Source organism: Protopterus annectens, chromosome 9.part0 (assembly GCF_019279795.1).
Source record: "Protopterus annectens isolate FY-2018-M chromosome 9.part0, PAN1.0, whole genome shotgun sequence".
NCBI classification, from domain to species: Eukaryota; Metazoa; Chordata; order Ceratodontiformes; family Protopteridae; genus Protopterus; species Protopterus annectens.
In genome coordinates, this window is record NC_056743.1 from 202,131,203 (window position 1) to 202,203,291 (window position 72,089).

Here is a 72,089-nt window from a genome sequence, read left to right on the forward strand (position 1 = left end):
CAACCGGATCTATTTTTATATTCCACCACACATCTTTACCTGTACACTGTTTAGCTGCTGCTATTGAAATTAAATTAATTGAATAATAGTTCCTTGCTGTTGCAGTTTGGATCCTGTCTTGTATCTTGGGAAACTGTTGTTTGATAAGATTTTAGATCTTCAGCATGGAGAAACAGCAACATTTTTAGTCAAAACATTCTTATAGCTGAAGATGATAAGGTTCAACTGAAAAAGATAACATGACTGCTTGTACATGGCATAGCATTCCACAGCAGATTTAATCTGAAAGAATTTGCAGGTTAATAATTTGTAAAGTTGAATGAAAATAAAGCCAGTTAGAGAGAGGTGAAGGACATCTAAGGTAATAAGTTTGGGAAAAACTGCCCATTGAAGAGCACAGCATGAGAATGTTAAGTCTAGTAAACGAAGAGACCTGGGTTTGTAGTCCCATCAGATGACCCAGAGGTACACAAACTATGTGAGGTACCAATACGAAGGATTAAGAATAGAACAGGATTATCATGGAGCTAGATTACCACTTAAAGTCAACAAGTTATTACCTGTGTGTTTGTTGAACTGCTGAGCCTCTCCATTCCATGAGTATGGACTAAAGGAAAGCCACAAAGGGAGTACAGATCGCACACCAGATGTTCTATGAACAAAAAGCTAAATGAACATAATATATGTACGCTCCAGGGAAAGATAAGGCAAACAGCTTCACATACCTCAGAAGCTTCATCAAAATGCAAGATGGCAGCTTCCTCTAGAAAATGAAATATGCAAGAAGAAGAAGGAGGCATAATACAAACATAGAAGTGCTGGCGCAAGGGCATAGTTATAAATGTTTTTTTAACTGCAAAAGTGGAGAACACATGGCATAGTTTTCTTGCAAAGGTTATGGAATAAAATGAAGCAAAGAGCAGAGACAATAATGCTTGGAATATATAATATTAGTACCATAAAATGTTGTTTATAGTGAGTAAGAAGGAAGTTATCTACTGTTTAAGAAAGATGTTTAACTAGAATATGAAATGTATTGAGTAAATATGGAACAGGACAGACTAGGTAAAATATATATATACATTTTTTATCAAAAGCTTTAGTGGTGGTTTTATTTCAGTCCTGAACTGTCAGCATTCACAGGCACCTGATCAAGACTGAAAACTAATGTCAGGTAGAGAATACATATCATGCACAGTTGGTCTCTAGATGGTAAGTTACTGTATGTTACAAAACCTAGATGACAGGAAGGATGTCTGACATTAATTAGTACTTTATTAACTCAGTCTTCCTGAAGACGACATATGCTTATCTTTATGTAATATGTGACATTACAAAGAAGTGAATGATATGCCCTGAAGGTGTGTGCAGACTCTAGTAACTTTGTCAGGAACCTTTCAGGTACACTAGTCTATTAATGATGCAAACGAATTGCCAAGATAGGAAGCGATTAGGCCAAATGAGATAGGCTCTTACTGGGTCAGCCTCAGTAAGAAGATGAGATCCCTTACAAGATCCTCCAAAGCTAGCTACGAAAACAAAACTGACACTGATCCTAGGGACAACCACAAAGCATTCTATAGCTATATCAAGAATTTCGATGACAACATCCAGATCTGCTCTCTGAGTTACTGCACAACGGCATGAAAATTACAGAACCAACTGATATTGCCAACATCCTGGCAGATAGGTTCAGTGCTAACTTTACCCCCCCCTCACCCCCTAAAGGGCCCATATCTATACAGGAAGAATGCAGAGTCCCTGCAATCACAACTATGCAGGTAAAAGCTGCACTCACTAAAGCCAAAAGCACAGCATCCATGGGACATGACAACATCCCAGGCTGCATTTTACACGAACTTCAGAATCAACTGGTATAAAAACGTGAAAGAAGAATGTCAGCTGAAGAAGCTATGTTCCACATGAGCAGCAGGGACAAAGCAAGGAGGCATAGAGGAAGACATTTAGTAATGGTTTGAAAAGAAGAATGTGTTAGATAGACCTGATAAATATAGAAATTTTATTGCAAGTTCTAGCTACACTATTGTAAAACAGACTGACTCCAACAGCCCTTTAATAAGAAGTCATTCATTAATTTCCTTCACAAATAATCTTGATGTGTTTATGCAATGTAAAGTAGAAAATATTAACCTGAGATCATAGAAATTGAACGTCTTGAAGTGCATTCGATTATAAGTTTGACAAGTGAGTCTTTGAATTTATGAATCTTATATGTGACCAGTTTGTATAGTTTCCAAGATATGGAAAGCTGTTTTTGAACATTTACATTAAATATAAATTGGGATGGATTAACAAAGGAGTATGCTGATAATGAGATTGTTTGTTTACACGAAAAGTCCAACTGGGCACAGGTGCCCTTTTTCTGTGGAAGTCCGAGTGGAAATTTTCAAAGTATAAGACGGAAAGTAACCACGAAAATGTAAAATATCAATTGGTCTTGATAAATGGATATAAAGGGCCCAAAAGGTTAAAACGTGTTGGAGGGGGGGGTTATGGGGGTGGAAAAGTTAATTAAGGACAATAAAGGGTTATAAAGAAGTAGCATCTCACTAGAAATGAGTATACACTGGTGAATATAATTTAAATCATAAGAGTAGATCAGCTTTCTGCTTTTAAGAATGAGGAAGGCCACTTGACTGAAGAATTGTACAACTCAAAATACTATATTTTGGAACCCAGTGTAAACATTAAGCAGTAGACATGCTTGCTAAATCCTGGGATTTGGGCATCAACATATTGTGTTTGATTTATTATAACTGCGGACATTTTTCATCCTGTTTTAAAGGACAAATACTTAGTGGATTAGACAAGTATATAGTAAGGGAACCACAAAAAACAAAGGTAACTCAGGAGGAAGTGTAAAGATTTGATGGGTTCTCTTACTTTTGACTTAATGAGCAACTGTGGTAGTATTTCTGTAATAAATGTTTTCATTTAATGGCAGCTGATAATGGATTCCTCAAAAAGAGCCTTAGACACTGTTGGTTATAGAATCAAAGTCCATCCTTCTAAATGGTGCAGTATCTGCCCCTTTGTATCTGTTGATAATTATGAGATACTGGGGAATGAATGATTGGGTTCAATACTCTGCATCCTTAAGGAATAGATTAATAAAGGTAGAACTAGTTGCAATATAATCTGAAGTAAGGACTGCTGAGAGTAGATCGGGCTAATTTATAATTTATTTCAGTATTTATTAAACAAAATGTGAGAGTCAGGTTCTAATATGACAAGGTTGGCAGTAAGATGGTAAGTGGGCTAGAGATATGGTAAGGGAAGGATTTGTGGCTTTTATGATCCCACTAAGCTACCATTTCTCTCTTGTATGACAAAAGAACTGGAAGATTTAAAGGGTGAGTAAATGGTAAAAGTTGTTATTCTCATGCTTGGGACTGCAGTGGTGTTAGATGATTGGATCCAAGAAGTGACCAGGTAAGTTCTAATTGGTCATCTTTACCTCCACCAAGGTAAGTGCTAGGGAGAAAATTTGCATAAATGCTTGTGGAAGTCCTTAATGGAAACAGTTCAACATGTGAGCAGTAACATGCATTCATACAGCAGAGATCATTACACGTGTCATGATCCACTTCTATGACTGACAGGTTTTGAGGTTAACAAAGGAATCCTGGTGAATGTAGTGTATTTGGGTTGCAGCATGGCCTTTGACATAATCCTCAAAGGATGTTAGTGGGGAAACCAGAGAGTAAAGAATAGAACTCAAGATTGTTTAGAAGGATATCAAACTGCATTGCTGATCAAAGGCAGAGGACATCATATAGGTTCCACTGTTAAGCAAAAAACTAACTAAATACATGATAATTGCTGTGGTGTCACTAGACTAAGCTGGTCCTGCTCTGCATTTTTCCCCGGTCATCATATTATGGCTGGATATTGAGGCCATCCTGTTTATCACCATCAGATTACTGAGCATGGAATGGTGACATTCCATTTGATAAGACTTCCAACACATAAGCAGTGTGCAGAAAGGCCTTGAATTCCTCCAGGGAACTAGCTTTTTAACATTACCTGGCAGCACATTCAAGGCTGTACTGCCTCCTGACTAGTGTTTCACTAGTATTGTCAGATCTTAAGTGCTGGTTAAGAATGAGAAGTAGATTTCCTTTACTGGGATCTAGCATGGTTTGTACGGTGGTTTATACTTCAGGGTCAGTACCAGAAGTTAAAGAATATATATTTGATGGGGGAATCATAAAAAACTATAATAAGATGACTACTCAAAATGGCTATAGATGAAGAAAATGATATGAGCTTTAAAATACACCCCAGGCTTTCTCATGTTTAACAATGTGACATCTTACTGTCACAGCCCAATTGACATACCTCTCAACTGTCCAGAATGTTGCCAAATGTAGTTTTTTGCCTCATATTTTTGGTCCGTTACTCATAAAATTTGTGTTTTTCTGGCAAATCATTGCATACTGGTCACTAAATAATGGTAGGCATTTAAGTTACAGATTTCACATCCTTCAGAAAATGCACGCTAATGCAAAATCTGTTATTCTGTCACTTTCCTAGGTTTATAAGAGCAGTATTTAAAATTTGTCCCTTAGTTTTGGCCCTTGTCCCCTTATTATTTTTGACTATGTCCAGAAGTTTTGAATAAGAAGCATGCAAGCAGAGCATTGGGATGACCATGCAGTTACAGACAGGAGTCCAGGGATGCAGATGTCACCATTCTCTAACACAAAGGATGGTCACATGATCAGTTTAAGTACAATATGAGAAGAAGAAGAAAGGAACCTAGTAACAGCATTGTAGGATAAATACTGTACAATAGTTTAGTAAGTCTGCCTGTATCTTAATATAATACACACAAGTCTTTCACATGACACAGTTTCAGTACGAAACACCTCCAATTCATGGTCACATATGTCAGAAGTTTCAAGTAGCACCTGTGTGAAATACAAAAGCTTAAAGCTACAAACGTTTTAAATGAGACTTCATTTCACAGTTCTCAAAAGATTTTAAGTCCTGAAGTTTTAAAGAAGTCCAGCTGTCACATTCAGACACCTTTACAGTGTTAAATAACTTGTTTGGATTTCTACTCCTAAAACTTAGTTTAACATTTTCTGTGTGTATTTAGGCAAAGCTACTCTTTCTGATTTTCTAGACTTCAGTATTAAGTATGTCATCATTATGAACTGCAATCCTTTAAAAAGGTTGGCAGTTCTCTCATATACTGTCTGTATGTCTGTCTCCTATAAAAGTATTTGATAAGCAAATTAATGTCTTAAGTATTTTATGTTATAAGACTGTTGCTGTTATATGTTTGCTTATCATTAAATGATTAAAAAATGATACTTTTAATGAAAATCTCGAAAATGTCTTCAGTTGCCATACATTGTGCAATTGAAGGGCAAACCAAAGCCAAAGGAATATTAATTACTAGTCCCATATTATTTAATTAAATTCTGGTAATAAGCTTCATCAGTATACTCCCTAAGGGTTTTATGCTTTTTTAACCAGTAATCGATCATTCATTTTAAAGGCAATATGTAATACAGAGTCTTTTAGAACATAATATCTTAATGTTTACTAACAGCATTAAATAACATGTAATTACTAACAGGTAACTAGTAATAAATCACCACAGGCTGAATTATGCTTTGACTGCCATAGTGAAGTATCAAAGACCAACACAGGTCACACGTGAAATATTGTGTTTTTTGCTGAAGGCTATGCCAGCAGAAAACTGTCAAGCTTATTTTAGCAGTGGGGGTTTTCAAGTATGGGAAGGGGAATCATGGAGTAGTAATAAGACAACAGAGGATAGACTGGAACAAGGTGGCATGGTAATGGTACAGTGCATTATAAGGAGGCAAGCTGGTGGCATAAAGTTGAATAGGAAATATGGCAAACAGTGGGGCACGGTTTAAATGGCTGTGGAGGGTAAAAATGTATACAAGCATTGTTTTACGCAGAAGAATGTGTGTCACTGGAATATATTGTCAGATGGAGTAGGGAAGCATAGATCTAGAAAAGGTTTTAACATAATTTGGAAGCAGACATAAAAAGGGTAGGGGAGGAGTGAGGTAGCTGCACAGGCCTAGCTGCAGCTCTCAGATGCACAAAGACCTGCTGTTGGTATTGTCTTGTCATAAACTAGAGGAATAGTTCTCCTTTAAATAACTAAAGAGAAGCTTTAAATAAGAACAACATTCCTTGACATTGTCAGCATTACTACCTGCCCAGGGCACAGGTAATGACATCACCATGTTCATGATAGTTCATTAGTTGATGCACTTTGGTTTCATTGTAGGACTGAGGATCCAATTCCAAATATCAAGTCCTGTACTGGAGTGATAGTGTGCATTTTTATGAAGAAAAATCGGGATCATAGGTTACAGGTTTTGGAGTTTCACTAAGTTTTAAAATTAAGGGTTGAACAACAGTAAAGCAAAGGAAAAATCATGTCTCCCCATCTTCTTTCAAAATACAAAGGTTATTAGTTAAATATGGTTTAGTAGACGCAACAGTCACTATTTATAATGGCTGGTGGAATGAAATTTAAAGACAATGTGCACATGGTTACAGCACAAATGAACATTGTAGTACTGATAGGGAAGGTAATGAGAATTGGTGTCCTTAGGAAAAGCAAAACATTATCTGTACTTGTGACGTGGGTGGATGAAAAACTCTTTGGTACTGCAGCATTTGCAAATATGCTTCACAAAGAAACATGACTGTATTGTAAACATATTTGGGTATGTATTTTATGGAAGAGATGGGATGCATATAAGAATATAAGAAAAATGAATTGAAGCAGCACAATATTTAAATGAAAGTGGAAGAGAGAGGCATTCATACAAGGTTACAGTGGGAAATGGAAGTGTAAATTCATATAGGGGCTATAGTTAGAATTATTATATGAGAGATACGAATGACAAGGAAATGAAAAACTACATTCTTAGATTAGCGGAAAAAGGGGAGTTGGTCTTGATGGGTGTCTTTCATATACCTCATGTAAACTGACTAGAATGGAGAACTGCAGCCATACCTAAGGGCAGATTCTTTTTTTACCACTTATAAGGGTAAGACTCAAACAGCAAATATCTGGATCTGCTTGAAATAGAGTGATGTTGGGCATACTATTCTCAAATGGGGAGAGGCTGTCAGACATGGTAGTTGACAACCATTCCAGAGTGATTGATTGACAAACAGTTTGTTTCACCATCAACTTAGACAGATTAAAGTCAATCAAGACTAAAGACTTTGGACTTTATCATCACAGACTATTAAAATGAAGCAGTGCCTGACTCTTCTCTAGCAGGGAATAACTAGTGAAGGGACAATGGAGTTACAGCAAAAGTACAATTACAGAAACAATAACCATTTATGTGAAACTAATCTGTAAATCTAAAAAAAATGATGGGGTGCTTTCAGTGGTGAAGTAAAATGTGTTACATTTAGAAGGAACAGAAAAACAAAGATCCGAAGAGAAGTATAACAGTTAAAGGAAAGGAAATAAATAGGACCATCCAAAGTGAAAAGCTCAAGTAAAGGAAGGGATATATAGTTCCATCAAAAAAGGTAAATAAAACTTTAAAAAATGTGCATTTGTGTTGGTAATGCCTAGGACAAGTTTACAAGTAACACTAGGAAGAACAATTGTCAGAATTCACAAGGAAAATGCACTCCTATTTTATCACTATAAAAACTGCATGCATAAAACTGGCATTACTTGACTTGTCCTTATGTAGTGTTTTACTAGTCTGTTCACTTACAGTACTGCTTTGTTAGCTTTTCAGTATTTAGGAATGTGGATGTTATATTTAGAAATGTAAATGTTATGTGTATCAATAACTTCTTTATTATACTATTATTTGTTAGATAAATACACTCTCACTCAAACTCTTCACCAAAACCTCCACACATAATCTCTGAGGGGTATCTCTCAATCTCAATCCACCGTACTAACTCTAAAAACTAAACTTGTTTAACATAGCGAGACAGCTATAAAAAAAGTTATACTAATGGAAAAAGTCTGGACAACCTTTTCCCATTACTATAACTCTGATTTACAACGTGCACGCTGACCAATCAGCCTGCACATTTTGGAATATTAATGGGGAGTCGTATAATAAAAAATTTCTAATGACTGTTATAGCTTATCAGCACTGTTACTGGAGACAGTATTCGGATATTGTTGACATCTGTAAATAATAAAGCATTCTTAACTAAACTACAGCATGTACTGAATTAATTTTGAAAAGTACAAAGAAACTTGGTCCATGTAAAAAAGAATAGCACCTGTTTAGCACAGCTCTGGGTAATTAACAGATAAAACCATTCCTCCAGTCTCATTCCAGTATCCTACAGTCATATCAATTATTTCACTGGGGATGAAGTTTATGGTTAAGGATGGAGTGCTGATACAGTGCAATTAAACAATTTTGGATAGTTACTGTAAGCAGGTGGACCCCTTGTTCATATTCCAAGAGTAAAATGCACAAAACAAGTTACTCCTGCATGTTACAAGTAAATATCGTTGTGAATTTGGTCTTTTTTGGACTCTTTAACCAAGACTCATGCCACAAGGGCAAGGGAAAATGCACTTCAGTGAGGACAATTTAGTATGTTGCCAATCATCCAATACTCTAGATGATGGGAGGAAACTGGTGTACAATGGAAAAAACAATGCAATGTGACTATATACAACATGCAAATTCCCCACTGTCCACCAATAGAGGACATTAAGGAACTCTGGACCATGAAGCTGTGAGGCAGATACTTTTAAATACTAAGCATGATGCTCCTACATACAATCTACCAGAGACAAAAAAAATATTTTCTTTAGCTGTGAAGAAATTATAAAACGCATTCTCCAGAATGTACTTATTTTCACTATGTGGCTTCCTAAACACCTTGACAGACAACCAATACAAACAGAGCTCACATCCAGCAAAACTAGCATCCTAGATTTTTCCTCAAAATGTTGTTACCCCTAATAAAATGTTTTAATTTATAACAAAATACTGAGACACTAAGTAAATAAAATACAGCACTAAGCATAATTGGAAACTTTAAATTTTTCAGAAAATGCATGTTAATACACACTTATTTACTCTACTAGCTTTCTAAATGAATGATACCTATAAAAAAGGTGTCCCACTTTTTCTGTCTTTGCACCTCATACAGTGTCACTCTGTCCCTGATCCAAGTGAACAGGTTGAGATATAACCAAGTAATGTGAAAAAAAGGATGTTCTGATTTACCACTGGACACAATCTACCTATATGCATCTCACATGTCATCCCCGAAATGCTAAAATACTGAGGCATGCTCTTCTGCAGTCCAAACATGCACGGTGTTGGGTTACTACAAAAACTAAATAGGAAAGCAATAGTCACATCAGGTTGTCCATCTAAATGCATGCAAAGGGTCTCGCTGCAGAAATTATGCCAGTAATCTTTGTCTGTTCCCTGCCTGTCACAGCAGTGAATATTCAACAGGGAATGCCATTACACTCCTACTATAAAACACAGAAAAAGGGAATGAAACAAAAGTTAATGCAAACGAGCAAACATAATCTTCTCAGTAGTAAAACTTTTTTTATTATAAACTGTGTAGCTGAAATACTTGATGTCCTTAAGGGATCATTTGCATATGCTCCATGTGCCTCCATCACAGGAGGTTTAAGATATAAACAATGAAAACTGTAACCTGACTGAGTTGTTCTTCCGGTTTACACACACACACACACACACACACACACACACACACACACACACACACACACACCCCTCCTAGGTTCAAAGAAGCTATTTAAATGATCCAGGAAATACCTACTGCAATCTGTACATGTGTACATCATGGAGGACTATGTGTATGAGCAGCACAAATTTCTGGGGCTGGCAGCACAAACTTATTTAAATCAGCCACGTAGCAACCACTGCCATCTCTTAAATACATATACTCTCACACGCACATACACGTTTTAAAAAGACTTAAAAAAAACCGGCGGAACTGACATTCCGCAATAAAGTAACAAGTGCATACTATGGAAAGCAAAATCAGGATCCAAAGAACTTTTTTTAACAAGATATCATTTGCAATTTATGACTGCAGCATTTGTGCATAATAATTTGTAGAAAACTGGATCATGAAATGGGCATTTTGTGATCATATAGCAAGTATACATATATGTTCTCATTTATGAATGCACTTGCACTGGCATTTATAATGCGAACTATTTAAAAAAACTAAAAAAAGGATTTCTAAACTGATATCTCCATGTATACTTGAAAAGTGATCATGAAATGCCCATCTTGCGAAGCAGTTTTCTACAAATTGTCATTGACAAATACTGCAGTTATAAATTGCAAATGACATCTTTGGAAGATGGTGGAATAAAATTAAAAATCTTCTGTGTTCTTCAGGGGAATACAAACTTATGTGTTACACAAAACTTATACTTGGTCACATTAAGCTGATAGGAGGTGGTGGGGCTGGATAATGATGGAACTCAGTGGGTGTTGCTGATACATGCTATGTGACTACCCCTTATAAAACTCATCTCTGTTCGAATTTAGCAGTATGGGATTGTCCCTTTAAGAATCAACGTACAGCTTTTTAGCAAGATTCAGATTCTTTACAATGCTGTTGCTACCGATTGGGGAGGGGTGCAATCCAGACGTCACAGTACTGTCAAGACAGACTTAGAGACGGGGAGCCAAGTAGAGTGCAAATTTTGTCTCTCTAGTTCTGGTGTGGTGCTACAGATCAAACGAAAAATAATAAAATTTAAATAAATGAATAAATAAAATTGCGCCCTTTATGAGGCCTGCTGGTACGGCGCCCTAGGCGGTCGCCTAGTTCGCCTATGCCTAAGGCCGGCCATGGGGATAATAACCGTTGTTTCTCATAGGAAGTCAAATTGAAAGAGCCCAGTAAATCCTCAGGGTGCACAGGGCCCCTCTCTGTGATATTAGATTGCCATGATCCTTATTATATCCTAAACAGGGAGTCCAGCTACCCTGTGGATAAACATATTTCTGCTACCTGTAACTATGATTTTGTCTTCTAAGTCAGTACCCAAAGCTTGTGACTATAAGTAAGGCTATAGGCATAGATTAATTGGTAATCTGAGAGCTGCATCCTACGAGTCAGTTCTCATTTAACTCCAACAGTAAACATCTGTAGCACTATTGCCTTTTTTCCTACTAGCTAGTCATCCTTTTTTACCTCTCTGCCTTCATTCATTAACAGGATCCCAAGATACTTAGTTTTCCACCTAAGATAACTGCTCCTCCCCAGCACGTATAGTGCAATCAGCTCTCTGGTGAAAAATAACCATGACTTTTCACCTGGCGGGATCATATGTTCATAGGTAGTTACTAGGTATGTAGTCCAGGAGGCCATTGAGAAGCTATGCCTAGTTTGTCAATCGTCCCAAAGCACTGTCTGGTTAAGTGACATGCTAAATGTCGTACAGTAGGCAAATTAAGGCTGAGGGAATCAAACCCTGGACCACAGGAAGTAACTCATTAACAGTTCTTAGCATTAATCCTCTGCACTAACTAGTGCTGATTTTCATCCTGTCTTCTTTGCAGTCAGCAGTATATTCTAGTGATCATATTCACTTCAGGCTAAGAGTGTAGCATTATCTGCAAACAATTCAGGTACAACCCTCACATTTCCTTGCTGGATACTCTCCCAGCCTTGTATGTGCCTTGATATCCTGTCCAGAAAATCATGAATAGAAGGGACTAGACACACCATTGGCAGAGTTTTCTACCCACAGTGAATATATTTGATTTCACGTAGCAAATGTGGGTAAAACTGTTGTAGCTCAAATAGAGGTATTGAACAGCATCCAGCATCACCCTATGATGACCCTTAAATCAGATGTTCCATAGGGAGCTATTCTAAGATCTTGTTTTGATCTGTTTATGCAACCTACCTATAGACCTCTGTACATTAAATGTAACTCTTTATGCACCTCATCTTCCACTGTTACACTCAGGTGAAAATCTCATCTGCCATTCAAAGAAATTTACACCTAATCTTCATTACTGTAATTAATTGTACAACAATAAACTTACAGTTAATTCACAAATAAAAGCTGTGTATTATGCAGCACTAATCAAAGGCTGGTTGAAGTGTATCAATCAGTACTGTAGAATTTTTTTAGCTAAGAAATTTGAATTTATCAACATCATGAAGTAATTAGACTGCTGTCTTGATCCTTCTTTAAGCTTCTGTAACCATGTAGAAATGCATGCAGATTAAAATAGCTGTGTACCATTATCCCATGAGATTAAACAATCTATACACATATATGCTTAAATGACCAACCTATAAAACACATCTACAGAAAATGCTTTTTCAAAAAGGGTACATGCATTGTAGAATTTAAACATCTGTCTTATAAGAAATTCTCCAGGTGCTGTCTTACTCAAAACTCACTTCTGGTTTACTTAAAGGATGTATCCAAATGCACATGATTTAATACTGGCCGACATAAATCTCATTCATAAGAAAACTAACTATATTACTAACTTCAAGAACAGCTAGAAGCTTATGGCATAGATATATCACAACATTATGCACATTATGACATGAAAAGTCACAGTTGGCATGATTTAAAGAGTAACCACATCCCAGTGAATGAGATGACATGAAAGAGGAAAGTCCAGTTACCTACCACTCTGGGGTTTTGAAACCCATTTTCAAACACCCTTAGCTAATCTGCTTAAAGAAGTACATAGAGAGTGTTTGGGCAAAGACTTGAGTAGAGAGGCCAAAGCTTGCTTCTTCATCCAGACAGCAAAGGATATCCTCCATATAACCCAGATAGCAGGTACTAATGTCACAATATCAAATGAGAAACTAGGCTTTTGCAATGGTCACACATGCACAACAGACAACTGTTCCACGTCATTCTTAAACGGCCTAAAATAATATCAGTACTACATGTTCTTTTTTGCAGCAGACTAAACATCATGACCAGTGCAAGCATTCATGGGGTTGAAGATCTCTCTGCTACTTCCACACAACTGGAACCTCATGCACAGCAGTAACCATGCTCATAATTAAGGATCTTAAATGAACTCAAGGGTGTTGTATGCTTTGGCAAAATGTCATCACAAGAATAAGTGTAGACACTGAGGTTAAATTAGAATAGCAGTATCAACATGACCATTTATTATCCTTATTCTAATTCTTAGTATTTAACATTTTATTGACTGGGTAATCCTGCTAAACAAGCATTCTGCTTTTCAGAGGAGCTCTGATCTACACACTGACTGCAAAGAATAAGAAGACAGTAAAAAAGGCCTGGACTGAAAAGAGTAATCAGCAAACTGAATTGTTGCACAAAAAGAAGAGAAGGTCAGATTAAACATTCTCTGCCTTGAGCCAATAATCTGGACTGGAGCTTTCCTTCTGACATAATACCATAACTTAAAAAACAAGCCAACATGATATGTAATAAATGGAGCAAGATCCTTTTAAAGTTAGACAGGCACATCCAAACTTGTCCCCTGAACATGAGCTAGTTAGGCTATCTGAAGTAAAAGAAGATCACATCCAAGACCCTGTGTTTATCACTTTCTTATTTAATCATATTATTTAGCATCCTTGGTGTGTTTTATATGGTGCCAGAAGTTTAGAACAGCACTTATGAATGAAAATGTATACAAGCCCTAGTGTTTACTGTTGTTCAGCAGAAAAAGGTACACCATAATGATAAGTGACAAACAAAAAAGGCCACAGTGAGTATTACTATTTAAGTAGGGAGCTAGTAACAAAACAAATAGTCTCAAAGTAAAATGCAGATAGGGAGCTTCCAGGATGGCTGCACATTGAGTAACTACTTAATTTCCCAGTGTGAAAACAGAAACTCAGAAAAGAGAGCCAGTGCATTTGTCTTTCTAAGCAAATTTCAGTTATTGTCTAGTAAGTACACTGCTTGGATGCCAGATGATGTTTAGAGACCCTGAAAAAAATATTCACAAAAGGTGGTGAAAAAACACTGGCTGGGAAGAATCTTGCAGCTGTTCAGCAATGAACAGTCTAGGCTCGAGCTTTGGTGCAAGATATGACTTCCAGTAATCTAGAGGAAAAATAAGTCAAACATACTCAAAGCTGATTAAAGTAAACAAAACACTGAAGGAGTATATCAACTCAAATTCCAAACGGTACGAAAAATGGAAGAAGCTTTAAACAGCTACTCAGATGAGCTGATAAAACTGCAAAAATCATAGCTCAAAATGAACAGAAGGTTGGCTGATATGGGACTGCTCAAGAAGAGATGTTTCAAAAAATGGTAGAATTAGAGGACATAGCATGTAGGAAAAACATGAGATTTTCTGCTGTACCAGGGAAACTGGAAGGAACAGGCTGTATTAATTTTATGAAAGCACAAATAAGCAACTGGACTGGTATTCCACAGCAAGAGTCACTAATTGAAGGTGCACATTATGTGTATGCTCCAAACCTGGCCATGAAAAAGCAGCCAAGGCCTCTAATAGTAAAGATGCAATCATACTAGCAAAAATAGTTGATTCTGGCAAAACTGTGCAGAAGTCCTAAAATTTGGAGAATAGAGTGTTTAAGAAAGATGATTACTCACTGTACACAAGGTAGAACAGTAGTAAATTTATTCAAGCAATCTGTGAATGTCGAGAAGCAGGTGCGAGATTAAAGCTGCTGTATCCAGCTGGCTTCAAAATATTTTTCCTGCAGGGTCAAAGTCATTTTTTGATGCAGAACATGCTAAGAAGGAAAAAAAAGTTTATCCAACAGAAAGTGAGCTGTCAGATAGAAGGAGATTCTGCTTCTTATTCTTCTGATAATAAATCTCATAGACAGACTATGCCAATGAAATGTTTCCAATGTTCCTAAAGGAAAATGCTTGAGAAACAGACAAAAAAAAAACAGGAGTTGACTATAAGAACCAGGAGTATATTAGAAATGAACCAGAGACTGGATTTGGGAAATGGAATTCAACAAGAAGAAAACCAGGAACGCAGAAATTAATGAGTAAATGTGGGATTACATAGCATCAATCACATTTGTGAAATATGACAGAGCAAGAAAACCTGGAAGTATTGGACTTTTTTGATTTTGTTAAATTTGAAGGAATTCAAAGCAAATGCCCTGCTTCATGGACTTAATGTTTGGAAGAACATTAAGGAGAGGGGAAGAGGAAGAAAAAAGTTAACTGTAAGTAAAACAGTTGTTCTTAACAGTAGTTTTAGAAAACATGAAATATACTGCATGTTACATTATTAAGTGAAGCTTTTTCAGTGTTTTTTATAACAAGAGTACTAAAGTAAACAGGTGCCTTTTTATCGTCTTTCTTTTTTCTTGTTCAATTTTAGGAACAGACTGTACCATGTGTTTTAGCATGGATAACCTTTATTATAGGTCAATTCATGCCTGAGAGTATAGCTGTCAAACAACTGTATAAAAGTTGAACCAAGATGAAGTAATTATCCCCCTGAAATGTAACCACCTGTCATCACAGACATACACAGTGAAATCAGCACTCAACAAAAGAAAAAAACACAGCATATGGGACACCGCACATGCAACAACTGGAAAGACCCCAGAAGTACCCCTCACCAAGAGGGTCTCAAACAAAACATGCCTTATCCAGCTAGATTAAAAAACTCCAGCTCCTCTATTCAGTACATACACGCCTCTGGTACCAGGAATTGATGGACATGCTCCATCTCAAAAAATCAAAATCCACCAAAAACGCAGGCTAAGATTTTCTTTCTCTGCACAAATACAAATAGGGACATGCTGGAGGGATGATTATAGACACAGGACAGCCCATACTACTAACAAAATCCACAAAATCCAGAGACAGAGAGACAGATTTTCATTGGCAAAAAAAAAATAAATCTCATGGATGGGAGGATGGATATTACCGGGAGTCACCTCAGTGTCACTACTAGAACAGAGGTATAGTTTACTAAATAATGGGGTCCCAATGGGGTCTACTATGTGTCACCACTACTATATAGTACTATGAAACTATGAAACTATGAAACCTGCCAAATATTAGTGTGTGCGTGTAGCACAAAAGGTGAAAGTAAATATTTTAAAAACAAAGCTGTAATACATAACAGGTGAGAATACTAATTTCTTTTCATAATGGCAACACTTTCCATGTTATCTTTAAATGTAAATGGTCTCACATGTATATACAAAAAAGAAAGAGTAGTGAACTGTATTAAAATGCTAAGGAATGAGCTTGGGAATTTGATAAAGAAAAAACTTCAGGATGGTTATTCAGTGGACTACGTAGGACAAAGGAAAAGAGGAATGCTTACATTAATTGCTAGAGGAGTTCCAATAGTGATAGAATAGGGACAAAGAAAATGGTAGATTTTTAGTAGAGGAGGATTATGGTGGCATATATTTATATTCTACCTAAAACTGCTACAGTGTAGCTTAAGAACATTCTGGGAAAAATGATGAGCTTTCAGCAGGGAATATTACTTACAAGTCAGGACTGGAATTTGGTTTGTAACAGTGAGGATGTATCAGGGGCATAGAAGGGAAAAGCTAACTAAACAGGGTAGATTTCTGAAGAAGTTTATGAAAATATTTGGTATGGAAGATGTGATTTCAGACAGAATTTACATATTATTCCCCATAGAACAAAAACTTGGCTAGGCTAGACAGAAATTATATTTCACAGGAACATGTGCATTTAATTGACAGTTCTGATACTCATCCAATAACTATGTTAGATTATGCACCAATAATAAGTAAAATAAAAATGCACAGTAATAAAATAAAAATGATACACTAGTGCTTCCCAACCTATCTGTTAAAAAGAGAGGAATTTAAGGAATGGGTAGTTGGAATTATTCTATAGTTATTAGGGAAGATAAAAATTCCTACAGAAAATATAGCTAGGGAGTGGGTTAAAATGAAAGTGGAGTTTTAAAGTAGGGTAGAAATAAGAGAGAGAAAGACAGATGTTTAAGAAGTAACAAATTATTTATTGGAAACTCAAAACAAAGCAGATCCAAACCAAGAACAAAGTAAAATATCCAAAGGCTTGAAAGGAATGGAACAGTCCAATGTGTCTTGAATCAAAATTGACATATCAAGATCTTGATAAAGCCTGGTATGACTCCAGGCGAAAGCGCTTGATGTAATATTCTACTTTTTTTTTTTTGTTCTTTATTAAAGTCAATTTTGATTCAAGACACGTTAAATTATTTATTGGGACTAACAAAAGTTAAAGCATTGCAGAATAGGGTGAATTTCACAGAAGAAAAAGCAGGCACAAATTCAGAGGGCTAATGGGAAAATAAGGGACTACCTCGATAATATGCATCAGTTTAGAAAGATTGTCCTTAAGCAACAATTTTTGATAATAACTCCAGAACTCAAAAACTTTTAGCACAAAGGGTAAGGCAACAGTAAGTAGAAAGGTTTGTTGCCAAGTTTAGGGGACCTATAACAAGGAAAATAACCTGGTATCCTGTAATGGTATTTGAAATATTTTGGAAATGTTATGAAAATCTGTATCAGTCAGAGGAATGTGGAAATCAAGAAAAAGTACAAATGGAAATGTTTATAGAAGAATTATATTTGCCAAGGTCAGAAGTAGATGAGGCTTAATTGCTAACACTTGGGATAGAAGGAGATGCGATAAAAATGGAGAGGTATAATCACTCTACAGAAAACTCTCCAGGAATAGATGGTATCCCTGTGAAAATTTGGAAGCTAGGAGGGAAGAAAGTGATAAAAATCTGGAAAGTTCTGTTCAACAGTATTTTAAAATGAGGAGAAGCAGCAACATCTTGGAAGAAAGCTGTGGTGGCTGTAATACCTAAAGATGATAGAGATCCATACATCCAGCTTCATACAGGCCCATTTCAATTCTAATCCATGATTATACAGTGTTTATGTTTGTAATGTCTAAACGAATGGCAAAGGTGATGCCAAAATTGATGGATATGGATCAGTGTTGTCTTATGGAGAACAGCCAAACATTTGACAAGATTAGTAGAACAATGATGATCCAGAGAGAAGCAGAACATAAGAAAATGCCACAGTTTTTGGTGGGTCTTGATTCATAGAAATCATTCAACGGGGCAAACTGGGATTTTATGAGTACGGCAATGGAAGCATATGCATTCCCTGATAAAATAATAAAGTTGATTAGTAGGCAATATGAGGGAGGTGAAAATTAAAGTGGGTGGGTTCCTCTCTGATAATTTCTGTTTGAGCAGAAGAATTAGGCATTATGTTTATAACCACTGTCAAAGAAAATAGGGACTCAGAAATTCAAACATATAGTTGGTATAGTAATCAAGAAAAGTTGGCTTTATTTGCAGATGATAATATTTTGTACCTGATAAAACCAAAAAAAGGACATTTCAGTTTTGTGGAGCATTCTAAGACCATTTCAAGTCTTTTCAGGATACAAAATTAATGAAGGTAAACCAAAGAAAATAGCTGTAAACTATGTACCCACACATGAATTGGTTCAACAATATCAATATTTATGGATATATGATAAAATAAAGCACTTAGGACTATGGATTAAAAAGGATTCTGTCATTACAGCCAAGGATATGTGGGGGAAAGACTAAACAAAATATAATACAAACACTGAGAAACTGGGACCTCTGTTTTATGGATATGGATATCCAGATACAAGCAGTGCAAATGTTTGTGGTCCCTTTAGTTTTATACATGGGTCAGGCATATTTTTATCAACCAGAGGAGAGCTTATGGGTAGTAATTAATAAAGGCTTGAATCTTTTTTATCTGGATGTGAAGAGGGCAATAGTCAAGAGGAATATATTGATCCTTCCAGCAGAATATGGAGGTTTGGGATGTGATTTAAAGGGGTATTTCAGAGCTACACAGTTAAGGATCTTATACATTGCACAAGCAAAATCTATAATTCAAAGTAGAAAGGGATGATGAAACAGGGTAAAGCTAAAGAAATAAGAAAACTCTGTGATTTTGGATGCAGATCCTTAAGGAGAAAAACAGTAACCATGCAGAATACTGTATTCATAGAACAGGCAAGAAGGGGGCTGTATTTAATGAAAAAACTGACAAGGGAACTAAGGTATTGAGCGCAAATAATTAGAGAGGGAAAGGTAATAGAATGGGAAGATGTCAAGAATTCATTTTGACTGCAGGCTAGAGATTGCCTTACCTATCAAGGATTGATATCAGAGTATAGGCAAAAAGAAAGGAATAGGGGGATCCTAAGTGAAAGACCAGCACTGGTAGAGGTTTTAGTAGAATCTAGAACATAAGCTGCTCTTAAAAAATGGACGATTAATTGGGCATATAAAATATTGCATGATAACTATAGGAGTCAATCGTAGGAGGTTAGAAAAGACTGGAAAGAGAGAGAGATCTAGGATAAGCACTTCACAAAGAAACAATGGGATGATATATGCACAGCTCCCAAATATGCAACAAAGACTGGAAGATTTAGGAAATTTACTTGGAAGTGTTTGTATATTTTTATACTTTAAGTAGACTCCAAATAATTTTTCCTTACATAGATTAAAACTGTTGGAGGTGTGATGGAAAAGAAAGAGGTAATTGGAAATGTAATTTTGGGTAGTGCAGTCAGTTGGCAGACTTTAACAATTCCCTGCAGACTATTCTGTCAGAAATACTAGGTGAGCAAATGGGTGTAACTAAAGAAATTATTTTCTTGAGTTAAGATACAAAATCAGAATTAGACATAGCAAGGCCTTGCTGAGATTAATTCTGGTGACTACCAAAAAAGCATCTACTAGAAAATGGAAATCAGAGTCTAAACCAACTATACCAGAATAATTGTATATAGTAACAGAGATAAAATAATTGGAAGTGGGATCTTTAGAAAAAGATAGGAGCGATCACTCAAAAAATAGGAGTTGTGCAACAACACATGTAGAATAATGTTTTGGAGGAAGAAAGAGGTTTTAGGGAAAGCAGGAACTGAATGAGCTATGCAATGTTTGATTTACAATGACTATATAGAAGATTATAAGTGATAAATAATGTTTGCAACTGAAAATATGTCAATATGGCTTGTTTACATTTATATAAATGTATGATTGCCTATGCCATAAGTGATAATTCAATAAATATGTTTCTTGTTTTAAAAAAGTAAAATTCAGATATATAAGCACCAAACACTTGAACATAATAAAAAATGGGTATATCTACATTCTTAAGCCTACCAACTCAACTCAGTTTATAAGGCAATCTAGTAGATATTTGTTAGGCTTCAGTCCAGTGGTCTGAATTATATGATATTGCAATTAGACTAAAGCATAAAGCAAGAGGTACAGCAGTGACATTTTTGCGTGTAATAGGAGATAAAGCCATTGAAGTGTGTCATACTTTTCAGTTGTCTAAAGATGAAAAAAAACAGTAATTAAAAAAAGGTTTAGTTAATGCTGTGAGTCCAAAAAATGCATATATGAATAGTAGAGTCATATGTAACAGCATTATAACAAAAACCAGAAAACTATGAGCATATAAAACAACAAAAAGGGGTCAGCATGACACTCAAACACAGCAATACAAGAACTGTGGTTACAGCTATGAGGCACAGCTTGTCCTGCAATCGAGAATGTGTATGGTAATGTGTGGGGGAAATGTGGAGCTTTAAATCATTTCATAAAGATATGTAATGCAGATATCTGTGGTAATAAAAGTAAATATACAGTACTAGAAATGGTTGGTGAAAATGCTGCTGTGTGCTCATCTGAGATCAATGCAAGCTCAGAGTAAGGGATGGATGAGTTGGCTAATACCAGCAAACATCCCTGAAAAAAGTGTAAAAAAAACACTATATTGAAAGATTGTCTATAAATTTCCAGGAGGAAGAAATCATGCAGGTGTTAAATGCAAGATAGTAAATGAAAGATAATGTAAAGCACTGGGTGCAAAAGACACATTGGAAATTCTGCCATTCACTCTGTTAACATATCCATAGCACAAACTTCCACCAAAGGGATCATAAGTTCAAAAGTACTTACTAGGCTATTGATCTGGATTTTAAGAAACCTAGCCATACATTCCCATTGTAGTTTTTATCCCTTATATTTTGCATATGAATAACCCAGAGATGGGACAAACAAGGATGTGTTGGAACATTTACAATTTTCCCCTATCCATGAAGAATACTGGTGCTAACCCCAGGGGGAGGGGGTTGTGGTAATCCATCCATTCATCCAAATTATGTGCAAATAGAGAAAGAGAAATACATTGCTTTATGTGGAGTGGAATATGGTTCCATATAAGTGGTATTCTCTGTGATTCAACCCTGTCCATCTAACATGTTCTATTTATTTTGCAAAACTGATTGAGATCCTTGAGCAAGTCTTTATCATACCACTGGACTTAAAAATGTGCAATAGGTCTGATAGAACAGGCAGAGACATTGCTGGCTCTGTAGCACCCAATGTCAGTCCTACAGTTCAGCAGCAATCTCTGCCCCCCCCCCAGCTCTAGAATAGCAAAAAAAAAAAAAAACACTGTAGGAAGCCACTTGGCATCCTACAGTACAGCATGTATAGCAGCTGATCTACTCCCCCAACTCTTTAAGAGAAGAACAAAAAAAATCTTTCAGCTTTTACTGTAAAAAGCCAAGTGGTTCTTTTGTACCAGCTGGCTTCCTAAACTGATTCCTAATGTTAGAGTTAGCCCCTTTGGATTTCACCTAGAAATAAAATAGTTGCAAGTACATTTTAATGCTGCTACCTTTCCAGGACTTAATGAAACATTGTCTATTACTAGTTTTCTCAAATTTAAAGCATTTCAAAGGTAATTTTACCTCTAATTTTTACTAAGTGATATGTTCATTGTTGCTTAAAATAATTATTTTAAAAGGCTTTTATAAGGAAACATTTAAATATATGTTTTTCTTGCTATGGTTAAGTCATTGTCTTGTATGCTTTTAAGATGATGTCAATATGAAGTGGGGCATGACTTTTGTACAAAAGCTTCTGTGTTTTTGTGGGCCAGGTTTTATCTGATGAAGTCTGGCAATGGTTTTAAGATGAAAAGTGCTTAATAAAATTTTGGTTTGTGTGTTTTACAAAGTTGCTTCTTCCAGTTTTTTTCTGTAGTTTATGCAGCTTTTGTGTTTTCTTTCCTACTGAAACATGCCCATTTTAGCTCTTCAATCAAATAGCAAAAAAATATATATTTTCCGCTTCATCTACCTGTAGCAAGCCAATGCAGGCTTACTACACAAAGTCCTGATGCAGGTCTCAGAGCTCTAGATCACAACCCCTAACACTTTGTGCCTGAGACAGCTGCCTTCTCCACCTCACTCTTTCCCTAACTATAGGGTCTGTTGTAGTCTGTATGACACTGAGAAGAGAAACAAGGCTTTGAGAGGGATGCACATTTTTTGTGTGTTAGACCCTTGTTTTTTTTTTTGAAAAGCATTGTGTCATTCCAGATGTGACAACTGTTTGGACAGGTATATACCAAAGTGGGTGTTGTACTCCGTGATCAGTGTAATGAGTACAAAGTGCAATGGAACAATTACATCCCTGGAGCTGGAGGCAGTATCTTTAGATATAAGCTGTGCAGTTAAAAAGGACCTCCTTAGAACAATGGATATAGGATGATCAAAGGACAGCTCATTATTGATATGGGCTCCCTGATCCCTAACTACAGGATCGAATTTAAGGGGTGTGTTGTTTATGTGAAACATACTAGGGAAGTCATGCTTGGTGATGGATGCAGTTATACACTACTTGGCATTTAGTTTTAGTCCATGATTTTAACACTGGCTATTTGTTGAGGACAGGCCTTCTTGGGGGATCTTGGTGTCCTCTGAGGAATTCATGATCACACCAAGTTTGTAGTCATCTGCTCACTTGGTCAGCCAGAAACCCTTAATAGTAGCTTTGCCCTCTGAGAAGTAATGCCAAAGAAGAATAGCCCAAGGACCATACCCTGGAGTACACCACTAGTGACACATCTTTTGGAATAGGTAGAGCTACCCATCCTAATGTAATGGGTTCTATTCATGATCCAGTTTGCTAGCCAATTAGTTATATAGGGATTGACATTTAGCAAGGAGAGAGTATCTGTGATACCTGAGTGTGGGCTGGTGTCAAATGCCATTGCAAGGTCAAGGTATGCAGCGAGCACTGTTTTGCCATTATGCAGTAACTTTTTTGAAGAATTCATCCAGTTAAATAGGCAGAACCTGCACTTGACAAAACAAACTGGGTTGTGTCAAGAGTCTGCAGGTTGCCTTTATCTTTATTAATTAAGCAACATAAAAAAATCAAGACTCTATGCTGTAGTAAACTGAAAACAATAAAAAACTGCAACCCTAGTACTATAGTTGCCATTTCATAAGTATCTGGTCTGTTAGTTTTTTTATGTGATTTGGGTTGGGCAATTTATTGATTCCATACTGATCATTTCCATAACCTTCCAGATGAGACTGATCAGGTTTATGCATCTGTAACTGACAATGGGAGTTAAATTGTCACCATTGTGCAAGGGAATATCTGGTGCTGTCCTCCATTCATTAGGCACAAAGCCTGTTTTGAGGATGATACTGAATAGTTTCTGTAAGAAATCAGACAAGTTATGTTTTGGGCTGATCAGTAGGGAGTCTGCTATGTCATTTGACCCCACAGACGTAGTGTTCTTGGTCTTAAATAGCACCTTAAGAACATGTTTTTAGGAGATTTGAGGTGGGGTGTAGGTGTGGGTATTTGATCTGAGAATATTGGAGGGAAGAGAGAATGAAGTTTAAGCTAAATTTATCTATTAGTAAATTGGATGTCTTCTGGGTCTGAGTATGTAATTCAAAGGTAAAATGTGCCTTAAAATGTGTGTACATGAGTTAAAAGTATAAACTGTTGTTCCAGCAAATGTTTTCTCTGCAATCCGATATGTTAGGTAGGGTGACCTGCAAGTATGTGGGTATAGTTAAATGCATTCATAATGTACAAACTCATTTGCAGAATGGTACAAAATCTAGTTCACACTTTCATAGAGCCAGCAGAATTGGCATCCACAGAGACAGTTTTCAACAGAAATAAATACTCACCCATACCATCAGCTTATGAAACTGTAGTAAGGAAACAAGTTAGTGTTGAAGTAATACAGGCCAAAAAGAATGTGGATGGGATTCCAAATACTAGCAGGGATAATTTTACAAACTGTTGGGGTGCCTTCCTGAAGAAAAACCCATGAAGCTTAAACCCCAAGTGGCACAAGTGAGTCATACTCCCAGGAGAATGTCTATAGCAATGAGACTTAGAACTGAGCAGGAGCTTGAGCATGTGGAATGAATGATGGCCATATACACGCACAAACAGAGCTCGTAAACTGGGGTCAAAATCATGGAGATGGTAACAAAACCTAGAAAAATAAATAAATAAAAAGAGTTTGAATTAAACCCCCGAAAATATGAAATGTAGAAGATATTGCAGTAATGCCAATGTGTAAGTATTTCTGTGTTCTAGATGCAGCTCATGGATTTTGAAAAAAATAAGTTTGTTGCCTGACTCACATTTTAGCACACTGCTTGGGTAATAGTTTCCTCTGTATGCCATTTGGAATCTCATCAGTGCCTGAAGTATTTCAAAGGGCAGTGGCCCATATACTGGTAGGACTGGAGAGGAGAGTTAACATTAATGACTTGTCAATTTCACATAGACTGAGAAGGTGTCTAGATCGACTATTTTGATATTACAGTGTCAAATTTGCCTTAAGAAGTGCCAGACTGTGATCCAGACTAACAAGTGCACACATTATGTACTAACCAAAGAAAGCACAGTCTGTAATGGGGATGAGACTGCACTCCAGAGGTTTTTGGGTTTGGTCCAGTGCCTGTCCAGATTTAAGTGCCAGACTGTGATCCAGACTAACAAGTGCACACATTATGTACTAACCAAAGAAAGCACAGTCTGTAATGGGGATGAGACTGCACTCCAGAGGTTTTTGGGTTTGGTCCAGTGCCTGTCCAGATTTATAGCCAGTCTGTCTCAAGTGTCCCTTCCACTGTGAAAGCTCTTGGAAAAGAACTCTAAGTGGGGCTGGGAGCATGAAACTGACCAATTTTGAAATTTTAGAGAAACTAATAAAAGAGACTCCCAGCCTAAGATAATATGATGCATGAAAGTCATTGCTCTTGGTCATGCAAGTATATTACTGTCAGTCTGAGCTCAGAATCTGTCTTGTGCAGGGCATTCAACCAGTGGAGTATGTATATTGAGATATGAAAAATACCCATACTAGATATGCACATATACCAAAGAGTTGCTAGCAGTTGTACAAGGCTGTGAAGATCTTTATGAATATGTTTATTAGAAGTCGATAAGTGTAAAGTCATGCCACTTATCTTTACAAAACTTTTTTAGGAGCCCCTGCATCAAGCTCTATGTCTTCAACAGATGAGGCCTAGTCTTCAACATATTGACATACAAGTAAACTATAACCCAAACAAAAGAAAGCATGTGGAAGATGTTGTCAACAGAGTCTACCTCAAGGAATCTAACACAGAATTAAAAAAATAATTAGTTAAAAGTGCTTGCTGCATCTGTATATTTGTTTTCCAGAAGGAAAGGAATTACTAATTCATATAATGTACTGAAGAAGACCCAGAGATGCAGCGGTTAAAACTAACAGTGCTAAAGGGGATGGCTTGAGAAAAGGGTTGAAAGGTGGTATTCCAGTTATAGCAGCCTTATTTTAGTTATCAAGGTGACATAAGCTTCATTCAAAGGTTGCTGTTTAAATAAGAGAGACTGATTGGGCTTACACCATTGAGAAAGTTAATGTTAAAGGGATTCATGAATCTCATATAATAATAATGAAATGCAAAGAGTAAACTCATGATGTGCTGTTTTGTCCTGGTATGTCTTCTAAAACTGACTCACTAGGTATGTCCTGTCTTGAATACAGTCAACATGGAAGATATCAGTCTAAGGAGATGGGTGCAGCAAAATTATGTACAGAAGGTATCAGCCTGGAAAGGGGATGCTGCTAAATGATGTATAGAAAGTCTCAGCCTAAGAAGAGTATGCTACTAAATGAAGTCCCAGAAAGAAACGAGGGTGAGGTGGCAGTGGGTCTGTTCCAGATGATAAATTATTACTCCAGGTATCCAGATATGGTCAGATTAACTGAGACTTCATTCAAGGCTGCATCCAAATACTGAAAAGACTTAATATAAATCAGTGGATACCAGAAGTATTAATGCCAGAGAGTGTGCTGCAATTTAAAAGCCAATAATTTATCAATTTAACCACTGCTTGCCAATTCACCCAGCTTACTTCAAGCACCAAGTACTCGGAGTATACTGACCAGGTAGTATGACACGTCCAAACAATCAAAAACATAACTAAAATGTGCATTAATAAAAAAATGTCTATGTCCAAATCTTCAGCCATGCAGTAGTTCTACTCCTCAGTCTTGGATCTACTCACAACCATGCAAGTTTTCCTATTAGCCACCTGTGTAGAACTAGATAAAAGTCCTTGGTGACGTCCTTGTATACCATGTCTACCAGTGCTCACCTGTCAATTTCACTTGTAACCTAGTCAAAACACTGGATCAGTTTAGGCTGATAGCTCCTTCTATCTATAAACCCATGTTGGTAGTTTCCCTGGAGACTGTTGTCTGCTAGGAGAGCTATTAGTCTTCATCCAAGATTTTCTCAGTGGCTTTGCCTTCCCCAGTTATTACGCTAATAGACTTGCAGTTATGAGACTTTTTGCTCCTTCCAGTGCACAACAGTATTTATTTATTTTTATTTTCCATTTGTTTACTGGGTTAGTCCAACTGGACACAAGGTGACAGTTTTCAGCAGAGGCCTCGGGAGAAAATCTCCAGATACATAGTAAAGAATTATAAAAAAAAAATAAAAGTAATAAAAAATTATATAAACATAGCTATTTTGTACAAAGAGCATGGAACATATAAAAGGAGTAAAATCAGATGTTTACAAGTGGTGCAGCATACAGCGGTTAGAATATTGAAAAACAAATTAAACAAGATATTATACACCAAATATACAATTTTCTTGAACATAAATTCAAAAAACGTTTCCATAGACAAACAGGGTCATAAACTAGAAATCATAACTATAAAGGTGGCCTAAACACCTGGTTCACACTACTATGCACTAAGTGAAACTACAGTACACGTGATCTAGGGATGATGAAAGTCAGGAACAATTGAAATTAGTTTGGTTCTGTATAGGAACATATCCAAGTTTTGAATAGGAGATCTTTTAGTAGGGATTTGAAAGTATGTTTACTATTTAGACTAGACATCTAATGTCAGGGGTAGAGAGTTCCAGGCCTTAGCAACTATATAGGAGTAAAGAGATTGGCCTGAGGTATGTAAGCAATTGGTAACAGTCAGTAGGATGGTATTGGAAGATCTTAGTTAATGTGCAGTATTAAGGAAGGTGAGCAGACCAGAAAGGGCAGGTATTTTATTAGGTTGGTATAGCAGTTGATGGGTCAGGAGAAGTTGATTGTATTTTAGTAGGTTAGGGAGTTCTAACCATCCTAGTTGTCTTAGGGAGAGGCAATGCTGAGAACAAAACTGGTTGCAAATTTTGAGATTTTATTGTCGCAGGTAGATAATTTCAGAATGTCAGCTTTGTTTAGGTTAGTTAGAACTGGGGATGTGGATAATAGATGGGTATGAGAGAGAGTGATTCGGGATTCCTGTGTGAGGAAGCTCTTGCAGTTGTAGAGTAAACCTAGTTTTTTATGAATTTTGGTAATTGTTAGTGCTATATGTTTGTTGAATTTTAGGTTTTGGTCAATAGTTACTCCTAGTAGCTAGGCTTGAGATACTGGTGTGATAAGGGTATTGCTGGAGGATGTTATTGAGAATGGCGAGGTAGGGGTGAACGTTTTGGATGGGTGAAAGATCATGAGCTGAGTTTTAGATGGGTTTAGTATGAGTTGGGAGGAATTTAATAGGTAATTTTTCTATAGTAGTGAAGGCTTCCTGGGTTCTATCTTGGAGTAATTGTAGAGAGGGGGCTGAGCAAGTAAGGGTGGTGTCATCAGCATATTGTACTATATTAGTTTGTTGGGTAGCCAAGGGGAGGTTATTGGTAAAGATGGAAAATAGTAAGGGACCAAGAATGGATCCTTGCAGAACACCTTGTCCCACTTAGAGGAGAGGGGAGAGAGAGTTATGTTATTTAACAGGTTGTTGCCGGAGGGACAGATAATTTTTAAACCACAGTAGAGAGGAGTTATCCAGATTGAGCTCAGAGAGAGTCAATAGTAATTTGCAGTGGGATACCATGTCAAATGGCTTTGACAGGTCTAGGAAGACAACAGATACTAAGTTACCAAGATTTCTTTGTTGGTCGAAGTGGTCAGTAAAGGATATAAGGGCAGAGGTGGTACTATGGTTTGGCCAAAATCCATGTTGGGAATTTGCTAGCAGGTTATATTGAAGAAGATGATTCAGTAGTTGGGTGTGTACACATTTTTCTAAGATTTTTGATATGGGGGATAGTATAGCTATGGGGTGATAATTACTAAGCTCTGTCAAGAAACCACCTTTGTGTAGGGGGATGACATAAGAAAATTTCCAGAGAGAGAGAGAGGACAGTGTGTTCAGCTATGGATCTATTGATGAGTATAGAAATAGGGTAGGCAATGGCAGAGGTGGCAATCCTGAGGTAATCAGCGGGGAGTTTATCAGCAAAGAGAATGGTGGCTTTCAGTCTGGTAAGGTGTTTATGACTTAGGTAAGTTGGAACTGGTTTAAGAGAGAATTGGGAGTTGGTCTTATGGTGACAGTTTTATATTTTGGGGGTATTTGTAGTAGTAGTGGGGAAATTGTTGAATAATGTTTGGATGGAGGAGGTGAAATAGTCATTAAACTGGGTGGCAATATCATTGTTATCACCTTCAATGTTAGGGTTTGTGAAGGTGATTTTGCCTGTTTGGAGAATGTGGTTGATTGTGGACCAAATGTTTTGTGGATTGTTGTAGTTAGTTTTTTGTAGCTGGCTATAATAACTTTTTTTGTCATTACATATTTGTTTGTTTTTTTGCTTTCTTTCTGAGGAAGTATTGTCGATTTGTACTTATTTTGTTGGTATGCCAGGTTGTCCAAGCTATGTCTCGTTTGAGTAGGGATCTTGTGTCCTTTGATATCCAGGGGGCTTGGTTGGTTTTAGTACGAATTATAAGTTGTGGGGCCATAAGATTAAGGATTCCTAAGAAGGTAGTATTAAAGTATTCCTTGGCTTCATCTAATGGTAGAGTTTTAAGAGGTGACCAATTTATTTTTTAAGGTGTTGCTGAATTGGTCTGGTAGGAAATGTTTGGAACTGCAGACAGAAAGTAGGATGGGTGGTTTATGGATTTGTTGTGTGACTTAATATGAATGTGGGTAGGTAATCACTGAGGGAGTCTGGTAATGTACCACTTATATTGGCAGATGATGGCTTGTTGGTTAGGATCCAGTCTAATATGGAATCCTTTTTGGTGGATTTGTCTGTACAGGTGGGGGTTGGATAAGCTGTGTGAAATTAAATAGGTTTAAGTGGTACTTTGGGGGGGATGCTGTGATAGAGGCCCAATCAGTGTTGAAGTCCCCCAGGATAAGTGTCTCCTGAGGGAGGGCAGTGGAAGGCCAATGTAAAATGGACTTTATGATGACAATTTTGTCACCTGGGGGTAAGTAGGCACCTATAATGTTGATTTTTTTCTGCTGGTTTAATTTTATATTTGCAAATGGGATTTCTGCATAGCCAAAAGTGGGGATATCTTTACGTATTTTTTGGAGAATAAGGTTGTGGCTATAAAGTAGGGCAATGCCCCCACCTCTTTTAGCTATTCAGTCATGTCTAACGATGTTGTAGCCAGGAGGGGCTATGGTGGTATCTTTGATGTGGGGCTTGAGCCAGGTCTCGGTTAGGAGTACAATGTCAGAGTTATAGAAGGATATAGAGGCATGTAGCTCTTCAATTTTATTCATGATTCTGCAGATGTTTATACTGAGTATTAAGAAGTCAGAGGGTTTTTGCTTGCAGGGGATATTAAGTCCATATAGGTTTGTAGCAGTGGGCAGAGTAGTGGAGTGGCATGGGTTTGGATGGATGTCACCATTGAGTGCAAGTTTGTTAGTAGCAGTGGTCAGTGTGTCTAAGTAACTGGCTATTATATTGTGTATGAGTAAACTGGGTAGTTTTTTATAATTAGTTTCTTTGTAGGTGAGCTTGGTGAGCTCAAAGAGGGTGTGGTTGAAAATGCTAGGTGAGATGCATATGTGATTATGGTGGTGAGTGTTTGAAAAGGTTAGCATGGGGAGTTTAGGTGATTGTGGTTAGTGATAGTGGAGTGGTAGGAAGTTAGATGGTAGCCTAGGGATAGGAGAACTGCTAAGAAAATAGGAGGTGCAAGCATGGTAAGAGTTGAAGGGGGTGGGGGTAGTATATGTGGAGTTAAGTTATCTGGTTTGGGAGTTATTAGAGAGAGAAAGGATAGTGTGATATGGCAGAGAACCACAGAACAAATTAATGAGTAGGTGGTGTAAGGAAAATTAGAGGGAGTGGTTGGAGGATGATGTGATAGGTTGGTGGGAGGTGTTAGGGAAGTCAGGTGATTGTGGTTATGAATAAATTTGGGTATAGGGTGGGTGGGATAAGGGGACAGGGTGGGAATTACAGTGAGCCCGATATTGAATTGAGCCGGCTGAATCAACTCCACAAGGTAAGGAACTCAGCATAGAACTGAAACAGTAAGCTATAGTAGGCAAGGTACTGGTTAAAGTGAGATTATATATAACTGTGACTGGCAACACTACTATGACTTTTATGGGCAGGAGCTAAAATTAAATCAGGTGGAAAGTCAGGTTCAACACTTAATTAAGGGATGCTGTTAATTTTAAGTCAGTTGCAAAGAAAAGGGGGGTCTATGGCAGACCTTAGTGTCCGTGCCCACTACTCACTCAGAACAGCAAGTAAGATATTTTAATGAAAAAACACCTACAGGTTTTTATAACTGGTGCAGCTCTGTAGTGGAAGATGGTGGGGCAAGTAGTAGACTGCCACAGCTTCAGATTGCAGAGTACAGTCCTGAGGGAGAGGCAAAGCAGCAGAGTTATATTTTCAGTAAAAAATGCAGCAGGTATATTTAAACACTGTAAAAGAGAGCAGGAATATAGCTATTAGGGCAAGGTGAGTAGAACCTCTGCAAATGAGGAGTGGGCAGTATTAAGCAAAGCAGAAAATACTAGGTAACAAATGCACAGACATAGGCTAGTCATGCAATAACAGAAATAAAAATAGTATTTAGCCCTCTTTTATAAATAGCATGTTAAGGAATATTTAAAACACACCAGTGTAGTCCCAGTTACAGAGTACTTCACCAGAAATGCCTAACAGTAGTTAGATAATGCATTAGACAGTGGTTATATTTCTTAGTATCCAGTTCAATTATATTTCAGCATCATATAACTCTGTTATAGATACAAATGATTCATATCTTCCCATACAAGCATTAGTTAGAGATGGTAACACTGGCAAATTTCCAAACTCATTTTAGGCCAAAATGGTTAACAAAAACATTACAGCAGCTTTACAGTAACATAAATATCAGACAAAAAGTTAATACAACACTAGTAGTCTTCTGCAGGGTCACTGCATAAACAGTACACAAGTAGCTTCTGTTACAAGTCAAAAACTAGATGATATTGCAGTTAAATTCAGTACATTCGGTTCACCAATTGAATTTCAGTACTTACAAAGAGAAGCAGGAGATACACGGACCACTAGGACAGAGTAGTTACTAGGATTCAAAAAATGGCTCCTAAGCAGGTGGAATAAGTGTTTTTAAAAGCTCTGATCCCACTTAATTACCAAAATACAAAGATCCCACTTAATTACCGAAATACAAAGATGTAAAGTTGATGAAATAAGACACTTAATCTGTATGTCCTGACCAGCTAATCTCTGTAGAGCTACCGTACCCTTGCCCCTTCCCTTTCTTGCTGAGTCTAAAGCAGATTTCAATCATCCTCCCACCCCACTGACTTAAATTGTGCCACTCTTCTGGCAATATTTTCTGGCACCCTGGCACATTCTATAGGAAGGTGTATTTCAAGCCTATCCTACATTTTCTCCATTCCAGCTCCCACTCATATCTCCATCTCCCTCATATGAAATTTCTCTTAAACTTTCCCTCTTCAACATGTACCTGGGCACTATTGTGAATCCATATCTATATTCCCCCTTCCAGCATAAATATTATCTCATCATTTTGGTAACTTTCAATTACACACTTCCAACCAGCTCAACCCCCCCCCCCCCCATGGCCTTCAGTGCCACACAAAGTATTACCATTGCCAATAGTTCTATCGTATTAGTGGGATGTTTAAGATTTTCTCCATCCCTGAAAATGAAGTAATCTCCTGTCAACTTCTCATGTTCCCTAATGTTTATGAAAAATGTATTTTGTGTCTCCTTCTGCAGGGCTATCCTTGCTGCTGATCCACCACCAGGTTTAAACAGTATGGTTAGCCTTAAACCGATACTAGTTAAACTACAAAATACCAAATTGTGATGTAATTGTTCATGAATTATGTATGTTATATAGGATAGACTCTTATGCTCTAAAGTTTTATAATATGTTTACATTCTGTGTTTTATACTCTGTATTTTATTTTGTTTTTGTTTTTGTGGTCACATGATTTCTTTTGGCTGCTGATCATGTGACTGATGACCTGTATTTAAAGTGTGAAATGTTTGATGCTATGTTTTAGTATTGAAGAAGGGTTCTGCCCGAAAGCTTTGCTTTATAAAGTGGTTTGCTTTTCTCTTAACCAAACTATCTCTCTCCAGTTTCCCAATGTCTTTTACCTCCTGATACAAAATTTCACTTCCATTCTCAGTCCTTTCCTAATGCCATTCCACATATCCTCCAGTGTTTTAATTTTCCTGCCATATTTCTATACTATTTGCAACTTTAGTCCACCTGACATCTACTTTAATTTAACTTCTAATCATTATTCTTTATATCAGTGTGCTTCCCAGCAATTTGAATGCTACCTCTGGCAACCTCTTCTACCACATTGCAGCACCATTTCAGGAATTGTAAACCACACGGGGCATAGTAAGTGTTGGTCAATGGGTGTTTCACCTTTGGCTTTGGTAAAGCTACATCAAAGCCGATGAAGAATGATCAGCAATGCATGTCATTTCTGAATTATGTGTCTTGAAAAGGGTTGTGATATGGACATCCACCACACTAATCCCAGGTCTGTGTGACAACAGGGCCAAGGAAGTTCACTGTCTTGGCAAGATCTCAGACACTAGATGCTTGTTCTTAGTCAGGGGAGATTGTTTCAATGGGTAAGGAAAAAGGAGTGTGATCTTATATAATGCAAAACTTTGGAACTCATAAAGGTAAAATTTGAATATGACTCTCGAAAGGAATGTTTGCAGAACCCAGTTAATAAATGTCAAACTAAAATAACAAGAGGGTGCATGACTTTGACCACTGGACTGACTAATATTGTAGTTCAAGACCATTAGATAAAAAATATCAGTGACTCATTTTGGAATGACTAAGTACCTCCTATTGTTTGCTGTAGGTTTTAACCAAAGGGTGTATTGGTTTACTGATATTATTAAAGGTACAATAGGTAAGTAAAATTTTGGAATTCAAACAGACTTGGACAAAAACCTAGGCTTTGATACCAGATAAGAACCTCTTGACCCCCTTAGGCCACCCACCTCCATACATGAAGCTGCATATCCCATTTACCTGACAGTATAGCTCTGCTCTTAACCCAACATCAGCTGTTCTTTCACAAAAATCCCTGCTTTTCCTCATCCTTATATCCTCACAAAGTTCCAGAAGTTTGTCACCCCAGGTATCTACAATTTTGTCTAAAAATAAATTCATCTTTGTGGTATAGGGGGATAAAATCCTGGCTGTGTTCCAGAACTTCCTAAGTTCAATTACTAGCTCAAGTGATGCAGAAGCTACCATGGGAGACATAGGAGTGAAAAGGCAATGAGTGCTCACTTCTGTCTGGGAGGGGGGAATATTTGAGTCAGCTAATAACATTCAGACAAAAAATAATAAGGTTGGAATGTATGGATGTGGCTGTTGCAATTATTGCAAATACATTCATAGTGGGAACAAATTTGGAATTAAGAATACCAAGTTTATGGTTAAGGGGAGATATAATTGTGACACCAGGTGTGTGGTGTATGCAGCATTATGCCAGTAAATATGTGATTTTATATAGGTAAGACAGAAAGAAAAATCAGGGAGAGAATTTATAAACATTTGTATGAGATTAAGAAGGAAGAAATCTACTAATGCATTATGGAAACATATTAATAATTATCCTAACCATAATTTCAAGTGTGACAATAACTGTAACCAGCAAACTGAGAGGTAAATCTTCCGTTGCAACCAAATAAAGAGCAAAAATAAAATAAAAACACAGGCAACGGAACGAACCAAGCAATATCCATGCCAGAGGCAATGAAGCACCAAGTCAATAATGTTATATGTAAAGTCATACACCGTAGCAAAAAATCCAATGGTAAAGCAGCAAAACAGTAAAAGTCTTCAGGTAAAACAGTCCACAGGTTTATTAAAAATGGTAAGCGCTTTCGCAATAGAGCTTCATTAGACCAGATACAGGCAGAAAAGAACTAACACAATATATACACATATCATAAAGACTCTATCCAATCAAAACACTACAAATAATTAGTGAATTAGTAGATTGCATATAATCAATTAAGTAATTAAATAGTTTGTTCATCTAAAACCAATATATATTTGCCCAATTGCTAAGGCAGGCACACAAAACAAGAGCAGGTATATCCAGGGAAAAGAAATGGCTATTTGATGGAAATAAATTAGCTATAAATATGCACACATTATAAATACTGTATATACTAGATGAAAACATGCCTACTATCATAAAAGAGGAAAAAATGTGCAGGTATCATATGTACAAAAATCTCTAATACAAGAATCATTTATACAACCTCCTTTTTTTTAGGAAGGGTTTAATAGAGGCCCTTTCATTTAAACCTTTCCCTCTATCAGCACGAAGTATAACAATCCAACAAGTCTCTCTGTATTCAGTGTGTGTTAAAATGCCACCTCCCTAACACTGGGAAGAATGACCTCAATAACTCTAAAGTTAAAGGTATGAGTATTACCCTGTTCCAAAACATGCTTCGAGAGTGCATTGTATAAAGAGCCTTTTCTGATATGATATATATGCTCCCTCATTCTATCACAAAGCACTCTGTTGGTTTTTTCAACATAAAATGAACTGCAAGCTGTGCATTCTGCTAATAAACAACATGAGAGGTCATGCAATTCGCATGTGCTTTAAAGGAGAATTCTTTACAAAGGTCTGGATGATAAAATGTGTCAGATGTATTAATATACGTACAGAAATTACAGGAGCCACATGGCATAGTATGCCCAATGGCAGAGGTCATATTCATAGAATCTCTGTCAAAACACAAAAGCGTCTTTAAATTTTTATGATTCTTGAATCTAAACTTAGGTCTATTCCCCACAATACTGCCAATTTCCTCATCAACTAGTAAAATGGACCAATGCTGCAAAAAAAAAGTCAGTAACCTGTTTATGATCACTTGTGTAAAATAAAGGGATCTTAACACCATTCGTGGTGTTATTTCTATTAACACAATCAGCCTCCATGGCAGGTCCAAAATATGGTCGGGCTATAGTTGACCTCAAATCTATGAGATCAGACCATTGTCTATTGATTTAACTGATAGTATACCCCCTATCCAGCAACTTATTCTGTAAGCCTGCAATTTCTTGCTGAAAACCATCTAAAGACAGATTTAACCTAGAGGCCCTCATGCCCTGTCCTCTAATTAAATTCATAAAAATATAGCCAGGATGCATGCTGGACCTGAAAAGAAATGCATTTCTATGGCATGTCTTGTGAAAAATGCCTGTATTAATTGTATGGTTGTCTAATTTCTCAATAAACAGGTCCAAAAACTCAATGCGAGTATAAGACCAATTATAAGTAAATTTAAGACAATCAATTAAATTATTCATAACATCAAAAAATTGTAATAATTCATCTGTTGATCCTAGCCATAACAAAAACAAATCATCGACAAAACATCGGTAAAATAACACGTTCCTGAAAGGGGGAATAACATATTGATCTCCCATTTTACTAGTTGATGAGCAAATTGGCAGTATTGTGGGGAATAGACCTAGGTTTAGATTCAAGAATCATAAAAATTTAAAGAGGCTTTTGTGTTTTGATAGAGATTCTGTGAATGTGACCTCTGCCATTGGGCATACTATGCCATGTGGCTCCTGTAATTTCTGTACGTATATTAATACATCTGGTGCATTTTATCATCCAGACCTTTGTAAAGAATTCTCCTTTAAAGCACATGCGAATTGCATGACCTCTCATGTTGTTTACTTAGCAGAATGCACAGCCTGCAGTGCATTTTATGTTGGAAAAACCAACAGAGTGCTTCGTGACAGAATGAGGGAGCATATATATCATATCAGAAAAGGCTCTTTACACAATGCACTCTTGAAGCATGTTTTAGAACAGGGTAATACTCATACCTTTAACTTTAGAGTTATTGAGGTTATTCTTCCCAGTGTTAGGGAAGGTGACATTTTAACACACACTGAATACAGAGAGACTTGTTGAATTGTTATACTTCATGCTGATAGAGGAAAATGTTTTAAATGAAAGGGCCTCTATTAAACCCCTTCTAAAGAAAAGGAGGTTGTATAAATGATTCTTGTATTAGAGATTTTTGTACATATGATACCTGCACATTTTTTTCTCTTTTATGATAGTAGGTGTGTTTTCATCTAGTATATACAGTATTTATAATGTGTGCATATTTATAGCTAATTTATTTCCATCAAATAGCCATTTCTTTTCCCTGGATATACCTGCTCTTGTTTTGTGTGCCTGCCTTAGCAATTGGGCAAATATATATTGGTTTTAGATGAACAAACTATTTAATTACTTAATTGATTATATGCAATCTACTAATTCACTAATTATTTGTAGTGTTTTGATTGGATAGAGTCTTTATGATATGTGTATATATTGTGTTAGTTCTTTTCTGCCTGTATCTGGTCTAATGAAGCTCTATTGCGAAAGCGCTTACCATTTTTAATAAACCTGTGGACTGTTTTACCTGAAGACTTTTACTGTTTTGCTGCTTTACCATTGGATTTTTTGCTACGGTGTATGACTTTACATATAACATTATTGACTTGGTGCTTCATTGCCTCTGGCTTGGATATTGCTTGGTTCGTTCCGCTGCCTGTGTTTTTATTTTATAATTTCATGTGTACTGTCTTGGAAAAAGTGAATTGCAACCCCAGTGGTGGGCCGTGGGAATTCTATTTGGAAAAAGGAGAATTGTTTTGGCAAGTCCATTTGAATGCAGGCTGTCATCCAGGTTTAAATGAAATGTCATCTATTACATGTCTTTTGAAGTTGAAAGTATTTATGAGAGAAAGTATTTTATTAATATTATCGTAGTCATAAATTATTAATGATTTAAACATAGTAAGGATAATGTACATCAATTTAAAAAAATAGAGAAAAGAATATTTAATGGTTGAACGTATATTACACATAGCAGTTTTGTAATGCACCTGTAAGAAGTGGAAGGATTAAATGGGTCAGGTGACTGTTTTCTTTAATTTAAAAATGTGTTTCATGGATGGAATTTTATCTGATGAAGTCTATTCTTATGGTATTAGATGAAAGCGCTTATCTGCATTAATAAATGGTCTTTTTTATCACTGCAGTTTGATACATTTATTTTGATTTTGTGCTTTTATTCTTGGTTTCTAATCTTATGTAATTAGCAAATGGCCCTATAATTAGTGCAAATAACAGAGGGGATAGAGGAGATCTTTGTTTTGTGTCTCTTAATATTTCAAATGACCTAGCTATAAAAGAGCCTATTTTAACAAAAGATATTGAATTGTCATACAGTTTTTAATTAAACTTGAAAGCTCTAGGGAGAAATTATATTCTTTGAACACTATAAACAGGTAAGGCCAGTTCACTGAATCGAAAACTTTATTGAAATCTAAGCTTATTATTGAAAATTATTTTTTATTTTTATTAGCCATATCAATTAATGTAAATAGTCTAATGTTATTATCTTGAACACTCCTATTTAAAATAAAATCTTTCTGATCATCATTTATTAAATCTAGTAATGTAATATTTAACCTTTTCACTAATATAGATATAAATATCTTATAATCTACATTTAAAAGTGAAATGGGGCAATAGGAAGAGCATATTGTAGGATTTTATCTGGTTTTTAAATGGGTGAAACAAGAGAATATTTCCAAGAATGGGAATATTTGAAGTAGTTTAAATGTCTTTGGAAGTCTTAACACTTTTAAAATATTATCCTTCATTAACTTATATAACGCAGGTATTCTACCATCTAGACCTGGAGCCTTGTCAATTTTAAGGTTTTTAATTTGATCTTTTAATTCTTTAAAAGAAAATGGTTTATCAGTTCTACTTTTCTGTTCTTTAGTTAACTTATACTGTATGCTTTCCTTTAAGAAGCTATCTATTAAACTACTGTTATCTAGCATTGTCTTGTTTTTGTTAATTTTTTCATAGTAGACTCTGAAACATTCTACTATAGCTTTTATATCTGTTACTTTTATATTTTTCCCAATTGTATAAGTGATCTCTTTAATATGATAAATATTATTTATATTTTTGACCTAATGGCTAATCAGTGTAAACTTTTAGGGTTTACTGAATATGATTGTAATTTAATTTTTCCAAATTAATTGAAATTTTATGGTGAAGTATTTCTAGATATTTCTGATTCAGATTCTTCAACTCAAGATTTGCAAATGTATCATTATGTTTTAGACTTAATTTTAATTTGTCTATGTTTGATTGCAGCACATTTAACTCCTTATCCCATTCAATTATTTTGCATAAATACCAATACTTAACATTGCCATATAAATAAATGTTTAATGTATCCCACAAAATAGCTTCCATAACCTCACCATTATTATTAAAGTCTGTAAATTGATTTAATTCATTTAAAAAACATTCACTAAAACCTTTTATTTTAATTATATATGCAGGAATTCTTCGACAATGTATTAAATTATTAGGACTTAATGTTGGGGTAAAAGTAACAGCATTGTGATCAGACAAAGGAAATGAGAACATTAATACTTCCTCTATTGTAAAATATAGAGCATTAGAGGTAAAAACTTTATCAATATTAGTTTGTGTACCAAATCTAAAGGAATAATGAGTATGGTTAAGAGAACTTGCTAACATTAAATCAAAATATCTCTTTCTTTGAATTTATAAAATTATTTAAATGTTTAGCTACTGGAGATAGTTTAAGTTTTTTATCATTAGTGGTATCTTTATTTGATAATATAAAATCAAAATCTCCACCTATCAACATTTCTCCTTTTGCATATAGTATTATAATAACTAAATAATTGTTAGCAGCTTTAACTCATATTCCAAGAATCCAGTATATATTTACAAAAGTATATATTTTTTGTTTATCTCTACTATCACCAATCTCAGCATACCATTCTTATCAGAATAGTTATCAACAATTTTAGGTATAATTAATGATTATTTTCCAAAGAATAAGAATACCTCTTCTTTTTGATCTAAACTAAGATTGAATAATCCTTCAGTAACAGTCTGTCTAGGTCCTTAGTCAATAAATGTGTTCCTTGTAAAAAAAAAAAAAAAAACTATTTCTGCTTTATGTAACTTTAAGTATTTAATTAAACTACCCCTCTTTAATAGGTTATTTAGACCATTTATATTTAATAGATACACTTGTAGACTGTCATCTTTTTAAAACAAATAGATTCAGATCTAATATACAATGATGTAGTGCAATGAATACAGATCTCTCTCTAATGCATCTTGCTATATACAAACACACTAATATTAATAACAAATAAACTATACTAAGAACATTTATATCCCCCAACATAGAATAAAAAAAATCCTGGTTTCATGATGTAATCATACAAACCACCGACTGACTTCATTACACTACCTAGTCTCAATCTGTTGCTACTACTTGTTTATAATGAATAATTACCGTCACAAATCTAAATCATTAAAACACACTCTTATTATAAAACTCATATTAATAATATACATTTTTGATGTGCTATAAAACTAACTTTATAATATTTAATATTACAAATCAGACAGATAAATTCTGTCTTAAAACTTAATAACCTCTGTTATAACTTAACACTAAATATAATTACACCAGTCATTTATAGAACAAGATATATTCATTTCATTTTTTTCATTCTTAAAAATTGTTTTCTACTATGAAGGAAAAATATTATATTATAGTTGTTCTCCATGTATTTTTGAAACATTTTCAGAAAATACATTTTGTAACATTCTAATATAATCAAACAGACAAATTATTAATTCATATATGACCTAATCAAACTAAGTACACAAAGCATATTTATTAGTATGTCTGAATTCTTATGAAAAATAGTGTACTTTAGTCTCTTTGTCAATCATTGATATATGTTTATCTGATTAATCTTGAGGGAATACCAATAGAAAGATAACAAACATGTGCATTAAACTTTACTAATCCTATGAATAATAACACCATTTAAATATATAATCAAAATTATTTATCTACAAAATTATATTTTGAAGGACTTGTATATCTATACAATGAAGTTCCCATACATTTACAATTAAATTTATATATGTATGCATATATACATATATATATATATATATATATATATATATATATATATATATATATATATATATAGGTTCCCTTCAGAATCTCGAACATCTGAAAACCTGAATGTCATATGGTCAAAACCATATGATCGAGTTTTCAGAAGCTTGAAATTCTGAACAGAGATCTGCATACAGTGCAGAATGGGAGATTTCCCTTTTTCTCACTGTAGTGCGATCTTGGAATTAGTATATTTAAGTAGAAGGGGTGTGGTGTGTGCAGGGGGGCTTGCCCCCCCTGCAGAAATGTTTTATTTTTGGGGGGTTTGGATTAATTTCAGAGTTTCGAGCTTCTGAAAACTCAGCCATATGGTCTCGATCATATGACATTTGGGTTTTCAGATATTAGATTCTGAAGTGAATATATATATATATATATATATATATATATATATATATATAGACAGAGAGAGAGAGAGACTTTAAGAAGTTATTCCCATATTTTAAATGTTTCTTTAAAAGCTTCTTAAAACATGTTATTTTCTTTTATCTTATCATTTTCCCTTCTTTTTTATTCTACCTTTTTTTCTTTCCCTAGTTTCTTTTAATAAGCACTATTATGATATACGCTTCTGAGATAATAATACAAGTTAAGGCATGGAAAGTAAATACATTTACAGTTAATTTTAAAATATTTTTCTTTTTTATCAGTTAATTAGCTTATTTAGCTGAATGTGGTTAAATAAAATAAATTAATAATGTAGGTAACAATACAACCCAGTTATTAAAATTCATTTTCCATACCTCTTTCATTTACTAAGATAAAACATGCAAGCATCACCAAAACTTCCAGAGACACATACCATCATGTATTTTTGGACAAGTCAAAAAACAACTGACAGTAGACAGTAGAGTTGTAAATCTGTAGTCCCCCCATAATATATATATATATATATATATAGAGAGAGAGAGAGAGAGAGAGCAAAATGCATATGATACAAAAATAACCTATGCTTAATAGCTGTAATAGTTTATCATAGCTCTATGATGTAAAGGGTGGAATCCCTAAAATGACTTATAAGACTTGTTTGACCAGCAACCAAGACACTGAAAGAACCTACTGGGACATGGTGAGAAGGAATTGGTGATACTTTCTACTAAGAGAAGTAAGAGAGTATTAGTGATTCCACTCGGCTAATCTCTACCATTCAGGTGGAGTTCTGCTGATATTAGACAGAGCTGTAGACTGAGAATATAAACTTGAACTAACCAATCCAGTGATAGAACCACCCTGTTGACTGTTTAAAAGCACAAACATATTTGTGGGAGGATATATTTTGGACTTCACTATTGATGTGTGTGTACACACTAATTACCTACTGGTTAGGTTAGAGCCGTAAACAGAAAAAAGCTTGATGGTTACCAGAATGACCGATCTGAGAATAGGTTCCACCTCTCAGGTAATGACTGAGCTGAGAACACCCATCTCTCTTTAAGGAATGAATGGACCTATAAATCACAGTAGTTTGATGTTCAGCAGGCAATAAAAAATTAGTATCAGTTAACCTGTTAAAATATACATATACATATGTCGAAAAATTAATTACTTTATGTCTGTAATTCCATAGAGCTGTAGCCCCACCCCTTACACACATTGACATGTATTCAGAACTCTTATCAGCTTTTTATTCCTTCTTCATTTAATTTCATACAGGAAAAATCCACCTACAGTCTCTAAATTAAAGCATTAAAGTTCCATGGATTTTACTATACTAATGTTATTTCCTATTTATATTAAACCAAAGGACATATATACAGCAACAGAGAATTCCTTCATTGTGTCCCCTGTATGAATTTACTTCAATGCATTTTCCATTAATTAGCTTTGAAACTTAAGTATTTAATATACACTGCACAGGGATAACTGAGTAAGATATTTGCTTATAGTTTAAAGCAGTAGCTTTGTGAGTGACTTTTAACTGTTATTTTTCTGCATACCACTTATAAAGTTTGTGCATATTAGAACTGCACTACTTTAAACAATTTAAATGACTAACATTTATAGTTCAGCAATATTAGATTATTAATAATTAAACATGCCATAAAACAGTGTAAATTTAACTTCTTTTCATTTGTATTCATTTCCTCTGGTGCTCGTTTAAATGTTCCTATCAAACACTCCCTGTTTCAGAAGGGTGAACAATAAAGAAGCATTTCCTTCAGCTTGCACACTCTAAAAACAAGTCTGGCATGCTGCAGTGATTCAGACAAGCTCGTGGGCACTGAAAACAACTTGCTTTAAATATTTCTGAGCTTAAAGTGGGAAAATGAAGTGTAGAAAGATTTCTTCCCACGCAAAAACATTCACAAACACATTAGGCAAGTTGTGATTTAAAAAAGAAATGTTTTTAACAAAGAAGCATTCAAACATTTCTCAAACATGTCAGAACAAATACCCTTGTGATTAATATAGTATATTAATGCAAATCCCCTTTCTTTGAACAAAATAAAACACAAATAACTTCCTATGTGTGTTGTGATGAAGTGAGGTGGTGCCAGCTTTGATAGGGAGAGTTGGGCAGTGCATGTGTAACATATACCAGCATAGCTAGCTGGAGTCTTGTAAAGAATTATGTCATTTGAGTATCAGACTGATTTGTACAGATGCTTGTGTTAAAAATGTATTTGTAAAGTTGTGTGTTAAAAATGCATCAACAGTGGGTCCTTCTGGACAGACAAATATACATGTATGTTGTAACTGATGAAATGTATGCATTTTAATAGAGGATATTGGAAGGGAAGGGGTTAAGCTCACCCCAGATAACCTTAAGAAAAATAGCCTGAAATTAAAAGACTTTGTTTAGGCCAAAATGATTTTATCTCACAGGTCTGAATGTAGCCAGAGACACAATATCTGTGAAATGTCTGGGCTGGGTAGTGAACTAGTTGCCAGAAAATAGCTTGTTAGTTTCTACAGGAAGGGGGGTAGTGCTAGAATTGTTTCACAGTTTCCAGATGCTGTAATAAACCTTAGCTAAAGTTATATGTGTGTATTGTGTCGCATCATTGCCAAATCCAGGTTCTGTTTCTAGTGATGGGGTAGTGTGGGAACCACAGAATCAGGTGACCAGATCTGATGATATTCTGTAGCCAGCACTGAAATTGTAATTGAATACTAGTAAGAGATGTGAGGTGTGCACTCTCTTTTTGGAACCTGACAGACACTCATCTACCTTCATCTTGCCTTGCTGTAGTAAGTAACTAGAGAACAGTAATTCTTCAGTCAGTCAAAAAAATATAGTGAGATTAGCTAAATGTAGTTGTTTCTGTCTGTCTGAGTTGTTCCATTGTGTTGTTTTTTATATTTCCTTTGATTAAAACTCTGGTGTTTATTGTAAATAGATGATCAATATTTTCATGCTTTCTTTTTATTATTTATTATTAAATATATATATAAACTTTTTATTGTGGCTGGTCTTTTAGAAAATATATAACCTTTGAGAGTGCATGCATTTATCTACTGGCACTGTGGATCCACATTCCTGAAAGTCTTGCTGCTTGGTTAATACTACCATTTGTGTAAGTATTAATTTTACTAAGTGTAATTGTTATCTTTGCAAAAGCCTTAAAGTCGCTGGCTTCAGGTGTTCTGGTTGCAGTAAATCTACTTTATAGTCTAAGTGCAGGTGTCAGAGTAGGTGTGCCGTGCCAGCCTTTTCTAGGTGTGTGTGTGTGTGTGACAGAAAATCCAAATCTCAAAGAGAGTGCGTGTAACAGCTACTTTGAACAGGGGCACTGAGAGCACTGATTACACATAGAGGGTGGTGGAGGACTTGGCTTGGAACACCTGGCTAAGGACTTAGATCTATAGTGATCAGTGGGAGTCTTATCTGGGGCCTGGAGAGAAAGCCCAGCCCTAGGACTGCATTATCTGTGTGATCTTAAGGGAAATTGTACTTGGTGCAGAGAACTGCATCTGAAAATATTGTGTATGTCTCTCTTTTTTCTTAGTGAATGTTCCCCACCAGTGTCAGTGGTGAGGACAAAGGCTTCTGGATCTCTGGCTCATAGGAGGGATGTCACATGTATTATTAAATAAATAGCACTCAGCAACTACTTATCAACATGCATTTAACACTAATCACCATGATTAAGGAAAACATTCAAAAAAACAAATCATCTAGATATTTATATTTTTATATCATGCTATTATTAATTGAATATAAAATAAACTATATTACTATATTCATTTAATTTATATTTATAAATGTTTAATATTAAGATTAGCCTATTTTAACAAACATTTACCGCAACTAATGGAAAGTCAGAGACTTTACGGTATAATCAAACTGTTAGTTATTATTAATAAGAATGTCATTTAAAAACAATTATCTCATGATGAATGTCCTTTCTAAGAATATTTCAAAATCATTGTTAATGGTCCAGGTTAAACATAAATAGCAAATAAATAAAATATTCATTTGTCTCTAAGCTTCTTATTTTATCCTTCACTGCCCAATCACCTCTTTTAGCTTTTTTTTTTTTTTTTAAGATGAACTCAAGTCCAGTTCTTCTGTATTATTAAGTGAACTATTCTTCTGAACACAAGAAACTGCATCTTTCAAAGATTCAAAAGTTTTCTGACCATCTGGTAGAAATAATCTTACTTTTTTAGGGTATATCAGATGAGGTTTTATTCCAGATTTTTTTTAGGCTCTTTAAAAGTGGAATACGTTCTTTTCTTTTTGAAACTGTCAAGAATGAATAGCCATTATCAAATCTGATAATATCTCCTATTTGTATGGGTGAAATAGACCAAGCTGTTTTGCAATTAAGTCTTTATCTTGACTGGAGATGCATGTCTAACTATTATAGATCTTGGATTAGATGGTTTCTTACTTGAACTTATTGTAGATAAGGATCTGTGTGCCCTCTCTATGCCAAATGACAGGGCTTCAGGAAGATTTAAGAATTTTGGTAACCAAGAAGACAAACATTTAACCATGTTATCTCCTTCTTGCTTCTCAGAGAACACCATAGATCTGAATGTTGTTTCTTCTCTCTTCTCTATTTTCAAGATCGTCCAGTTTTTCCAAAAACTTGTTCTGTTTAAGAATAAATTCAATATTGCTTTCTCCTTCTGTTAGTCTGCCATCAGTGTCATCAAATGAAACTTCCATTGCTGTTTTATGATGATTTTGTTGTTTAACAACTTCATTAATTAGTTAAATTTGTTTTTTACAGTCTTCGTTAATTATACCTATTTTAGAATCAAGTTTGTCAATCTTCAAAGATTAAGTCCTGTTTATTATTAAGAATAGACTGTAGTTCCTTCTTCACAGAGTTTTTTAGTGATGTTGCTTTTCCAGCAGTTATTATTAACTGAATTTTTGACAGGAAAATAATGAAAAATATGTAATTTTTTTTTCATGCAGTCCCAAATGGTTTTCTTTATTATATTGCACCTTTTCTGAATATTTTTGATAAAATCAATAATTAAATCCTGTCAAGTTTGTTCAAGAGCAACAGAGCAAAGATCTTTTGCTGCTATCAGTTTGCCATCTTGGCAATGCCCCATTTATATTATTTTTTAGACATTGACATCTGGGAAAGATGTAGTCAGCAATGTTGCTATAATTGCTGAGTTTGGTGGATGTCTGCTGATGTAAATGTACACATAATCCACCACTGGAAGTTTACTGTAACACATGATAAGTCTGTTTTGTTTTGTTTTTATTAGCAAAATGCCATCAGTGTTTGTGCTATAAAATTTGAAATAAAAGTGTTTAATCAAACCTCTGTAAGCACAGTAAAAGTAAAGAAGAAAATAGTATGCACAATGACAGATTTGAACAGTGTTTATGATAACTGGGGAGAGAGAGACAAGTAATAAAACACTGGAATGGTTGCAGGAGGGCGGACCCTGGTCCATTACTATATAGACCTAGGACCCAATTTGACCATGATCCAGCTCTGATGTCTGTTGTGGCACTTCTGTGTTTTTTTATCTTTATCAAAGGACTAAAAATCACAAAATCTGTAGTATTAGCCTGGCTGATTACATCAAAGTGCAGAGATTACATTAAAGGACAGCAGCAGGATTCTATTATTAAATGCTCATCTTCTCTGTCCTTTTTTTCCCTATTTACAGTGCCTGCTATGAATAAACAATAATACAGCATTTAAAATATTTTAAATCCACCGTTACTCTCCACTAGAACAGTACCTTACTGTACTGTGGTGGTTTCACTTTCAAAAAACTTTTATCCCACCCCAGAAAAGCATGCTGCAGTCTCCAATTCATTGATGTCATCAAGGCCAATGAATACAGGTAGTTTTCTGGCCAATACTCTCCCCCAAACTGACATCACCACGACTGTCCTAAAAACCCACCCATGCTGTGATGTCACTGCAGCCTGGTCCTTCCCCTACCAATACAGAACGTAAAGGCTAGAACAAGGAAACAGTACATGAGACAAGTCTCCTTCTGAGAGCTGTCAACAGCTTAAATTACCCTTAGTACTTTGACAGCTAGGGAAGCTAGGTGTGAAGGGTGATTGGAAATGAGTCACAGTAGTACAATTCCGGCTTCACAAAAGAGTGCTGTTTAGCCATTTTGATATGAAGCAGCAGTAAAAAAAATACTTTCAAAGTCTGTTCTGTGGCATTTGCACTGTTTGTGTTTTAAGTTGTCATTGAACGGCAAGAAATGTTACTTAAAACTGACAGACAGCAGTGAATGCATGTAAAATCAATGCATTGACAGGAGCTTCAGGAAGAAGGAGGCCTGCATGATGTAATTTTTTTACAAACAAGCACTGCATTGTGGGATACCTAGAGGTATCAGGATCATTTTAAGATGCTAGACACCAAAAGGTCAGACTCAGAAATTATGTATAAAAATATTTAAAAACCTGTAAATAGTCCCAGAGTGGTGTTAAAATGTAGAAACACCAAACTATGATGAAATAAACATGTTTTTTTTTTGAGTCTGTGGGTGCAGTTTTCCTTTAAGCTTCAGAGCTTGAAACAAGTTTTCCGTCAAGAATTAATGAAGTCCCATGTCTGTATTCACAGCCTTATTTGGCTACCCTATGGTCAACAGTCATTGCTCAGCCATTGGTGGCCATTTGGATGGAATGTCATTTTATTCACAGTCTGAGTGAGTAATAGATAAATATGGAGGTACAATGACTTTGAATTTTGCATAACTCAGCGAATGTTGAGCTAGTTCTTGAAAGTTCCATTGTCCTTGATACCCTCCAGTAATGGTAAAACTGACAAACCAGTCCTATAGTCACAACAGTAACAATGAGTTACACAGTCATTCTTTGCTGTGAACATAGTATTTCAACCAACATTCAGTAACTATGACACAGTTAAAATACATAAACCAAGCAAGATGAATTCAGAGGAGTAACAGGTGTAAGTTTTGAAAGGACAAGGACAACTTCATTCTCAGCTAAACTCATTGCATTTGTTCTGCAGTCTTTTTCTATAAGAAAATATACATATAAAAAGATAAAATGTATTCTAAGTTCTACTCTGCCTTGCATTGTGTATGCATTACATTTATTTATATGCTAATTAGGTAATACCCTCTAGGCACAACTGGCCCTTATCAGAATAACCCTGGAACATCAGCATGGTTATGCTACTTGCTCAGTTATACTGTAAGCAACTGGAAATAGGAGGAATCAAACCCCAGACTGTAGAAGCAATTCACTCATAATTGTATATGCTATATTGCTAAAGAACGTTGCTGGCAGAATCCCTTGGGTCATTGGTATGCAGACATTCTGATGTTAATTATTGCTAAGACTGCTAATCCTGAAATAAATGAATGCATGAATGAATGCTTTCAGCACATTACAACTCAGACTTGGAGATTTACCTGCCTTCCTCCTTTCCCTAGTTAATAAATTGATGGTGCATATAAAGTCACCCTCAGGAAAATATTCTCAAGCCTTTTCTACAAGCAATTTCAATCTGAAGAACTGATCAGTGAAATTTGGTGTACTTAATATGCTGCTTGGTCATATTTATGTGATCAGTAATCTAAAGGCAATACAGCTTTTGTTGTGCTGTCAGCAGAGATATAGCCAAGATTTTTAGAAATTTACACTAGCTACAAGAATGCATCCCTCACCACTCCAAATGAAGCCCCCCACCACCACCACCCAGGATAATACTCGTTTCTCAATAGTATTTGAGGAGTTCAGAAATTAGAAGCTCTGAAAAAAAAAAGTTAAAGAAAATTATTAAATTAATAGAATGAAACATGATAAATATTCTAGGACTTCTTTTTTAATTTCAATGTTAGCACATATTGCACAAAATATATTTAAAATAAAAAGTGTATGTTGTGACTAATATGGTGCATACCTATCTACTTCTTGGCTGTCAGTGTTGATCTGTCCACTGAATGCATTTTAGTTCACATGGTGCAAGTACATCCAACACTGTTTTAACTTCCAACCTCTTCTTTCCTGAACAACTCTGTTCCTTTCAGCCTAAACGTTATTATCATACCTCTCAACCTCTTAGCATAAGAAATCTGGACAAAGCCAAATATGATGGGGGACAAATGTCCCAAAATATGGACACAGTTTAAATATTGCTCTTATAAACTTCAAAAACTGCTAGACAAAAAGATTTTGTGGTATCATGCATTTTCTCAAGTATATGGAGTCTGAAACTCGAATGCATGTCATTATTTAGAAATTTCAATGCTGAATGATTTGCCAGAAAACTACAGAGTTTATGGGAAAGAGACCTAGAATATGAGGCAAAAATTTGTACTGTTGAGAGTAATGATTTATACAGAACATTGTGACATAGCCATCAGACCAAATACATTCTAACTCTTGAGACTGAGCTTGTCCTAGTGATGTACTTCATCTACCCCAGTTATAGCCAGTCTCTCCACGAAATCAGCCTCCTGTCTCAGAGTCCAAATGTCAAAGTGTCCAAATGCAGCATCAATGACCTGGATGTGGCCACAAGGCTGGGGAAGGGGGAGGCAAGAGGTTGATTTTTCAGTGATGAGAAATGGTGAAACAGTTTTTACTGCAGTGACTGCTACCAGAGGCTAGTGATATACCAGCTAACATATACTTTGGGTTTCTTTGCATAGAAATGTATTCAGTGGCAACACCTGCTAGGATAAAAAGTTGTGCCTGATACCAAAGGGGCAGTTCTTACTGCCTATGTCTTTTGCCTCTCCCTTCCAGTTGTTGGCCACATTCCCCCTTGCCTTCAGGTCAATGTTTTCTGGAGGGGAACACCTAACTGAAGATGGATTGCATTGCCTGTAAGAGTAAATGGAGAGTGGGTGTAACAATCAGGTTTGGGCAGGAATGCTGCAATTTATGGAAGTCAGTGTGCCCACACCACACAAAAAAAAGGAAAAAGAAAAACAAAATCCATTCAACAAAAGTCATGTTATGACCAAGATCTTAAACTGTAGTTTACAATATATCCACATCTTCCATCTTGCCTTACATGCTATCTCCATACCTCTCAATCTCTTAGCAGAAAAAATCTGGACAAAGCCAAAAAGAGTGGGGGGAGGGGCAAAGACCCTAAAATAGGGAGACAATTTTAAATATTGCTCTTACAAACTTAGAAATTTTATAGAATAATAGGTTTTACATTAACATGCATTTTCTGAAGGATATGAAATCTGAAACTCAAATGTCTGTAATTATATATTGGCTTCAATCCTCAATGGTTTGCCAGAAGACCACAAAGTTTATGAGGAACAGACTAAAAATAAGAAGCAAAATTTTGGATAGTTGAGAGGTATGGCTATCTCCCACACCACTGAAAGCTCTGCAGTGGTCAAATGTCTGCAGCTACATCAGAGGAAATCACAAAACAGAAATGGGGCAAAAAGTGGTACATATGTTTGGGAATTGTTGTTGTTGTTGTTGTTGTTTGTCTTTTGGCTTTTTCCCGGTAAGGGGTCGCCACAGTGGAACTCCGGTCCGCTAATTATTAGCAGTAGATTTTTATGAAACGCCGAGGTGCCAGCTTGACGCTCAACCTTCAACGAAGTCACACCAATTTACGCACACATGTCTTTCAAACGCTACCCAACCGCGGGGGGGACATGCAGACTCTACACAGAAGGCACTCCCAAGCCAAGCCGAGAATCAAACGGGAGAACCTCTTGCTGTGAGGTTACAACGCTACCGCCGTACCACGGAATAAAAGACAAAATTCACATATTTTGTCTAGACTAAAATGCTTATGCTTTAACACGCGTCTTTTGAAATTGGATTCATATAAACTAATTTAAGATCATTTCAACAAATGGAAAAAAAACTAAAACTGTTTGTTGAAACCACCTTGGACGAACAACTCAACATTTTTTTCAGGAGGGCAAGCCCCCCCTGCACCCTCTCATGTGGGAGACACCCTCCATACTCCCTCGACTTGTATATATCAACTCCAAGGTTGCACAATAGTACAGAAAGAAGCAAGCTCCACTGTCATAGAATGTAATTTTGGCGAACAGCACTCCATTTTGCATTTTCCAAAATTACATTTGATCACACAACATGCTCAGTTTGGCATTTTGCTTTGTTTAACCAGAGTAAAGTAATTAGTCAGTTAAAAATTAGAGCAATAATCTGTCATCTGTCATGAGGTAGCTGTAAAGCAGTTATTTGAGAAGTTTTCTCCAGAAACCAGGTAGACTAGGTCCTATATAATGGTATCAGTTTATGCGCTTCCTTAAAAATTAAATACACTATGTTGCCAAACTATGAAACTCTCTTCAAATCTCTTTGTGGCAAACTTGCACTATTACTATTTTTAAAGCTATTCTGAAAGAAAAAACATTAAAGCAGCAAGTGGCTTTATACATGCCCATTCCCACTTAATAACCCTTTCATGTAAGTTGTTAAACTTGTAATTCATACTTCATGTATGTATCAATACTTTCTGCTCATCCACATCATATAAAAAGCTTTTATGCCTCACAACATAAGACAGTAGCTTGGGATTAATGCTACTCTTTTGCTTCAGGTGACAGAAGAAGCAAATTATCATTGATTCCTAGCTATGTGCAATTTGTTGAGATCAGCACTATCTCCACTGCCAGATATGTAGCACATCCAGCAATCAACTTCAAATCTCATAAGCTTTACTTCCCACTTCAGCCAACATTAGCAAGCACCTGGAATCATGGATTTGCTATTTCAAAATGTCTCTGTAGCCAGCTTGGTTAAAATAAACATCCTGAAACACTGTAGAAAACTGCTCATGTTTCCTGGCAGCTACCTTTTACTTAAACAATCTTAAACAGTATCTGAGAGATGTAGTTAGATAATGTTACTAGACGCAAAAGCTCTTACACTAAGGCACAACAAATTACATGCAGGCTGGCATTACCATACAACACCACACTAAACCAAAAAGTGAGACAAAATTGTAAACCACACACACACTATTTAATGTTAGCACTTTCATACACCAAGTATTATGTACTTCTTCAGGCATAATTTCCCAAGATACAATAGCTTAAAAAGACATCATTGTCATGTCAATTAATTGGATAAATTAATCAGTCACAAAGAAGTTCATTGTTGCTTAAAGGAACATACCAAAACTCCTGTTTTAAAAAAATATATATAAATCATTATACAAAGGTGTATTTTTACTAAAACAATCATACAAAAACTATTAAAGAATACCATAAAAATACTAATATTAGTAGTAATAATAATGATAATAAAAATAAAATTACTTTTGTCAAATTTATATATATGCATATATATACACATACTAAAACGTGATTTATTATTAAATCAAAAATCACCTATCCAGTGCTTTTAACTTTGAGGCATTTAATAGAACATGTCTCATTAAGTCCAGGATAGGTGTGTGCATTGGTCTGGAGTTGCCACATTAGTTCTCGTTCTTCGAGCCTGAGCTCCCATGGACCACCCCTAATGTATTTTTCAATATGGTCAACCACAATAAATTGAAAACTGTGGGACTGGAACTCAGCTATATGTCTGGCTAGGGCATTAGTGCTGATATTCCTAGAAATGTTATATAGATGTTCATAATTATGCTGTTTGTTACCAGTTTCCTAACCCAATATTCCATTAATGCTGTAGGCTTTAAGAATATTCTAGTCAGTAATTGGAATTTAATTTTAGAAGACCATACAATCATGAATTCCTTAGGGATGAGGCCCTTGGTAACCTATAAAAGAGGAGTTAATTTAAAAGCATTATTAGAAGCTCCTAGAATCACTCACAGTCAGTCTTGGGGCATGTATAAATGTGGACGGCGCCATTATTGCCGGTACATCCAGACAGGTACACATGTATTAATACGAGGGAATAAATATATTATTAAGGGCAAATTCACTTGTGATAGTCAAGGCATAGTTTATTTGGCTACCTGTCGCCAATGTTCAGCCTTTTATTTGGGAAAGACAGAATGCCCTTTTTTGATTTAATAATGAATCAAGTTTTAGTAAGTGTATGTATATGCATATATAAATTTGACAAAAGTAATTTTATTTTTATTATTATCATTATTATTGCTACTAATATTAGTATTTTTATGGTATTCTTTAATAGTTTTTGTATGATTTTTTTTAGTAAAAATACACATTTGTATAATGATTTATATATTTTTTAAAACAGGAGTTTTGGTATGTTCCTTTAAGCAACAATGAACATCTTTGTGACTGATTAATTTATCCAATTAATTGGCATGACAATGATGTCTTTTTAAGCTATTGTATCTTGGGAAATGATGTCTGAAGAAGTACATAATACTTGGTTTATGAAAGTGCTAACATTAAATAGTGTGTGTGGTTTACCATTTCTTCTGAGTTTTTAAATTTCATCAGTTTGTTTTTGGATTTTACTTACCACACTAAACCAGTCACACACACAAAACTCACACCAAACACATAGACCTACATATGCTGCGGGTCTAAAAAGTAATTTTCCTAATCCACAAAGGCCTCCTAAATGTAAGCTCAGAAACAGCCTCACAAATACAACAGAAGCAGCCTGCACCATGAAACATACATCTAAGAGTCTCACTGACTTGATTCAAAAGCCTGTGAGGCAAACCTCCACACATTCCAATATCCTAGTCATAGGTGGCTCCATAGTGAGACACATCAATGTACCAGTCATCATGCTTTACAAGGAGAGTGCCCCACCATTTCCTTTCTGGTGCCTGGATTCACCACATTACATAAGCACTCAAGTCCTTGCATCACAAGTACACATGTGACACCATAGTACATGTGTGTGTAAGTGACTTTGAGATGTACCTCCCTGGACTATATGAAAAGAGATGCACTGAAGCTCTCAGAATATGTGCCTGAAGCAAGTTTGAGCCCAACCATGAGCAGCATTCTTACCTTCACCAATACAAAAATAAAAAAAAGACTGTTGACTTCAACAACTGGCTTAGCTCATTTTGAAGGGGTACAATATATGTCAGCTTGGGAGGAAGTGGTTTACAGATTTATACTAGGCTAAGAACCACTGGAGCCTTTATAAGTTTAGCACAGAAGAGTATCTGGCTAAACCAGTGCCCTGTGCCAGTACCACAAACCAGCATCCTACTCTCTCAGCCCTTCAAGTGAAAATCAGCAAAAAAAGGTGTTCCTTCTGTCACAAAAGGAAATACTGCTAGCCCAGCTATCTGGAATTTTGCAAATAATTACATGTCATTTGTGAATCTTAATGTGATTTATATAGAAGTGTGACAGAATGAGATACTGCCAGCCCAGCTATCTGGAATTGTGTAAGTGGTTGTCTGTCATTTGTGAATAGCTACATGATTCATATGCCTGTGTTACAAATGTATTACAACTGTATGTCATATTGCATGTGCTGAAGAGATATTTTTATACACTATTTTAACTGTTTAACAGGGAGACTGAAACATAGGAAATTAACTTGCAAAACTTCAGAAGAATGGCTGAGGTTAAGTTTCTTTATAGCTGGGCCATAAACAAAAGAGGTTATCTCTCAGTTTCAGTGCAGTAACAGACACAATGTCTAGAACTAAAAGTTTTTTGCATTGTCTTTACATGTGGAGGAATGTAAATTATTTTACGACTTCCATCATTTGCCAAAGATCTGAAAGCTATGTATTTTTCACAGGGAGATGCTAAATGCTGGCAGTTTCTAGCAATGGGGCCTTTCACCTGGGACAGTCACATGAAAAAAGTGACGTCATGCTGCAAGTATCCCAGCAGTAACATTTGAAATATTAATTTAAGAGCTCTCAGAGAGAGACTGAGCATTTTGTATTTGTCTTTGACCTGACAGCATCAGCTGGGAAAACCCACTCACCACATCTGCTGTGCTTGTTCTGTAAGTAAGTTAACTAGGGTACAGTACTTTCTTTTAGATATACAGTAGTTAGGAATATAGTAAAAATTAGTTTAGATGTTTTCTGTATTAATCTGAGACTGCCCTGCAATGTTGTTTTAAATATTTCGTGTGATTTTGAACTCTGAAGTTACTCTGATGATTTACTGAGGATTGTCTTGTTCTTTTATCATTTATTATTAAATATATTTAAACCTATCTTTGTGCCTGATATTTATGAGACATATTTAAGCTATTAGAGTACTTGGATATCTATTTGGTGACACTGTGCAGACCACTCCTAATAGCCTTGCACTTGGTCAAACTACCATTTGTATTAAAAGTAACATTATGCAGTTAGATTGGACACTCTTTGCTAAGGTCCTTAAAGTAAAGGAGTGGCTGGTGGCAGTCTGTACTACCTTATAGTCTGGGCAGAAGGGGACATAGCTAGTAAACCTGTGCCAGCCTTTCCCAGGTCTTTGTCTGTGTATAAATCAAACCTCAAAGTGTGTTTGTGTGTCAGCTACTTGGGTAGGGACATGAAGCACTGGTTGGGCAGAGTGCTGAAGGTCTTGGCTTGGCCACTCAGCTGAGATTTCAACTCTATAGCTGTGCCAATGGGGAGTCTTATTGGGGATCTGCAGAAAAAGGTAGAAACCAGCCCCAGACTGACTGTGGTCTCTGTATGCTCTTAAGGGAAATTGCACTTTACTGTGTGTGTACTTGTCATCCTCCCAGTGTGTACATCCCCTACTGCTGCCAGTGGTGAGGATTAATGCTCCTTGATTATTGGGCCAGTGCTGGGGCATCACACCTTCTACTGTTACACCATCCAGGTATCCAGGTGCATGACATGCCCCCCTCCTTTTTTCCCCAGCCATTCAGGTCCCATTTTATGCTCTGCCCCTGAACTTCTTTTCCAAAATTTTATTAAAGTGATTTATAATCTTTTCACAATATTTGTAATGTTTATACAAGCATATAAAATATGTCTCCAACCTGCTTCACATCTTAATGAGCACCTCCAACATGTAACATCTTTGGATGAATTGATTTTAGCTATCTTATTGGACATATAAAAGCTCTATGCAGAAATTTCCAGGTGAATAGCTTCCAAACTTATAAATTGGACATTAATTTAATGGAGTACAATCGATTAGATTTACTTTCAGTTGATAAATTTATTGAATGCACTTTAGTAATGAAATTCCAATAATTTTGATTGGGTTTAACTTTATAATTAATTAAAATATTATATAACTGATGTTAAATTTGTCCAATAATAATTGTTATATATTACTTCATACATGTAAATTATGAGTTAGGGCTTAAATTTAAAATATGAATTATTAATTATTCTGCATAGATCCTGTGCATAAGATAGTATACTTTGAAGTACTAGCCAGTCTATGCTTGATATGTCATATGTATTTTTTATTTGTTGGCTATCTAGCACCATCTGATTTTTTATACAGTGCTGCCAGCATATAACATTTTTTTATTTCCCAGTTAGTAATGGTGCTTTTATGAATTTTACTAAAGACATATTTTGTAGAGCTAAAGGGTAATAATAGCTCCAACCATAATTTTATATCTGTATTGGAGTTAATAAAACTTCTAAATAAATTGTAAATATAATTTATATAGTTTAGATTAGTAGGTTTTGCTGTATTGTATTGTAAGTTGACACATAGTATGTGCCGGAGTTTATTATTTTGTTCATTTAATAATAGATTATTTGATATTTTATTTTAATTAAAAAAATGATAGTATATAGAGTCTTCCAAGCAGAGGAGAATTTTGGATCTATCCAATTTATGATTATTTTGAAAATAGATGCTTTAATGTATGTTTCTAAATCCAGAAAATTAATCCCTCCCAGTTCCCAAGATCTAATGTGATGTGAAAAGGCTATTCAAGTCATTTTAGGAAACCAAAGGAAGTTTAAAAGAATTTTATTGAACTCTTTTAGAAGTTTTTTATTAGGAATCATGGGTATAGCTTATGCTATGTAATTTATTTTTGGATGTAATGCCATCTTTATTAATTGCAGTCCATCCTCAAATTTTAAATCCAATTTATTCCATTTTCAGTTTGTGTTTTTATAGTGTTTACAATATTATTGTAGTTTGCGGTTAAAGTTATATCAATATTTTCACAAAGAACAATCCCTAAATAATTTAAAAAGGTAACCTGTTTACCAAATATATGATGTATGTTTAACTGAATATCATTTTTCTTGTTCAATAACATATAATTGGACTTAGATTTGCAAAAACAGGGACCTGAGTTAAGATAACATTTTTCAACTAGCATGTCTAATTCATGTATGGATTCATCTGAGACAAGTAGGTAACAAGTATATCATCAACAAAAAGCATGATTTTGGAGTTAAATTGACCATGTACACCGGGTACAGACGCATTGATTATGCCATAGAAGAGTACTTAGTTGACAAACGGATTACCACCGAATTATATGACTACGTTAAAACAGATTATCCTATCTTGGCACGTATAGTTGGAATCCCGAAGATCCATAAGAATAAAATTAAACCACCTTTTAGACCTATTATCTCCGGATCTAAGTCTAAGAAGTTCAAGATAGGAACTACCATTGACAAATGGACAAAGCATATCTATACCAAAGTCAACCATTTGGTTAAAGATTCATGGGACTTTTTAAGCAAATTAACCATGGACGTGTGGGATGAAAATTTGACGTTCGTAACCATTGATGTCCAAGATCTCTTCTCCAGCATACCTGTGAATTCGGGACTGGATTATTTCCTGAGCAGTTTAAGTAAATATCTAGGAGGCAGCTGGGATAGAACCAATTTGATTATGGACATGATGAGTCTGGTGTTAGAACACAACTATATAGAGCATCAAGGTGAACTCTTTAGACAATCTCGAGGGTAGCCATGGGAGCAACATGTGCCCATATTTTTGCCAACATGGTGATGCTAGAGTGGGAAAACCAACACATATTCTCATGCGAGTTCTATAAATATATACGGCTTTACACCAGATTCTTGGATGACGTGTTCATCATTTGGACTGGTCCAACGGAGATGATTCCAACTTTTGTGGAATACCTTAATAACACCACGGACTTTTGAGATTCACGCATCAATACGATAAAAGGGTATCGCATATCTGGACACGTGGATTGGTAATACAGGCACTGGATTCATTTCGAGACTTTACAGGAAACCCACCTTCTCCAACGACTATATACACTTCACTAGCTGCCACCCACGGCACATATTCAAAAATATAGTGAAGGGCCAGTGCATCAGAGCAGCAAGGATGACCTCCACTTATGAAGATATGAATAGAGAAATAGATAACATCACACAACTCTTTTTAGAAAGGGGATATCCCAAAAAGTTATTGGAAAATACAACCCTTTTTGTAAAAGCACAATGGGGACTTAAATATAAACCATTGTTAGGGAGCCCCATCATTACACAGAACAACAAGAGTAACGATTGGGACAATAGAGTATGTGTAATAAGATTTAATCCGTTTGCACATATGATCACAGATATTCTTAAGAAACATTGGACTCTCATCACCTCTGCGGGCACTTTAGGGAGTCTAGTGGGAACTGAGATATGTACTGTGTACAAGACAGGAAACAACATTAAAAATTTATTGGAGGGTGGAATGAAGAAGAAAGATAAAAAGAGCATACAAGGGACTAAAAAATGTGGATGTTGTAAACAATGCAAGTACATCAACACATCCCACACCATTAGACTTGAAAACATAACGCACTCGAAGGTATATTGTACAGCAGGAAATTGTGATTCCCAGCGGTTAGTTTATATAGCTACCTGCACCACCTGCCCGGCCTTTTACATAGGCAAAACGGAGAGGAAGATGAAGAGGCGTATATACGAACACATGTACAGTATTAAAAGGAAGACACAAAAATGCACTATACAGACACATACAAGAAAAAGGGTTAGAGCATGAGTTTAGGTTTTCAATTATTGACCAAGTAGATGTCAAGGATAAAGGTGGAAATTGGAAGATATTTCTTGCATGGAAAGAAAGTAGATGGCAAATATGCACTGATGCCACTACGACCTGGCATCAATGACTTCATTAGTATAAAACCCTTGTTAGCATTGAATTAAGTACTACCAGGTAATACCCATTTAGTTTTAATGTTACTGCACTACACACACTATAGTAACAAATTTAGATTTTAAAATAAATAAAATAATTAATTTTTCAAAAATTTTTTTTAAATATATTTTAATATATTATTACAACAGGTAGTGGTTATTTGTTAAATGGACTATTTTACCTATGTGGGTCCAAGGAAATATACATCACTATATTAATATGTTAGAGAATGAGCTATATCTGTTCATAGTAATGTATTTTGATCTTTACACATTATAACAAGTGTTATATCGATCCATTGAGCAAGATGTGAGTGTATTGGAGGTTTATTATTTTATTCATCATCAATGTGATTTTTATTATTATCAATTAATTTTTACTATTAATGTACGTATTTTAAAATTATATACATAATCAACTAGATATATACATTTTTAAACATCTTAGCATTTTTTACATTGAAACAAGTATATAATATTTCAGTATGCACTTTACTTAGTACTATATGAGTATTGGTTCTAAGGGAACATTGCTGTTTTAAGACTTAATTTACAATTCATTGATTTTTGGCGCCAAGTCAGGTATAAATAGAATGTACTGCTGTAAGGAATTGGTTCTGATGAAATCTGTATTGTCACAGATGAAAGCGCTCAACCACAGTGATTTTTAGCGAATAAAGTGTGTTTTTTGTGGATATCATCGGCTTCGAGTGATTTTGGAGTACACTGTTCTTGCTATTTTCTGCACGTTGTAACTGTTCTACATTTTTTGCCTTTACGAGTTGTCCGATGGCAGAAGAGGGTTCTCCGAACACTTCATTGAGGCCGGATGTATACAAGGAACTTCGTGAGGAGGTAACGTCGCTCAAGGATGACGTTAACAAGTTACTGGATATGGTTAACAAGCTTACAGCAGTCGTCATGGAGAGCGGAGGTTCCGCTCATGCCAACAAGCAAGTTAACCCTAATATTGCTCCAGTTTGGAATGATAGCCACAGCGAGGACATAGTGAGGGCTAAATTCATAGTTCTGGATGAAGCGGCGAACTGTAGCTACACTAGCGACATCCCCAATGGCCAGGGAGAGGCGCCAGCAGCTGACAGTAACCAACGCATAGATTTAGTAACCAACACAGTAAATTTATCCTTAGAGGAGGACTTTACTTTTGATTTCAGCATGGTCAATTTGAATGCTGACAACGAGAGACTGGGTGCTCGACCTAAAAAGCACAACGAGAATCTAAGGACTTATTCCACAGTGGGTAACAAAACCACCCACTGTAGTAAAGGTACTATAAATAATGATGTATTATTCAGTCCTAAAAATATACATACAAGAAGAACGAATACTAAATCCAATGATACTGGACTGCATAACATGTTTAATAATTTTGTATCAGATGATTTTGATTTTTTGAATAAGCATAATTTTAAGGGGCAATTTAATGGAACACCTGATAACATTAACATCAGTAAAAGTAAAAAAGATGACATTAAATCTAGAATTTACTTATTGGGCAAGAAACTGGTACAGTTAAAATGTGTAAGGATGGACATAGCATATTTTGAAAAATGTACTTTCTTAAAAATAGTCCCTAAAGGACTGAGATTTTTTAAATTGCCATTAGGTATTCAGATAGATGGTAGTGTAATAACTGATTTTAATCAAATGTTTGATGATTTTGGATACACTTACATGAAATACCTTATAAAACACAATGAACAGAAAGCTAAACTACTTTTAGAGGAGGTGTACAATTTGAATGAATCTATCATACAGGATGAACTGTTTGAAAAATGGTACAACTGTTATTCTAGCCAGTTCAACCAGGCTACAGTTAAAGTTAAAAATGTTTTTGAAAGGAAAATGCACAAATTAGATCGAGACATGGACTCATACAGAAATGACAGAGCATATGTATGGCCGAAACAAGATAGAGAGAATGAGGGTATGTTTGAGATAGCACATTCCAGAGGTAAAAAGAGATATACACGCAAGAATGAAGAGGAAAATTTTCAAGGGGGGAGATTTTTTCCTGCGCCAAAGAAACAACAAAGGAGATATTAGAAAATCATTGCAGCCCTACTACCAAGCATGCCACAGATGTAGGTTATACTAAGACACTAGGGGATGACCCCATTCAGTCACCATCTTCCATCACCAAGGATACTGATGAAGTCACGTCACACACAGTTCTCAACAGAGGACCTAGTATCAGCAGCCACCAAGGCTTTAATGTGTACAACTACACTGACATACCTGTTACTAAAGACATCATTTCCCTTTTCAGTAAAGGAATGAAGTACATACCAACGGTTAAGTTTGACGTGTTTGACATTATAAAGGAAATCAAGTTTTTTTGTAGGAGGTTGAATTTAGCTATACAATTTCATGACCACCCCAATAGGACCAGTAATGACAGGAACCACAACACTTTAGTAAAGAAAAGCACATATATACCAACTACGAATCCACAGGTGGCCATATATGAAAACATGGTCTGTCACGACATATACCACCTATATAATGACATCAGGAACAACAAAGGGGTAGGTAATGCATTTACAGACAATCTAACAACGGGTGAAAGAATGTGCCTTAAAGATCTTATTATCAACAACGAGATTAGAATCATGAAACCGGACAAGGGTGGTGGGGTTGTGATTTTTGATAACACCCAGTATACAAAGAAATAAACAGTATCCTACATGATTCAGGAAACTACGAAAAGATATCCCTTAATCAGATAAACACCGGGTACAGACGCATTGATTATGCCATAGAAGAGTACTTAATTGACAAACGGATTACCACCGAATTATATGACTACGTTAAAACAGATTATCCTATCTTGGCACGTATAGTTGGAATCCCGAAGATCCATAAGAATAAAATTAAACCACCTTTTAGACCTATTATCTCCGGATCTAAGTCTAAGACGTTCAAGATAGGAACTACCATTGACAAATGGACAAAGCATATCTATACCAAAGTCAACCATTTGGTTAAAGATTCATGGGACTTTTTAAGCAAATTAACCATGGACGTGTGGGATGAAAATTTGACGTTCGTAACCATTGATGTCCAAGATCTCTTCTCCAGCATACCTGTGAATTCGGGACTGGATTATTTCCTGAGCAGTTTAAGTAAATATCTAGGAGGCAGCTGGGATAGAACCAATTTGATTATGGACATGATGAGTCTGGTGTTAGAACACAACTATATAGAGCATCAAGGTGAACTCTTTAGACAATCTCGAGGGGTAGCCATGGGAGCATCATGTGCCCCTATTTTTGCCAACATGGTGATGCTAGAGTGGGAAAACCAACACATATTCTCATGCGAGTTCTATAAATATATACGGCTTTACACCAGATTCTTGGATGACGTGTTCATCATTTGGACTGGTCCAACGGAGATGATTCCAACTTTTGTGGAATACCTTAATAACACCACGGACTTTTTGAGATTCACGTACCAATACGATAAAAAGGGTATCGCATATCTGGACACGTGGATTGGTAATACAGGCACTGGATTCATTTCGAGACTTTACAGGAAACCCACCTTCTCCAACGACTATATACACTTCACTAGCTGCCACCCACGGCACATATTCAAAAATATAGTGAAGGGCCAGTGCATCAGAGCAGCAAGGATGACCTCCACTTATGAAGATATGAATAGAGAAATAGATAACATCACACAACTCTTTTTAGAAAGGGGATATCCCAAAAAGTTATTGGAAAATACAACCCTTTTTGTAAAAGCACAATGGGGACTTAAATATAAACCATTGTTAGGGAGCCCCATCATTACACAGAACAACAAGAGTAACGATTGGGACAATAGAGTATGTGTAATAAGATTTAATCCGTTTGCACATATGATCACAGATATTCTTAAGAAACATTGGACTCTCATCACCTCTGTGGGCACTTTAGGGAGTCTAGTGGGAACTGAGATATGTACTGTGTACAAGACAGGAAACAACATTAAAAATTTATTGGAGGGTGGAATGAAGAAGAAAGATAAAAAGAGCATACAAGGGACTAAAAAATGTGGATGTTGTAAACAATGCAAGTACATCAACACATCCCACACCATTAGACTTGAAAACATAACGCACTCGAAGGTATATTGTACAGCAGGAAATTGTGATTCCCAGCGGTTAGTTTATATAGCTACCTGCACCACCTGCCCGGCCTTTTACATAGGCAAAACGGAGAGGAAGATGAAGAGGCGTATATACGAACACATGTACAGTATTAAAAGGGAAGACACAAAAAATGCACTATACAGACACATACAAGAAAAAGGGTTAGAGCATGAGTTTAGGTTTTCAATTATTGACCAAGTAGATGTCAAGGATAAAGGTGGAAATTGGAAGATATTTCTTGCATGGAAAGAAAGTAGATGGCAAATATGCACTGATGCCACTACACGACCTGGCATCAATGACTTCATTAGTATAAAACCCTTGTTAGCATTGAATTAAGTACTACCAGGTAATACCCATTTAGTTTTAATGTTACTGCACTACACACACTATAGTAACAAATTTAGATTTTTAAAATAAATAAAATAATTAATTTTTCAAAAAATTTTTTTTTTAAATATATTTTTAATATATTATTACAACAGGTAGTGGTTATTTGTTAAATGGACTATTTTACCTATGTGGGTCCAAGGAAATATACATCACTATATTAATATGTTAGAGAATGAGCTATATCTGTTCATAGTAATGTATTTTGATCTTTACACATTATAACAAGTGTTATATCGATCCATTGAGCAAGATGTGAGTGTATTGGAGGTTTATTATTTTATTCATCATCAATGTGATTTTTATTATTATCAATTAATTTTTACTATTAATGTACGTATTTTAAAATTATATACATAATCAACTAGATATATACATTTTTAAACATCTTAGCATTTTTTACATTGAAACAAGTATATAATATTTCAGTATGCACTTTACTTAGTACTATATGAGTATTGGTTCTAAGGGAACATTGCTGTTTTAAGACTTAATTTACAATTCATTGATTTTTGGCGCCAAGTCAGGTATAAATAGAATGTACTGCTGTAAGGAATTGGTTCTGATGAAATCTGTATTGTCACAGATGAAAGCGTTCAACCACAGTGATTTTTAGCGAATAAAGTGTGTTTTTTGTGGATATCATCGGCTTCGAGTGATTTTGGAGTACACTGTTCTTGCTATTTTCTGCACGTTGTAACTGTTCTACATTTTTTACCTTTACAAATATATGATGTATGTTTAACTGAATATCATTTTTCTTGTTCAATAACATATAATTGGACTTAGATTTGCAAAAACAGAGACCTGAGTTAAGATAACATTTTTCAACTAGCATGTCTAATTCATGTATGGATTCATCTGAGACAAGTAGGTAACAAGTATATCATCAACAAAAAGCATGATTTTGGAGTTAAATTGACCATGTATATCAATGCCTTTAGTTTTTGGATCACAACGTATTATTGACGCAAATAATTCTATTGCTAGAGCAAATAAAATAGGGGACATAGGACAACCTTGTTTTGTACCTTTGGTTATTTCACTGGTGTCTGAGGTAAATAGATCCAGTTTTACATAAGCAAGATTATTTTTATAAATATTTTTATCAATTTGATGAATTGAGGGGGAAATTAAACATTTTCTAGAACTTTGAAAAGATAATCCCATTTTAGTGTATCAAAGGCTTTTTCTATGTCTACAGCAGCTATAAGGGCTTCTTGATTGTCTCTATTTAGAATTTCTGTAATGGTTAAAATTTTTTGAATGTTGTCATGGGTATATCTATTGTAAATAAATCCTGTTTGATCTTCATTTATGATGTGTATCAAAAAAAATTAATTCTATTGATCAATATAGACATGAAGATTTTATAATCATTGTTAAGTAGTGAGATTGGTCTGTATGAGCTACATTGTTTAGGATCTTTATTATACTTTTTGATGGGAGTAATTAGTGAGTACCTCCATGAAGGTGGCATTATGTTTTGTGTTTTGTATTTAATTTAAAGTTTTATGAAAAATTCATATTGCTGAAGTTGGGAATTTATATAATTCAATTATAATTCCATCAATTCCTGGAGCTTTATTGTTTTTACTTTTCTTAATTTTTCAACTATTTGTTTGAGAGAGATTTGTTTTTGAATATCTATTTTTATTGTTTTCTTTTTTTTAATTTTTTTTGGTATCCTTTTTTTTAGAAAAATGTATATCTATATCTAAGAAGTTGAGATGTGAATTATCATTTCTATATGTTCAGCATAGTGATATTTAAAAGCTTCAAGAATGTCACTTATATCTGATGCTTTCTTGTTATTTTTCCCTTCATGAATAATGTTTGTGATATTGTTTTCAATGGATTGTCTTTTTATTCTCATTACTAGATTATGCATATGTTTTGGTGATGCAGAATATGAATTAAGTTTTAATTTTTCTAGTGCCACGTTAGTCCTGTGAGTTAAAATTTCACTGTATTTTTTGTTTAATTCCTCAATTGCTTTTCTAGAAATGAGTCCCTTGAATCATTAGTATTAATTTCTATAATTTGTTTTGAATATTAAATAATTCAGATTCCCATTCTTTTGTTTTGTTATTGAACAAAGCTATCAGTAGAGATTCCTTTGTATTAGCAAAGTCGTTGATTCTTTGAAATGTTAATAAAACAACACAAATTAATAAAAATTATCTTTATCTTCTTTGGACAACACTAGCAGTAGCTAGGAAGTGCATAACAAGAAAATGGAAATCCTCCTCTGAACCCACCATTGAAGATTTATTGAATTTAATGAAAGAAACTGCGCTGATGGAAATAAAAGTCAAGGAACTGAGAATCTCTCCTAAAACATGGATCAATAACCCTTGGAAGAAATTTCTCTCTCTTATTGAGACACTAAAAATAGACACAGTCTCTTTTGAAAGAGAAGAGAGAGAGGGAAAGTTCTGATTGACAATGTGTAACTTAAATATCTTCACAGATTGTTTTCCTTTCTTTATTTAGGCCAGTTGTATATATTGTACATAGAATATTATAAAATTGTGTTTATTCAGACAAATGTAATTATTATTATTATTGTGATATTTGGAAAATAAAAACTATTTGAGTAAAAAAATAAAACAACATTTTATTAAAAAATAAATAAATAAATAATTTCTCCCTAGCTTTAGCAAACTGCTTTGCTGGAATTTATACCCTATCTGCACAGAGTGATACTGCTCTCATGTTTTAGTTAAAACATTCTTCTTTAGTTTAAACTATAGCAAACTGCTTGCTAGAAATGTAGCAAACAGTTGCTGCAGTTTACATCCTGCCTGCATAGAGTACAGGTTGTACTTTAAAAAAAGAGTGAGAGAGATTCTGTTTTTTTTTTTTTTACTTTTAAACTGTAGCAAACTGTTTGCTACAGTTTAGACCACTCACAAAGTGCTGCAGTGCTCAGGTTTGACCAGAAATGCAGTACCAGATGTTAAAAGCTGGTATTGGATTAAAGAAATCTGGATTCGCTGATCGCACTCCCCCAACACTTTCCTGCAGGGGCAGTTGCCCCTCTCTAGCTGTGTTACTGGCCTATCCAAACATCCTAATTGTATCTTGCAAGTTTATATTCCTTAGATGTTATTTTAAAGGGTATATGGAAACTAGGGCAGGATTTACAGGCTACCCCTGTCCAGTCCATTAGAGACATAGGTGCTAGATCTAGATTGCATTTTTGATTTTCCATCCCCTGGTCCAGGTTTCCCTTGAATAGGACTAGGAAAAAGTTCTGTCTCACATAGAGGGGAAGTCTGTTCCAGAGAAGGGGAATTCTCAGAAACACATAACTGTCCCTCCAACATGTCCTATTTATGTCACAAGCAACATTTAAATCCCTAGATCAAGTAATTCTGATGCCATTCATTTTGTGGATATGCAAAAGGCCCATCAAAGTAGGATACAAGGATGCTTTGTATGCCAAGCATAGAGCACCTCTCAGTAGTCTGTGTGAAACAGAGTATAGAGATAGGGCTTTGAGGTGATATGCATAGAATATGTTGTTTATACCTTGTATACTTTTTGTGAGGAACCTCTGTGGACATTCCAGTTGTTGCATATGCCTAGTCAGGTGCATACCAAAGGGGATATTGTATCTGATATGGGCCAAATACAGTGAACAGTGACTTCCTTGGACCTAGATGGCATGCACATGCTTATAAGTTGAGCAGCACAGAATGGTTTCCTTACTGCCTTAGATGCATATTGGTCAAAAGCCAGGTTACTATCTACTTGTGCACCCAAATCCCTGTGTTCTGATTTTACTCTTAGTGGTGTGCTGTATAGGTAATTTCCTAGGGTGGCTGACTTCCCAAAGGGTACTGTAATACATTTCTTGGCACTGAGTTTTAAACCACAGCTTAAGCACCAGTCATTTGTCTGTGTTAGTCCTTCCTTTAGGATGTTAGTGTCTTGGGGGGATTCTATGACTGCTCCTAGTTTGCAATCATCTGCAAACTTGGTCAGCCAGAGGACCTTGACATTGGCCTTGACTTCTGAGAAGCAGATGCCAAAAAGGTCTGACCTAGCACAGAGCCTGAGGGACTCCCTGACCGGCCTCCTTGCAGAGGTGGTTTTCCATATCCTAATTTCCTTAGTCTTGTCTGAGGGCCAGCTGGCTTTCCAGTCTGTAACATTTGAGTTTATCCTTATATCCACGAGTTTGATTACAATGTCCTAGTGGGGTATTGTATCAAATATCTTAGCCATGTACCATTTTGCTCTCATCCATTGCTTTGGTGACCTTTTCAAAGATGTCCACCAGGTTGAGTAGGCATGATCTGCCCTTGACAAAACCAAACTGGGTTAGATACAGTGTTTGAAGGTTTTCTATGCCATTATTAATCATGTCCATAGTAATTCATTCCATGGCTTTGATTATGAGGCTAGTCATACTTATGGGTCAGTAGTTCCTGGAATCTGTTGAAGGCCTGCCCTTATGCAAAGGTATCGAGTTTATATTAGATCAGCGAATGCTTAAAACAGCAAACGCTGATAGATCGAACTTATGTAAGCAAAAGCTTACAACCGCAAACTGTCAGATCAGCGATTTTTTTCCTAGGGAAAAAATCACTGATCCAAAACACATACACACAACACAAGCACTCCATACAAACAGCAATCCACACACATACACCTAAAAATCTGACACCTAACCCTACACTAAACTGTATACACCCACCACTAACTATCCACTTACCTTAACCCAAACCCTAACCCTAAGGTCCGTCACTATCGCACACTCACCTCACCCGCTCCCTAACCCTAATTCACCTAACCAGCCCTAACCCTCACGTCCACACAGTTGTACACATACCTAACCCGCGCCCTAACCCTAACTCAGCTAACCCACCCTAACACTCACATCCACACAATCGCACACTGATCTAATATAGACCCAAGGTATCACTGTTGCAATTCTCTGTTCATGTGGCACAAAGCCTTTCTAGGGGTTAGATTTAAGCTGTGACTCCAGTAGTCCCAATAGGTCATGTTTCAAACTATTTAGGAGACATCCTGGGATAGCAGTTCCACTCTTCTTAATGTAAAAACACACTTTAATTGGTCAAATGTGAAAAGATACCAGAAGGAATCAAACAACTAGCTACAAAAAATAATTTTGAGGTGGTTCTAAGGCAGACAAGCTAACAATAAGGAACATGCGCTTTAAGACAATTTTAAAGCACACTGACAGCAGCTAGACTAAAGGAAAGCAAATATACTTTATAGTGATGAAATGTACAAAAGTGCAATAAAATAATTTGAAAATACAGCAGCAGTGTGTTCATAAATAACTTAAAAAAGTACAATATTCCAATTTAAAGTACTTATCTCAGCCTGGATGGTACTAGATATAATCCAAACACTTTGACAACGCAGATGTGAATACCAAGCATATGAACTCTGTGGAAGTGCGCCAAGAGCTGAGCAAACACGCCAAATGTATAGACTCAAAGAAAAGTGACTAAACCAACTAAAAGCCCTCTGCCTGATGAAACAATCTCAATGTAATCCTCCCTGTGTTTCCCAACTTGGACAAACAGGGCTACCCTTCTACTGCCACTAGAATTGCAGTCCCAGTTTTCTTGATGTAAAAGCACACTTTGGTTAGCCACCAACTATGTACAAGTAATTGTCACTTTAAGCTCACTTGTGTGTTTTCCAGCTCAGACAGACTAGACACTAGAATTTAATTCCCAGCCGTCTTAATGTAAAAACACACTCTACGTAAGCAAAAATGAAAAGGTACCAGAAACAAATCAAGTAACTAGCTACAACAAGTAATTCTCACTTTAAGCCTCCCTGTGTGTTTCCCAACTCAGGCTGACCAAGCTACTTTACTACTGCCACTAGAATAGCAGTCATAGTCTTCTTAATGTAAAAACAGACTTTGGTTGGCCAAAAGTAAAAAGGTACTAGCTAGCTACAACAGGTAAAGAGCTTTGCATGGATGCCCAGCACTTATGCCCCCCAATACTTTTGTATATTGGCTAAAACAATGACCACCCTCAAAGTGTATTTTAGGCAGTGTCTCTCTTCTAAAGCTTCCAGCAATACAAAACAGAATCCAGGTAAGATAAAAGTATGGCTGCTCAACATTAGGAGCCTTAACAAAAACTCCACTGCCTTCAAGCACTCCTTAGCCTAGAAAAAATTGATATATGCATCATCACAGACATCTAGTTCCAGACTATCAGAGCAAACATCAGTGCAGGGTTTCAATGCCTACCATACATTCAGGCTCACCACATTACATAACAGCACTAAACATAGCGATATCTCCATATTATTAAAAAAAAAATAGAATTTCAGCTCCACATAACCTGGAACACTTCCACATCCAGCTTATTACTAACCAAACATCTTATTGTATTATAACTGACTATAGGTCCCCCCCACAGCCCATACATCCTACTTAACTAGTATGAAGTTTCTGTGCATTATCCAAACAGCATTCTCCTAGGAGACTTCAACTACTCTTCATCAACTGGGAGACTTACACGTCCTCAAACATGTATACTCCAAACATTTTGGACTTCATCAATACAAACTTTCTGGATCGGTTAGTCCACACTCCAACAATGAGCAATAAAATCTTAGACTTGGTCCTTGGCAATATGGGACAGCTTTGCTTCCTACCAACTGAAACCTGTTCCCTGGTCAAATCAGACCACTTGTTAGTCAGATTCACCCTAAGGAAGCATCTTCCGATACCTTGCTATTCAGAGATTACGCCAAGGCTAATTTGCTAAAACTGAATAATGGCCAGGCTATATTCAAAACCCTTTCCATCTTGATGACCCCACTGCTTTTTCAGAATCGTTTACCACCAAATTCTATTCACATGTAAATAATAGATGCATCTGTCCCCCAAGAAGTTAAAACACCACCAAATTTAATAAACCCCTAGGGTAGATCAGTAATAGAAACAGTTTCTATAATAAAAGAAAAACAAATGATTGCTTGCAAAACTAAATTTAACTCTCAGGATGCCAATGATGCTCTTATTAACTTAACAAGGAACTCGAGACCCAGATCAAATCAACCAAAGCCAGATGCATAGAAAAAATTGGCACCCAGGTAAAGGATATCCAGAAATCTCAGAAACAATGCCCAGCACCCGTACAGAGTGAATAGTAAAGGATATCACATAATTGAACTCAGAGGATATAGCCAGACCTGTAGCAGAGAAATTTAGTTCAAACTTCTCCTCCTCTCCTCTCTAAATACCCAGATCACATACCTGCATCTATGCTTCCCAAATCTCCCAGTAACAAGTCCTTAAGAATCTATCCAAGACCAAGAACGTTATGGGGCCAGATAACATACTAGGCTGCCTACTGGTCATTCTGAAACATGATTTGTCAGACTACCTACAGAGGTTATTTAATGTCAGCCTCCAAATACGCTTCATGCCTGATGAATGGAGGACAGCAATAGTCATGTCCTTGCACAAGGGTGGGGTTTCAGCAGACTCATGTAATTATAGACCCATAAGCCTGACCAGCCTAATCTCTAAGTCTATAGAAATGGTCATTATGGAATTAAGAAATAAGGATATGGGTAGTCTACAACTTCTCGAGCTAAGCCAGAATTTGGCTTTGAAAGATCCAGATTGTGGTATCATCAGAAATTTCTCCTTTCCCTGGCACAATGTGGTCTCAGAGTTTGTGTATATAAGTGGCAAGAAATTGGGGGTGCTCCTGCAGAAGCGCTTCTATTACTTATTTTTTTAAGTTTGCCTGTGGTTTACAGACAAGTGATTGCAGCATTTTAAGTGATTCAATAGAAAAGGTGATAGAAGGTTTCTTCGGGTGAAAGGCAGTTTCAGGTAGCTTGAAAGAAGCTTATAAATATATGCTTAGTACATAATAGTATGGCTAAACAGATATAGACACTAAGATATATACACACACAAATGTTGCCATTTACTTATTGTGATTGTTTATTCTTTGTGGAAGGTAGTTGTGTAAGTGAACAAACAGTCAAGCAAACAGAGATTGATGCATAGCAGTTGTAAATGACTAGGTTCACCAGGAAGCTGAGTGGTTGTTTCTTTGAAGGGACTAATGTAGACATCGTTGTGATGCTAATGAGCTGTTTATTTCAGAGTAAATGTTTATAAATCTTACTACATATTATTATCAGACATTATCCAAATGTTATCCTGTATTCTAAGGAGTGCATTTTTATCAAGCAAATGTTCATCTTTTAGTTTTTGTTTTTATTGTGC